The 60,948-nt window shown below is 42.0% G+C and overlaps 1 long non-coding RNA gene across 1 annotated transcript; it reads right to left on the reverse strand.

Moving 5' to 3' along the window:
- Positions 1–28,793: 28,793 nt before the first annotated feature.
- LOC309663587 lies at positions 28,794–52,389 on the reverse strand. Its single transcript, XR_014265357.1, has 2 exons — positions 34,013–52,389; positions 28,794–33,699 (listed from the first exon to the last, which is right to left on the reverse strand). It is a non-coding gene; the product is annotated as an uncharacterized lncRNA (long non-coding RNA).
- Positions 52,390–60,948: the final 8,559 nt, after the last annotated feature.

The raw sequence follows: 60,948 nt of genomic DNA on the forward strand, positions 1-60,948 counted from the left end.
CAGAGGCGAAACTTGTACAAGAGAAGTGTCACATACAGTCATTGTGTGTGCTTGCCTCCTACAAATTCTGATAGGTGCAGAGGAAAGATTTTGACAGTGTTTTTGTTCATGATGTTTATTTTTTTTAAAGAACAAAACTGCCAACTTCAGTTTGCATCATTGAACAAAATGTGTTCAGCGTATTATATAGAACGCAATACTCATGAAATAGATACTTCCTGTGGATCTCAAGAGTGGGGCCTATCTGCCTAGAACTCTCCACCATATACACACACAGACACACACAGACACACACAGATACACACACACACACACACACACACACACACACACACACACAGACACGCCTTCACTGGCTCATTCCAGGGCATTCTTCATTTTTTACCAGATTGGACAAATGATTATAAGCCCAATGTGGGTGGAAAAGAGACTCCACCACCGAGGACATGGCGCCAACCTGTTTGTGAAAACAGGAGGAACAGTGGGAAATTAGCAAGCATAAGTTTTCAACAGAAACTATGTCGTTCTCTTCCTGCCCCAATCTCCAGGGCACTGCAGAAGTGGAAGCAGCCCCAGCCTGACGGAAGACTAAACCACTATTCATGTATGAAGCCATATAGTGGTGAAGAGCACAGAATGTCTAGATCTGACTCCTAACTCCAGCAGTTACTACCTGTTGGATCTCACAGATTTCAAATAAATTGTTTAATCTCTTTTTGCCTCAGTTTCTTCATTGGTAAAAGGGAGATTAATAATGAATAATAATAATATCATATCTGAGGAATAAATAGGATGCATAAGAAATAAATGAGTTGTTACATAAGTGGCACCTTGTGCCTAGCACATAGTATGCAGTGTAAAAGTACTTGCTCTTACTGCCTCATATGTTTAAACTATGTTACTAGGACAGGATAATATTTTGAATTACAATCACCATCTTTTAGCAACCCCAAAAGACAGCAATTGTAATTCTAATCTGTGACCCCTTTCCCTTTCACTACCTGGGCGACCATTGGCAAGGGGGAAGTTGACATTGGGCATGATCCCTTGGGAAGAACACTTGCAGAAGCAGCTGCCCTGATGCCTGAGGTTGGAGGAAAGAGATTTAAGTGGTGGTCAGGCCTGGGGTTAAAGGGGGCTCTTTTTTCAGAGGAGGAAGAGATGATGAGCTCCACCCCCATAATAAAAGAAACAGAACCTTGGAAAAGAAATAGCATTTTTTAAAAGGGTGGCCCTTTAAAAACTTCTTGGGCTGGTGGAAAGGAAAAAGCGGTGCCCAGTGGGGACAGAGATGGAGATGGAGAGGGCCCCAGGGGCTTGCCCGGTGGCAGGCCAGTGTGCCTCCTTGACAGCTTGATGTATTTCAGGGCCAGAAACTGCTGACTATCCCTATCTAAGTTAGCACATTCTGTTGGCTGCCTCGTTGTGGGCGTTGAGTTATCCTTTCCTAGCTCCCCGTCTGTATTGTATTCACTTTCCTCCCTTTAAGACACTTCTGTCTGGGTCTGTGTTCTTAATAATGAAGTCAAAATGTCCTGTTGTCAGGGCTTCCAGAAGGGAAAAAAAAGCCCAGCTGATGACCAAGTAGCAGGGAAGGCGGCTGGAATTGCACTGGGAGGGAGGGATAAAGTCAAGCTGCACTCCATGAAACCTGGAAAACTCCATCAGCTTTTCCAGTTTCCCTCCAGTCTCCACATCCCCAAGGACCTCATTGTCCCTAAAGAAAGCCGTTAGTGTGCACAGGCTAATGAGGCCCTCCAGTCACCGGAACAGAGAGGAGCGTCGGGGCGTCCATTTCTGCACACGTAGCAACTGGCTGTGGAAACACCTGGTCCTCATAGCCGTCCGGGGCTCCAGCCAGGGCGGTGCTGGCTCCTCCAGCCTGGGCTGCCGGGGGACTCCTGCTTGAAGAGACACTCTGAGGAGTCAGAAGGTGTCTTTGGTGGGTCCTAGCCACCAGCTGGGACTCATGTTGCCGTCCAGGAGACACTGTCACAGTTTCATCCTTGACAACATATTCCGGGGAGGTCTTCTTGGAAGTGCAAAGGAGGTTTTCATGAAAGCCAAGGTAAAGACACTAGTCGGGAGCCACTGTTTATTTCTGAAATAAGAAATTATTCCCAGATTATGGTAGGGGGACACATGACTGGCACGGCAACCCCCATTTAACCATGGAGTCACCCCCATAGACTAAACTCGTTCAGTTGCTGCCCACATTTTCTCTGATAGAAACCACTCGGTGAATGAGGTAGCCCAATCCTACACTCACAGAAGAAGCTGTGTAGAAGCCACTCATCTTCCTGTGGAACCTACCTCTCCAGGGAGTGCTGCATGGCCCTGCCTTGGCAGATTTGTCTCATGAGGGCACCAGACCATCTCTACCTCCACAGAACATACACCATGAGCTCTAGTCAATACTTTGTAAGTCTTGGGAGTCAACGCATCCACCCAGTGACGCTGTGATTCCAGAGTGGCTACCTCACAACTCTGGGCAGTGCAGGAAGACCTACAAAAAGAATGCAACTTTGCTCTCTACAGGAGTACATAGTTCTACGACAGTTGTAACTATGCATTCACCAGTGGGTGTTCAGGGCTCTTGTACAGCCTCTGTGAGCTGGAGAGCGAGTTTCTCCCTGAGAAACATCCATCCTTGGCCGAAGGTCAGCCCCTGGACCGGCAGGGACGCTCCCAGATAGCACGTGCCTCCCTGAGGGTATGTACTGAGGTGAGCAGCCAGCTTTCTGCAGTGAGGCCCAGCTCTTCTGCTCTCCTTTTTTTCCAGACTGCAGCACAGGCTTAAAAACAACCAAAAAAGAGATTTAGACTACACAGCACACATGGACATGCACACACGGGACATGGCATATAGAAACCGGGGTCCTGCTGGGCTGCTTCAGCCACACACATGGCCCCCAAGGAGGGAGGGTGCCTTCCTGGGCTTTGCCAGTGAGGGGCTCAGGCACCCAGCTCTCCAGCCTGCCAGGAGCTCTGCCAACTGCTCGAGGGTGGGTCCTTTTCAAGAACAATGCTTGGCTCCTCCTCCTCCTTGGGGGGTGTTTTGTCCACTTGTTTCCCCAAGGTCAGCTGGCATAGAGCACACCCTCAGAGGACATGTGTCCCCTAGAATGCCCCGTGTCTCCTCTACCCTCAGAACCTTTCCTCTGGGGCCGAGGGAAAAGCCCCCTCTGCTGATATCTGATGTCAACACCAGCTTCCCACACCAGGTTCTTCCGTTCCCAGGTGGGCTTAAGACTTCCCTGGCTCAGACAATAGGGGTCTGAACGTAGCCAAGGTTATGTTACATTTCACTCGTTCCCACATTCATTAGTTCATCAAGTGTTGTGAACCAGAGCAAGTCTGGTACTTAGAACCAGAGCAGTCATGGTAGAAATAAGACTTCAGGTTCAGAAATCCTGGACACTTGGCGTTTTCACTTACTTAAACAGCGTGCTGGAAGAAATGAGTAAAGCGCGCCCCAGCCTGAAGCTGGGTGGCTGCTTCACCCCAGTTCAGTTCTGAGCACACCAGTATTCTGGGTTCTCTTTTTATATTGAGCATCACCCCAAATCCACCCCCTTTCTTTTTCTTTTTAATTAAAAAAAAAATTATTTATTTATTTACTTAAATTATTATTATTATTTTTTGATAATAATGGACCATCTTTTTTTAGTCTTTATTGAATTTGTTACAATATTGCTTCTGTTTTATGTTTGGGTTTTTTAGCAGTGAGGCATGTGGGATCTTAGCTCCCCGACCAGGGATCGAACTCGCACCCCCTGCATTGGAAGGTGAAGTCTTAACCACTGGACCACCAGGGAAGTCCCTCACCCCCTTTCATCTTTCCAGAAGTTATTTGGGGTATCTACAGGGGAGAGAGTCCCTTGTATTCACAAGTAAACAAACTTATGAGCTGCATTTGAAAAGTGACTCAAGGTTTATTTTTTTTGAAAACCAGGGAAACAACAATAAACACAGATGAAATATAAATCTGAAAAGAGATTCAGATTTTTTTTTTTTCATATCAACACTGTAAAACTGTTTATTTGGGGGAAAAAAAACAAAATTTCTAGAAGAATAAAGTCACATCAGCACCTACCAGAATAACTCCCGCCCACTTGCTCACAATCCAGAGGATTCCCATTTAGGGCCATGGCCTAATTTGCAAAAGATGCTAAACACAAATCAAGTTTTTAACAATGCGTTAATCCCAAGAGATCACACTGGGAGGCCACAGCGTTTCCACCACCTAGAAGTTCAGGCTCCCAGCCTCTTCCAGATCCTTGAGCTTCAGGAAGAGAAGAGAGGGAGGAAATGCCCCCTAGACCCAAGTCCGGGGCAAGGGAATACATTTGGAAAGAAAAGGAGTCATAGCATTTTTTCAGAAGAAGGATAGGGGTATGGCATTGAGGCAGTAAAATAGGTATTTGTATCGGGTGAGTTTTTAACTTTTAGAATACACGGCACAGAGCTCTTTTGACTTCTGAGGTGTTGGGTTCCTCATCACAGCACGGGAGGCACCTCGGAGGAGATGCAGCCCTGGACTTGGGGTCAGCCTCCAGACGTCTGCAGTGATGGTGCTGAGCAGAGGGAGAGCAGGACCCTACCATCAAGGGGCTCACAAGCCAGGAGGGGAAATGCTTTAAAATCGAACTACAGACACCTACCAGGAGATTCACCCTGACCTGTGCCTCAGAATCTCTAGAGACATTTATTTAAAAAGTCATGCCTAAGCCCCACCTGGTCTTCTGAATCTGAATCTCAAGCTCAGATGTCACCTCTGCTGTCAAGATTTCCTGCAGCCTCCAGACAACATAGCTCCCTCACCTGTATGCCTGTACCTACTTCCATGCTGGGTTTTACCCTCCTTACCTGTGTGTCCACCTGCCCTCCATCTCCCACTGGACCCTGCCTGGTGAGTCTGAGAAATACCTATTATACAACCAGAAGGCTTCATCCAGAAAGTGGTTGGATAGATATTCAAAATTAAAGTTAAGTTTTTACACTAATGATTGGAATCATAGGCGATATTTTCTTTTTAACTGGGATCCGGGCATTCCATTGTCATTTCAGAATTTGGGAGCAGACGTCCTAAGATTGCTGTTATTTACCCTGAGATAGACTCATTAGTCTAGGCAGTGACCATGGCCTAAATCTTTTTCAGCAGCAGGACCGAAAAGTGAGCCCGGGGGAGGGAACAGCTGTCAGGCTCTGACTTTCTCTCTTGGCCAATGACTCACCTGCAGCCGCATGTGAGCGCTGGCCCAGGCAGTAGATGGGACTGTAAATGTCACCCAATTGCCAATTTTCCCATTTCAGAAAGACCTAGAAATGGAAAAACAGACTATGATAAGCCCTAAAACCATATCACATCTCTTCTCTCCATACAGTTTATGTTCAATTGCTAATGTCATCAGCTGTGTCATCCAGCAGTGACATATACTGTTTCTCCTCAAAACCCCTCTGGTGGAAAATGTCCCATGAGGTCACCTTCTCAGTCAGCTGCGTCAGGATCACAGAATTCTGGAAATGTAAAGCTGACAGATCTTCCTAATAACAGGAGAACTGTTAACATTTCTTGAGTATCTACTACGGGCCAGCTACCTCATGTATTTTATTTTATTTAATCCTCACACTAACCCTGACACGTAGGTTTCATTGTTCTCATATTTTAGATGGAAAAAAACCAAACACTGAGGCTTGGGAAGGCAAAGTGATTTGCCCAAGGTTACACATCTAGTAACCCAGATCCGTTATAACCTAAAAGCCTGTTTCTCAAAGTGGGGATCGTGTACAGGCAGCTCGCCCAGAGTCACAGGAAGCCGCTTAAACACGGCACATGCTCTGAAGTGCCAATTTTACTCAATGGTAAATACTTTCAGACTGTTTATATTAAAGAAAACATGCATTTGTTATGGAGGAAGAATATGAATTGGCATAAAATTTAAAGAAAAAAACTTTAAGAAATTTACACTTGCGGCAAGCTACTTGGGCTTTGTCCCCCAGACCCTTGGGGCCCCTCACCACTTTCCTCTGTCATGAGGAGTATTCCGGTGGAAAGATTTAAAAGCAGAGCCATAAGTCCCAGCAGAACTCTGAAAGGGTGCCCCCACGTAGAAGGTGGGGAAATGGTTTGCCATCAAACAGCAAAGAGTAGTGATTGCATTTTGCTGTGAGTCTCAATTTCAATGTCCATCTCTGGAGGAATGTAAATCATACAAGTCCATGGGCTACCAAGGGCCTTCCCACCTGACTGATGCTCTCAGCAGATTTCCGAAGCTGTCCAGTGTGGGAATAAGACTCTTATCACTGAACGCATCAGTGGCAGGCCCATCCTCCACCAACACACAGCACTTCTTGTCTCTACCCCTCCCACCCCAGACTTTACTTTCCTTAAGCCCTAGGTCTCTTTTTCATAAAAACACCCAGAATCATCTTTGAGGTGGTTGCAATCATCAGGCACCTAATTCTAAGCTAGGCAGGCCAGCATACACTCTGATGAGGCTTGAATTCCTCCGGCGAAGTCAATCAATGAAGATGAAAGGAAGAACTCCAGCCAGGCCCTCTGCCCAGTTGAACTGGGCATACCATCACCTGGCATCCTGACATCATTTGAAGTTAATACGTATAGCCAAGAAAACCACCAAATAAGGCAAAGAAGGGCATGGCCTGGTTGGGCTGTGGAAAGGGGACCCTGACCCAGAAGAAACAGAAGCAAAGCCCTTGAAGTGGCACCACATCTAGAAGTGCACTGCAGCCAGTCTGCACCACGCCCAGCTCTCCAACACATCTGCTCCCCTGCCCACTGACCCTGTGGTCCTTGCCATTCCCTTTAACTGGGAGACTCATTGTCTGGCTAATTCCTACTCACCCTTTAGGACTCAGCTTTGATGCCACTTCTTCCAGGAATGTTTCCCTGATTGCCATCAGCCTAGAAACTTCCTGTTTACTCCCACAACCCCCCACGCTTCCCCCATCTTAGCACTTACCAGACGGCATTGTAATTGCCTATATACTTGTCTGGGAGTGCCACAAGAGCATGAATCCCCAGAGACCATGCCCAGCACATGAATGTCTTCTGAATGAATGAAAGTTAAGGACGTGCCACAAGTCCTCCAGGACACCGTTAGGCCACAGGGATGCACTTTCTGGGACCTCGAAAGCCCACAGTAGTAAGAGAGCTAAGGAGGGGCAGGAGCACATCCAAACAACTGAGCATCACCCACAGGCACGAAGGACACAAACATGAAGCAGAAAAGATCTTTGCACTGGAGAAACCTGGTCTAACAAGGGAGACTATTAGGGACACAAGAGCGAGAAAAGATTGTTCAGGACAATGTTGAAATGGAGACAAATGTGAAAACAAACTGGGTGAGCAATACCATTGCTTGCATACTAATCTTATTGCTCTAGAACATCTCACTAGACAAAGGTTTTAGGAGGAAACATTCATGAGAAATTTGATATATATAATATGCAATTCATTTGTAAGATACTTGAGAGTTAACAAAACTCTTTCATATATACCATTTTTATTTCATTTTACTCATGCATCAAATATTTGGGGGGGTGTTGCTTCTTTATGCTACACCAACATCTAGTGTTGGGATAGTTTGGAGGGTTCAAAGATAACTACCTTCAAGGAGCTTGGAGTCAAGTGGAGGAGATACTAGTAACCATAATTCAAGGCAGATAGAAGTGAGTGCTGAGTAAGTCAGGATTGTTTTTGTTGTAAGTGTCTCGATCTGGCTTAACTAACAAAGGGAATATATTTCTCACATAATTAAAGTGACTAGGGATATCTTTAAAACCCAGGTTTAACTACCAAATGTAAAATAGATAGCTAGTGGAAAGCAGCCGCATAGCACAGGGAGATCAGCTCGGTGCTTTGTGACCACCTAGAGGGGTAGGTTAGGGAGGGTGGGAGGGAGATGCAAGAGGGAGGAGATATGGGGATATATGTATATGTATAGCTGATTCACTTTGTTATAAAGCAGAAACTAACACACAATTGTAAAGCAATTATACTCCAATAAAGATGTTAAAAAAAAAACACAAAAAAAACCCCCCAGGTTTAGCTTTATCCAGGGGCTTGAATAATGCACACGAGTCATTTCTCTCAATCTCTTGGCTTTCCTTATGCTGGGCTGGCATCGCATTCAGGCTCCATCCGTGTAACCACTCACAGTTTCAGGCTCACATCCTCCAAGGCCCAATTTGACCGGAGAACAGAGCTTCTCTTCTCCCACAAGTTTTAATGAAAATCAGGGCCTGATTACCACTGGCCTGAGTGATGATTGTGTACCCTCCTATGAACCAATCACTGAGCCATGAGAACAGAATTAGCTGACTGGTAACCCTAGGTCACATCATCCCACCACCCCCAGCTGGTATGGGGTCAGGCCCACCCAAACCACGTGGGCTGAAAGGAGGATGAATTTTAAGTAGTCAAGTGTCATGAAAGACAATCTGACAAAATGCTTGAGACTTAGTCCTCATAACAGCTTTGTGTTTCCACCCATTTCACAAATGAGAAAAATGAGACAAGTAAGAGCGAGAACAGGGCTAGAACCTGGTCTTCTCATTCAGTCCTGTGCTCCGTCCATTTTCGTGTATCGGGGGCACTCTGGGAATTTGTGAAGGGACGACTCTTCCTTGTGTGAGACTGTCCCAAGCATTACAAAACATTTCACATCCCTGGCTCTAATACCAGTGACAGCTGCCTCCCAATACTGTGACAACTAGAACTGCTCACACACATTTCAAAGGTCCACTTGGTGGGGGCAGCACCTCCCTCATTTGAAAGAAGCTGAATATCACCCAAGTGAAACTTCCTATCAGGAGTTTCATACTTCTCAGAATTCCTAAATATAAGATCTCACATTAGGCTTCAGAGGTAGTCTGAACTCTTGGTTGGACACCTAGGGATCATCTAGTCCGACCCCTTGGACCAGCAGTTCTGGCCTGAAGGAGAAGGATGAGTGGCGGGCGGAGGGAAGAGGACGGGTGGGAAGGTACTCCTGGAAGTGAGTGTGGAGGGCTGGCGGGGGTAGGTCTCAGTTTCCTATTAATGCTCCTCGTTATCAGAGAACGAAACCACAGAATTAACACATTTTATGGTCAGGACTCAAGCTGTTTCTTAGGGAAGACAGTATTCTCCTCTTTTGCTTGAGTGAGATAAGAAATTAGGGGTTTGTGAGAGGCAGTGTTCGATTCTGGACACTGCTCACTAAGGGAGACCTGGCCAAACGGATCTGCACTTGGATGGAGGCAAACACGAGAGGTGGGGATTTGAAACCAGCTTGTCATACCAAGAACAACTAAAGAACAGGCCAAGTTGTACCCAAGAAAATACTCAAAATGAGACAGGGAAGTGGCCTCCTAAGATACTGAAGACAACCACCCAGGAGTAGACTTGGAATTACTCTTTATAGCTCAAGTGGGCAGAACCAGGGTTGATGGAGGCACAGAGAACACTGGAACAATGACAGATGTCTGCTAGTAGAGTGAGCTGTCTGGGAAGGTAGTAAGTTCCCCGCTGCTGGAGGTATCCAAGCACACCCCGAGGTGCTGACGTGGGTTTGAAGCTTAGCCTCTCAAACTTTCTGAAGCAACACAAACTGGAAGAAGTTTTAGAGCCCCGTACACTGCTAAGAGAGATGACGTAGAAAGAGTGGGTTGTAAGCTATGCTCAGTTTCTATTAGAATAACTGCGGGATAGGACCCCTTCCTCCCCTGCCCAAAAAAGCCTATCAGAACATAGTGTGACAGACATTATTGTAGGATAATCTTGAATCTGTTCTAATTTACGAAGAAAAAAAAAGGAAGTCTTTAAAAAACTTTCATACTTTATTGATAATGCAATACTTCTGTGAAAACAAGTAATTTACAATTAATCACTTCGTAAAGAACTGCTGGCCTAAGGGGTTGCACTAAATGATCTTTAAGGTTTGTCCAACCAAGGCTGAGTCTAAACCTAAAACTCCATGGGCTCCAGTGTCTGGAGGCTGTTTAGTAATCTACCCACAAGAATTCTGGCAAGTATGGCGTGTACTGTTGTGCTTCTGACTATCTCATGGGCAGTCAGAGCCTCACAGATGTCCAAAGGCTAAAATGAAGTGGACTTTACACGTCACACTAGAACTGCCTGGGGAAGTAGCGGTAAGTTTTACAAAGCAATTGTGACCTCACTATGTCACTCCCTTTTCTGAAGAAGTACAGGTTTAGACGGCTTTCTTTGCAAAGGGTCATCTCTGTCTGTTGGCTGAACTCTGAGATGGAAAGACATTTCCCTCTAGCAACAAAGCCATTTTAAATCAGAAATGCTGTGAGATTGTGGGACCATAGGTCAGGTATTAGAGAGACTGGAAAACTCCCATCTCACCTGGAAATGCCCTCACAAGGACCTCTCCAAACTTTGATCTTCAAAGCCACTGGAGCCAAACTAGCTGGCCATTGCATATTTTCATGACATCAAGTGGAAATGTTGTTCTATTTCATCCTCTAGGATTTGGCATGAATTCTAGGTCTCTGTTTTGGTTAAAATGCAAAAATGCAAGTTTCCATGGGACACCAGGTGCATTAGAGATTGTTGGGGTCAATGTACAGAAATGTGGAAAAGTGGGACTTGGTCTTTGTTCAAGAGACCCAGAGATGGCTGTAGCTTACTTTTTGTTATCAAGAAATTAAGAAATGCATACCTTGCTGCCCCCATTATCCCTTGCATCACATCAGCAAGGTCATTTTTTTTCCACTATCACAATGAAGTGGTATCGTTGCTGCTTAGTTGCGAGGGCTCATGGGAGCAAACATTCTTCTTAACAGAACTATAAGCTTCTGGATGATGCTATCCCCAACCTTGTTGCTATGGTTAGAGTATGTGCTGCCCTTCTCTTTTTAACCTTCTGCTGCAGCATACATATTTGTGATATTCACAGTGCTTACTGCAAAACTGAGCAAAATGAATATTCATGCTCATGCATTCAAGAAATACTTATTGTGCACTAATATGTGCTTACTTGGTATCTCAAGTTGATTTCACTTATCTGAAAACAATCTTGCTTACAGATGGATTACCTTTCTATTATATTATTTACCAAATGTTCAAAATAAATATAGAGGCAGAGGCTCCCTAAAAATTATAAAAATGGAAGTGACATATCCCAGGATTCCATAGTCAACCCTTTTTCCTTTCCCTTCTCACTCTACACTTCTCCCTGGAGTATAAAATGTCTTTTCATGGTTATAATTACCACCTAAAGTCTACATCATCTGTCCGTATATCAGTGCCGAATTTCAGATCTGTGTGTCCAACTAACTAAGCAGTCATCTTCAGAAGTCTGGCAAGAAACCAGATTCATGATGTTCCCAAACCTGAATTCATCACTTGACAACACCACCCCCTCCTTCTCACCTTCACCCCGTCCTCCATCCCTTCCCCTACCAACAACCAGTTTCCCTCCTTGTACTCCAGGTTTTAGCTGGAGGTGCCGCCATCTACCCATCAAAAACATTGCTGCCCCACTGGACCCTTTTTCCTTCACCCTCCACATTAAGTCAAACAACAAATCCTACTGATTGAACCTCCCAGAGAGCCTTCACAACTCTTTTTCCCTTTCATTCCCACAGCCTCACACGAGGTCTCAGCGCCTCTCACCTGGACTATTTCTCTGACTGGTATCTTGCTCTTTAGCTAAAAACTGCAGTGATCTTCCTAAAACACCAATCTCATCATGTCACCCTCCACCTGTCCCCACCCCAGATCCCACCGTCCTCAGCTCAAAATGCTTCCAACGTTCCTCATCACCTGTGTAGTAAAATCCAGGAGAGATCTGATCCCTGTGTTTTCTCCCACTCCCCCTGCACTTACTCTGTGCTTTAGGTCTACCCATCTTTAATAATCCCCATATGGCCAGCATAGTTCAGGCCACCATATCATTGCCCTCATTTCCTCTGCCTGAAAGCATTTCCCATTTCATCCATCTAGTAAATTCTTGTTGGTGCTTCAAAACCCACTGGTGTGCAGCCTCTTCCTGGAAGCCTTTCCTGACTCTCTTGCTCCGTGTTATATCTGCATCTTACACTGCATCTGCTATTCTTATCCCACTGTTGTCACTGGGGATCCTCTAGAATGCCATGAGCTTCTTAAGAGCAGGGATTGTGTCTTAGGCTGTCTGCCTCCTCAGTTCTGGGTACTGTTCCTCGCACACCGTAGAAGCAAATGACTTATAAACTGTAAGGAAGATGGTCTCAACTAGACCCCCAAGGGGAGGGAAGGGAGGGAGGGAGACAGATTTTTTTTAACCATCAATAATTTTTCTAGTCCTTTAAAGATGGAGGTTTGCATTCACCTCTGAGGGCACCATTCCTTTGTTTCTGTAAAACTTAAATGATCCTTTGTGCAAAAGTGAAGCTATGATCCTTAGTTGCAATGAAGAGCTTCTAGACAATGAGTGAGGAGATAAACGGCTCCACATGAAAATGTAAAAGGTAGTCTTTATTGACAATAGTCATCTGAGATGATTATGCTGTTGAGAGACTGGCATGGACTAAGGGTGAGGAGGGCCTGGGAGTAGTGCTAGTGGAGTACGGGTCTGCAGTGGGCAGGCAGGAACTTAGCAAGAGCACTCATTTTGTAGGGATGCAAACTGGCCAGCAGCAAGGCCCAGGGCTGGGGGTAAGAGGAGGGATAACGGGAGGGGATCCCTGTGGAAGAGAATGGCCAAAGGACCTAAAGAAAGACACTTGTGGTGTCCAGCTTTAAGGCACCCCCGACTCCCTGTGTCCTTTGACCCTGCTCTTCAGTAAAGCTTTATGAAATTTCACAGCTCCATCTTAGTTGAAATTTGGGGAATTAATACAGCAGTCAGGGTCCACTGTCACACAATCAATACAAAGACCACCAAAATAACCTAAAATGAAGGCAAGAGTTTATTACCAACCAGGCAAAGGAGATTCATGTTCCTTAAGAAAAGTCAGTGAGTGTCCCCCAAGCTGAAAGTGAAGGGACAGATATAATATGGAGAAGAAGTTTTTCCAAATTTCTGATTGGTTCAAAAGTGGATTGGAAAGTCTCCCTTACGGCACAGGTGCAGTTCTCAAACAGGTCCAGAAGAGGCTATATAAGGCTCTAGAGGTTTCAGTGTCACTCAGTGTCACTTGAATTGGCATGCTCAAGGCTTGGTTAAATTTTTCTTTAATATTTTTCTTGGAGTAACAGTAAACAAGTAGCTTATAACAGTCTGAGTTTTGACACAGAAAGTGGCCATGGTTCAAGGCCAGATGTCAGGCTAAGGTGAAAAGCAACAACCAGGGTAAATTTTGAAGTGTGTAAGTGTTCCTGAGAGATTCCAGGGCACCCTGGAGAGGCTCGCCTGATAGAATATTAGGGGCTTAGATGATAGATACTTGGCTATTAAAGGAGAAAGACTCCTGAACTTGGAACAACTAGGGCCATCAGGGTTATATATGTCACCACCCCCCCAAAAAAATAAAAATAGTTTTAAACCCAGTTCTTCCCTACAATTAGTAATATTGACTCTTACCTTCCTTTTCAACTGAACTCAGGGAAAACATCACATCAGAGTTAGAGGTAGGAAATTAGATCTGTTCTACATAAAGACAATCATGTTAGTTACACACCAAAACCCACAGATGCTCATTTTGTCTATTGAAGCAACACAAAGCTTCTACAATTTTTTTTAGAAATCATTATCATTTCCTTTCTATGAAAAATTACCACAGAGGTATTGTTCTCTTTTTTTTTTTCAAACACAATTGAAATTGTACATGGTAGGGAAGTTTTTTGGTTTTTTTTTAACATCTTTATTGGAGTATAATTGCTTTACAATGGTGTGTTAGTTTCTACTTTATAACAAAGTGAATCAGCTATACATATACATATGTTCCCATATCTCTTCCCTCTTGCATCTCCCTCCCTCCCACCCTCCCTATCCCACCCCTCTAGGTGGGCACAAAGCACTGAGCTAATCTCCCTGTGCTATGCGGTTGCTTCGGTAGGGAAGTTTTTAATTAGTCTGTTCTGAGCAGGAACTGTGTGTGCTCACTGCAGTAGGAGCCTAATAAATTACTTCATAATCTCAATCGGAGGCTTTGTGTCGGAAAACACTCATTAGTTTGCACCACCAGCCAGCGGCTTCCTGTGAAAGGGCTTAGAGACATGCTGCAGTAGGTGTAGATCAAGTTGCTTACAGCAAACTTCCAGGGCAGTAAAAACAAACATGCCTGGATGGTGAGGGAAGCCAGGTGGATCTGAGCTTTGATGTCTGGAGACCAAGGAACTTTGGAAACTCCATACCAGCCCCTTCTGCCCAGTCCATGCTTTCCTTCTCGATAAAGCTCTTCTCCCACCCCAAAAAGGGCTTTTCAATTTTCAAATCATCCCACTGCCATTTTTTTGAGTGTGAAGAAATCAAATGTTTGTAAATACTTGTCCCAGATGAGTAAGGAAAGTTTTACACAGTTCTATTCAGACAGGTAGATACATACGTACATACACACATGCAATACAGATAGATGTAGAAAATGAGTGGGAAAAACCCCGATATTAGCCCAGCTAGTAAGATGGGTCCTCTCAGAGGGAGCATAGTATTTGATACGTTGGTAAGTCACTTGGAGTAAGGGTGAGGTCCCAAGAGGCAGGCTCTTACGATAAAAGATGTTTCCTAAATTGCTTTCTAAGGAGAGAGGGTCTTGCTGATTTCAGGGTTTTAATATTGTTGCACCCTGATGGTTTGGTACATAAGTTGGGTGGTTGCTGAGGTAGACCTGTTCTGCAAAATAGAGGTGAAAATTTGACACTGGGAATGCAGGATTCAGGGAGAGAGGAATGAACCAATAACACGAGGCTTTGTATGCAAGAAAGGAAAGAAGGAAAAATTTATTTCTTAGCAGAGTGGGAGAGCTGCGATGTCTAAGGGGGATTCTGAAGTTATTTGCTGTAGGAGGAAGGTAAATTCCTTCCACCTACTCTAGGAAACTACTTCCCAGAAGCAGACCCTGAGGCTAGGATGGTGTGCAGGGGGTTTATTAAGGGAGACCGGTAAGGAAGCAGGGAAATGAGACGGGGAAGAGGGAAAAGTCAAGCTAACATGTGAGCCAAGCAAAGTCTGTCAGCCTGATCCCACACGGGAACTCCGGAGTGTAAGTTCAGCTCAGGGTCGTCCCCACCAGAGGCGGGGAGCTGGGCTTCCACACTCCTGCACTTGTCAGTCACTGGTCAAGCATGGGATGGAGGAAGGGAATAAATCCCCAAGTGCTCCGGGCTCACTGTGGAGGGAAAGTGGCTCCAGTAGCCCAAGGTCGGTCTATTTGAGAACCTTCAGTGTTCTCAGAAGAAGAGTCGCACAAGTGCTGACTGTTAGAAGCCGAAGGGGCAGGTGGGGATCGGGGGAGAGCACAAAATGGTAAGAGGGGAATCTGAGGAGATCTGATAGAGCATTGATATTGTTCACTACAAAAATCTTTAATAAACCCTACATTTGCTCACCAGTGCTTGTGCTTGAGTCAGTCCTTCATGGTGATAAAAGCGGAACTGATGTAGGCATCCAGGCCAGATCTGCAAGGAGTAAAAGCAGAGACTGTGCTTGTGGGTGCAGAGGGTGGGGAATACCTGACATCTGGGTCCATATGCTTTTAGAACCAATCTCAAAATTAAATCCAAATATATTATGTGTACACGTGAAGCGATACTGCTTCATGGTGCCATAACGAAATGGAATCCCTGTTATCAAAATGTGATTTATATATGGGAGGTACATCTCTGATGCCATAATGAAATGGAATTCCTGTTATCAAAATGTGGCGCTTATATGGCAGTCACATCTCTGACCATTTCTGCTGGGAAAACGGCCATGGCTCCTCCTTGCCCAGCTAACACAGTGAGGCAATCCCCTCCACAATCTGGCTCTGGCCTCTTGCTCCAGCTTGATCTCAGCCATACTCCTGCCACGTGCTGCTTCATCCTCAATCCATGCTGTCCTTTCACAGTTGCCACCAAATAAACCTTAACATGCACCAGGCACTGGGATAATGTGGGTTATAAGTGTCACTTAATCCTCACAATAACTCCATGTCACAGGCGCTATTTTCTTTATTTCACAGAGAAGGAAACTGCAGCTGAATGAGGTAAAGTCCAAGTTCTCTATAAGGGTCAGGGGTGGAGCTGCATTTGGACCCAGGACCAGGTGACTGAGTCAGTACTTTCAGTTGCTCTGCTTCCCTCCTCCGTGGACATTTTCCCCCTTCTAAAGCCCCTTCTCCATTTCAGAATTTCAGTACACTACCACCTTCCAAGACCCAGTTCCAATGCGTTATCCTTCACAAAGCCTTTTAAATTAGGCAGAACTCTTGGAGGAAAGGGATAGAAATCCAATATACAAAAAAGGAAAATTATTGGTTTGAGTGGTTGGGAAGAACACTGGGGTGGCACATGTTTGAAGGGATTGCCGCAGAAACTAGGACCTAATCGGGACTTAGTGCAGCTAGAAGGTCTCTCTCTACCTCAATCTTTTATCTTACACCCCCCTCTCAGCCCAATACCTCAGCAGTCTGAGACACCTCTCTCTCTCTCGTTGAACATTTATCAACCCAGAAAGGCCTTGATTGGCCCTACTTGGGTCATGTACTTATCCTTGCCTTAATCAAGGTGTCCAAGGGAATAGAGTATTACCATCAGCCCAGACCAAAGAGTCTAGTTTGTAACCTAAGGAAGTGGGTGGGAGAAAAACATCTGGGCAATTCACAGCAATAGCTTCTACTGTTCATTACACCATTTATGAAGATCCAGACAGAATTACTCTGCTCCAGTTTCTCTGGCATAAAACAGCCATTTATCATGCTCTCAGATTCTGTGGGTCAGGAATTTGGATGGGACACAGTGGGGATGGCTTTTCTCTGCTCCATAGAGTCTGGTGCCTGAGATCAAAGACTAACCCAGGGGCCAGATTTACTCACTCTCCTGTCTGGCGGTTGATTCTGGCCATCAGCAGGGGAGCTCAGTTCTCTCCACGTGGCTTCTCCATGTGGGCTCTCTGTGGGAGGTGGTTGGGGCTTTCTCACAGCAAGGTAGCTGATTTCCACAGCTGAACATCCTAAGAGAGAGACAGCCAGGTGAGAACTGTATTGCCTTTTCTAACCTAGCTTCAAAAGTTCTGCCACTTTCAATTTGTTGGAGCTTCACAAGCCTGCCCAGGTTCAAGGGGATGGGAAATAGACTCCACTCCTTGAGGGGGGAAAATTCTGGAAAAGAATGTGGGACCACACATACTGCTGTAACATTTTTGAAAAATAAAGACTGCCACACATTTTTTTCCTATGAATTCTCTTTATACGTGTTTGTCATATATTCCCTAAATTATTGTGAGCTCTGTGAGATATTCATCTTTGTATTTCTATGCAGTGCCTTGAACAAGACCTTCTATACAATAGGTCTTCAGATATGTTAGTAGGCTATGAATCTCTGACCTATTGGCATCACAATTTTTCCACCAACTAGCTGTGTAACTGTGAGAAAAATGACATAACATCTCTGAGACTCAGCTTACAAACTGAGGGAGTTTAAATAAAATTGTGGCTTCTAAACATTCTAGTTTAGCAGCAAATTACAAGTCATTTTCTTCAAATTACATCTAACTCAGAATCCTAGTCCGTAAAAAAGATTTTTAAAAAAAACAGATATGGAGAAAAGGAAACTCTTGTGTACTGTTGATAGGAATGTAAATTGGTGCAGTCACTATAGAAAACAGTATGGAGATTCCTCAAAAAATTAAAAATAGAATTACTATACGATCCAGCATTCACGCTTCTGGGTATCTATGCAAAGGAAATGAAAACAGGATCTTGAAGAGATATATGCACTCCCCTGTTCACTGCAGCAGTGTTCACAAAGCCAAGATATGGAAACAATCTAAATGTCCATCAATGGATGAATGGATGAAGAAGTGGTATATATATATATATATATATATATATATATATATATATACCACATACAATGGAATATATATATATATATATATATATATATATATATATATATATATATACCACATACAATGGAATATTATTCAGCTGTGAGAAAGAAGGACATCCTGCTATTTGCAACAACATGGATGGGCCCTGAAGGCATTATGCTAAGTAAAATAAGTCAGAGAAAGATAAACACTGTATGATATCATTTACATATAATAAATGGTGGGATCTAAAAAGCTGAACTCATAGAAACAGAGACTAGAATGGTGGTTACCAGGGGCTTGAGGGGTGAGGGAACTGGGGGAGATGTTGATCAAAGAATGCAAACTTCCAGCTGTAAGATAAATAAGTTCTGGGGATCTAATGTACAGCATGCTAATTATAGTCAATAATACTGTATTGTATACTGGAAAGTTGCTAAGAGAGCACATCTTAAATGTTCTCATCACAAAAATGAAATGGTAATTCTGTGAGGTGATGGGGGTGTTAGCTAACACTATGGTGGTAATCATTTTGCAATATATAAGTGTATCAAATCACCTTAAATTTACACAATGTTATATGTCAATTTTATCTCAATAAAGCTGGAGGAAGAAAACAGAGATGCTCTTTTTAAAGCAGGTGTAAGAGGACTAGAGAGCTACCTACTTCCCTCCCCTCCCCGTCACTGCTTTGGCTGACCCTGAGATAGTATTATGGAGCTGGTGGCCATCTGCTATTTTTAATCTTCTAGAATCTCTTCTGTAAAAAGAATCTACCCCTTTTCTTGGGAACTACTCAGATCTCTCTCTCTCTTTCTCTCTCTCTCTCCCAATCTATTTGACTCACACAGGGCTGATCCCAGCCCCCAGCTCTAGAGATGGGAATGTGACCCACATGTGGCCAAGCAGAGTCAGTATGATTGCCTTGGAAGTGAGCATATGATCCACTCAGGGTCAATGAAACTTAATTCTAAGATTTTTTTTTTACTAAAGATATCAGGAAGGAGGATGCTCTTTGTTCTGGAGCTGCTGCTGACCATCTTTGCTGCTTTATGGGAGAGCATCTGACTGAGAATTAAGCTCTAAAACAGAGGGAAGATGAAGTAAGAGACGAGGGTAAGGGGAACGGGGAGGGGGTGACTTAAGAACACGTCATTTAAGCAACTGGTTCCAAGCATGCCTGATGCTAATATAAACCCTGGATTTTTCCAGACAGTTTGAACTGTTTTTATGTCACTGTAGAGTGAAAGAATTGTGGCAAACAGAACTGCAGGTTCTGTGAAACACACTGTGAAAACCACTACAGTAAATGATCTCTAAGGCCCCTTTCCATGACATGAACCTCTGAAGCTGTAGATCTTTCAGCTGCTCATCTTTTGTTGCTATAGCACCGTAGCATGGAAAATGCATTGGTTTCTCTGAAATTGCAGAATATCTGGTTGTGAAGAGGACACCAGGAAAATGCCTACAGATACAGGCAAGGCTCAGTTCTGATCATACTTGACGTTTGTTCCAAGGCATCCTGGACTCTCTGTTTCTAGGATTGAGCTTACTAGATATGGAAGCTTTTAATCATACATAAATTCTATATTAAAAAGCCGTATGTCTTCTGTAGGAGGAACCACATCAATGGACCTTCAAACTATTGTTGATTGTGGAATGGGGGGAGCAGGGCATATAGTCAAATACCCATTTGGGCAGAAGAACAAAAAAAAAGACACTGACCAACCAAATCTGATGGGCTGGCTTGTTGCCTTCTGCCATGGTCCTTTGCAAAGCCCAGTTCACGGGGTTGGGGGCAGTGACATCTCACACACACCCCTAGGCATGCTTTAGGGGTTGAAAGTAAACCCTGATGCACTTTGGCACTTCTGTTATGCCTCTTGGAATGCCTCTTTGCATTTTTCGTACCCTACAGGGGGCCACTTGTAGATTTATATCAAGAACATGGAACCACACCAAAACCAGGGACGAATCTCTCATCCCAGTCAGTGCTGACCACTGTGGGATCTGATGTCTTTAGCAGAGGATGTTATCCCAGCATCTCAGGGCCCAGAGCAGTCTTGGTGCTGAGTCACCAGCTAGTCAAGTTAGATGCTTTGCCTCTGAGTGATTCTGCCTCTACTCATTTTCCTGTACTTATTTCAAAGAGATTTCATAATAGAAAAAGATTACCACCAAAGAAGATGATTTTTAAATGGTATTTAAATAGGAACCCCTGCTCTTTTTCCATGCTTTTCTTAAGTTACTTTTGTGCCTTTTCTATTTGCAAATGATATCACCGAAACTTCTGTGTTTTAAATTGAGTACCTACCACTTGCAGGAATTCCTCTCTCTTTTTTGCCTGCTGCCTCATCCTGACTGGAGTCAGATTCTGTTATGCCACAGTCATTTTCAGGAATGCAGATGGTGCTGCCAGAGGCCCAGGATTATGATTTTCCCTTACAGAGCAAGATGGTTTTCAGGGCAATTGTTCTTAGAAATCTATACCCCAGAGTGAACCTGAGGAGGTGACAATGAGGCAAGAGAGAGGCCTGAAGGCTCAGCTGCAGGGTCTCCCTGCCCTGGTGCAAAAGCCCTTCCTCACTGTGAAAGGGGACTAGGCAGGCCCCAGCACATAGTAGGCACTTAATAAGTGTCAAATGAAAGAATGAAGGACCAGAAGGGTGGCATAAAATGTGCAATTTCATTCCATTTCAGAGACTTCACATAGGAATCCAATAGTGGAAGAAGGAGAAACAGTATTTGATCACCTGTTGTCCCTATGGGGATACAGTTGAGGGTTCAAAAATAATTTTCTAAAGAAATATCCTAGATCCTCACCTCACTGATGCTGAGAATCAAAGAACTGGATTTTACATGCAGAAATTCTCTTTTAAATATCTACAGTTGGCCCTGAAGATCTCCAAACTGAGTTTTTCTGAGCATACTGTGGAATATTAAGAGGTGTTGTTTGGAGAAATGATTCCATATTGGAACGAGTTTGGGAAGTAACATGGTAGACAGAAGTCAACAGGCATCTTTACTGCAGGATTTCTCCGGTCTCGCAGACTTCCGCACTGCAGGACTTTAATAGTCTTTAACAGCTATCGTTCATAGTAAATCTCCAAGGGGCAATCCAGTGGACAGTGCTGATCAATATTTTGAACACAGAATCCCTTTTTTTTAAAGTTTCTACTATTACCATCTGAAGGGTCTTTGATACACACTTTTGGAAAGGCTGTCCTGAAACAAAGTTCCCATTGTGTTTCTTTTTATTTCTCCTACGGATATATTCAGCACAAGGGAGAGTCTATTCTCTTCCCCTGCTCTATCAAGGCCTTTCCTTCCTAAGAATATAGACCTAAGACTTTAAAAAGTATGTTGGTTCTCCGGAAGTTATTTAATGAAATACAAATAAAAATACTGACAAAATTTTTTTAAACTAGTCAAGATAATTCTAGATGGAAAAGCAAAAGTAATGTTGAGACAAAGAAAGTGTGGGGTGGTCATCATCAGACGTCAAAACATATTTTAAAGCTATAATAATTAAAACTGCATAATACTAGCACATGACCACATCAACAGATCAATGGACTAGAATACAAAGTCCAGAAATGGACCCAATATGTACGGGCACCTGAGATCAGTGGGGAAAAGGTGAGTCATGCAATATAGAGAGTTGGGATACTGACTAGCCATGGAGACAAGAAGAAGGTTGGCTCCATACTTAACACCTCATGCTGGAATATATTCCAAGTGTTCCTAACAGACAAAAGATTTAAGTGCAACAACTGAAATCTTAAAAGCACTGGAAGAAATCATGGAGGAATTGTTTCACAATCTTAGAGTAAGAAAGATCTAACTATATAAAAAATTAGAAGTCATAAAAGGAAAAAATGATAAATTTGACCCCCTCCCCCAAATTTAAAGGTCCTACATGACAAAACCCAACATGAACAAAGCCAACGAACTGGAAAAAACTGTTTGCAACTCCTATCCCAGTGGAAGAGTCAATTCCCTAATATAAAAGAGCCCCTACTGGTCAACAGATATAAAGACTAAAAATGCAATAGAAAAAAAGTGAGCAAAGGATATGATCATGCCACAGAAAAGGAAATATAAATGTCTCTTAAAACATCGAAAAACATAATCAACCTCATTCATAAAAGAGATGCAATTTAAACTATACTGAGGTATCACTTATCATAGGATGCGTAGTGAACTGCTCTGTGTAAAGAAAAAAGAAGGGTGGGAGAACAGAGTAAGGGCTGGCATATATTGGGTGGGCCAAAAAGTGCCTTCGGTTTTTTAAATAAAAGTTAGACACATTTTTCATTTTCACCAAGAACTTTATTGAACAACATATTCACCCTTTTGTTCCACTACCTTCTGCCATTTTTCAGGCAACTTCATAATTCCATCTTCCCAAAACTTTTTATCTTTTTGAGCAAAGAACTGTTTCAGGTGCCTTTTACAGTCTTCCAGGGAATTGAAATTTTTTCCATTAAGAGAATTTTGTAAAGACCAAAATCGATGGAAACCTGAAGGAGCAATGTCTGGTGAATACGGCGGATGAATCAGAACTTCCCAGCCAAGCTGTAACAGTTTTTGCCTGGTCATCAAAGAAACAGGCAGTCTTGCGTTATCCTGATGGTAGATTATGCATTTTCTGTTGACTAATTCTGGACACTTTTCGTCGAGTGCCGCTTTCAGTTGGTCTAATTGGGAGCAGTACTTGTTGGAATTAATAGTTTGGTTTTCCGGAAGGAGCTCAAAATAGGGGACTCCCTTCCAATCCCACCATATACACAACATCACTTTCTCTGGATGAAGACCGGCCTTTGGTGTGGTTGGTGGTGGTTCATTTCGCTTGCCCCACTATCTCTTCCGTTCCACATTGTTGTACAGTATCCGTTTTTCATCGCCCGTCACAATTTGTTTTAAAAATGGAATGTTTTCATTACGTTTCAGTAGAGAATCTCATGCGGAAATAAGGTCAAGAAGGTTTTTGTCGCTTAACTTATGTGGAACCCAAACATCAAAGCGATTCACATAACCAAGCTGGTGCAAATGATTTTCAACGCTTGATTTGGATATTTTGAGTATGTCTGCTATCTCTCGCGTGGTATAACACTGATTGTTCTCAATTATTGTTTCAATTTGGTCGCTATCAATTTCAACTGGTCTACGCGACCATGGAGCATCATCCAGCAAGAAATCTCCAGCGCGAAACTTCGCAAACCACTTTTGACACGTTCGATCAGTCACAGCACCTTCTCCATATACTGCACAAACCTTTTTGTGCGTTTCAGATGCGTTTTTATCTTTCTCGAAATAATAAAGCATAATATGCCGAAAATGTTGCTTTTTTTCTTCCGTCTTCAATATAAAATGGCTACACAAAAATTCACCAATTTTGATGTCTTTATTTATTTTTTTACATCTTTATTGGAGTATAATTGCTTTACAATGTTGTGTTAGTTTCTGCTGTACAACAAAGTGAATCAGCTTTGTGTATACATATATCCCCATATCTTCCCCCTCTTGCATCTCCCTCCCACCCTCCCTATCCCACACCTCTAGGTGGTCACAAAGCACTGAGCTGATCCCCCTGTGCTATGCGGCTGCTTCCCACTAGCTATCTCTTTTACATTTGGTAGTGTATATATGTCAATGCTACTCTCTCACTTCATCCCAGCTTCCCCTCCCCTCCCCATGTCCTCAAGTCCGTTCTCTATGTCTGTGTCTTTATTCCTGTCCTGCCCCTAGGTTCATCAGAACCTTTTTATTTTTTTTTAGATTCCATATATATGTGTTAGCATACGCTATTTGTTTTTCTCTTTCTGACTTAGATAAGTCTTTTTTTAAATGCACACTGATATGACAGCTGTCATATACAATCTAACAAAATTGTCGCGAATGAAGTTAACAACAACTAAGTGCTACTAAAGCCATCTTACGGAAAAAACCGAATGAACCTTTTGGCTCACCCAGTATATGCCTGAAATACATCTGCAGGTTTGCTCAAGAAAAGTCTAATCCTGCTGCTTGTGGGGAAGCTGGGTGTTTGAGAGACTGGGAAGGAAGCGAGACTTCACTGTCTTTTCTATTGTACCTGTAGAATTTCAAACAGGTGAATGACTTTGAAGTATGTAAAAGAAATAAAGAAATAAAATTGGGTCTAAAAAACTAGATTCTTATTCTCTTCTGGCTACTCTGCTTGGCTCAGCTCTGGCTGGCCTCTGCCACTGCCTTCCCTCTGGCTTCCTGGGCTCCTTCAGGAACTGCAGGGGCTGCTCAAATTCTTCATGATGCCCAGAGCTGGCTTTGTAGCTCATGAAATGAAAGTTGTCTTCAGAACACTGTCAAATGGTTTCAGAACACATTTTAATGTGATGTTTCTGACAGAGCAGCTGTAGCTTCATTTAGCAGAATATTTGAGCATTTATATCTAAATACAGCAGTTGGGTTCCTAGAACAAAAGTTGGTGAAGGGATGGAAGTGTGAAAAATGTGGAAAGAGACTGATTTTTCTGTGTGGCACCTATTAAATTTCAGAACTGGAGTTTTACTTTTACGTTATTCTTCTGATTGGATTTTTATATATTATAAGTAATATTTATCCCAATTCTAATACATAGGTGTAAGTTTTGCTTTTTTGTTTCTTGCCTTTTATCTGATAAAATCTGATTATTCGCCTGACAGCACTGGGTGAAGTGTCATAGGATGTTAGATCTAGAAGGGACTGGAAAGATCATTTAATGGTGCTTGGCATTAAAAAAATCTGTTTTCAGGGAATCAAGGGAATACCACGTGGCCTCCTCCCCTCTGTATTTAAACCGTTGCCCATTTCTGATAAGGCTCAATGCAACAATCCATTTCAGATTCTGAAAAGACCTGTGGGGTCATGATAGTTTCTTAATACATTAAGCTCCGCAGGAGGGTGGTAAAGAGAACTAAGGGGAGACTCAGAATTGCAGAGACCAGCCTGGCTTAGAAAATCATAGGAAATAACAGGAGAGCCTGCCAGCACCGTGGGAGCAAAGTCAGTTCAAACAAACAAAAGTGACAAGGATTTATACGGGTTAAGCCTCCTACCACATTACACAACCATCTTATAGTTCAACTTCTTCTCATTAAGAAAAAACCAAAACACACCCTTTAATGACCATTTTCAACTCCCAGTCTAACCCCCTTGCATAACTATAATAATCCTCAACCATTTAAGCAGCAAGGAACGAGGGGAGAAAGGAGAATTAAAGCTACAAGTACAAGCTTTGCTCCCAATGTGTAGGAGACACATCCAATCGTTCTTATGGGCATCTCGCATCCCCTGCTATTCAATACCTGCCTTTGACATTGCAAGTATCCTCAGATGGATCCAGGCTTTCCTAACATTTTGACACATATCAAATGTGTCCATATCAACTACGGAATTTCTTCTTTGATGTTCACATCTCATTTCTGTATCATAATTGTTTGAGAAAAGAATCTGCTAATAACACTAGCCTGAAGTCTGCTGATCTAGACTGTACAAGCACTATAGGCAGATTATGATGGGATGGCCCCACCCACAGGCAGGGATGTGTGGGGCTTTAGAGAACTCCAAGCCCCGAGGATGGAAGAACACAACCTGCCGAGGGTCTGAGATGATAGCTCTTGATCTCAGATCCTCCACCCTTAGGCTAGGTGCTTACCACTCTTCTCCTTTTGAGCCCCCGCCTCAACCCCCTTTGAAGTATTCCCAACAGGATGAACCACACTTAGTACTGATGGGAATTCTATTCTCTTGTTCTCATGTAAGGATCGTCCCAAGAGGAAGCCATTTGGAGCAAATACTGCCAGTTCTCTCTACTCTTACACTGGTTCCTCCACGTGGGAGAAAGAGTCACTTATCTGAGATGAGATGGGAAGATCCTGACTTCCACGGTCCACATTTCCCAGAGGCTGGGCCCCTGAGTTAGAATGAGGACAGTGCTGGCCTTTACCGTCTTACTTTCTCTGGCTGTTTGAGACCTGCTCTGAGCCTGTGCCTGGTGGATGCCTGTGCTCTGGCACAGTAAGCAACCGAGTGCTTCTCTGTTCCCTGGCTCTTAGCTCTCCAGCTTACCTCTCTCACTCTGCTCCCCTCTTTTTCTGGGGTGCTTTCTCTTTCTCTTGCACTTGACAAGATGTGAAGTAGGCTCCCTTCAGGCAGCTGGCAGGGTATGGGGCCTGGAGTTCACTGTGTAGTCTCATCCTTTCCCCCAAATGACTCCTCTGAAGTTCTCTGATCTGTTTCTTCATCAAAAATGGGAATAGTAATTCTTTTCTTGTGGGTTTTTGTAAAGATTAAATTAAATCGCACACATTAACTGCTTAGCACATAGTCAGTGCCCAATAAATTGAGCCTATTAATATTTCTGTGTAGTTATAACTGGCCACACAAGGGGTTCTCCTTGATCTACAGAATGATACTAACTGCGAGGACAACATATGCAGTCTCACACAGAGAGCTGCAGCTGCGGAAGGCCCAGCTTCTGCTTGCCAGAGGCATGCGGGGTTGTGACCCACTCACATAAAGAAGAGAGTTCTGGTGGCAGCAGGAGGTGGAGGGATGCAGCCGTGTGAGCTCTGAATCTGTGGGTCTTTGGGTGGTGGTGGAGCTCCTCAGAGAGCCTGGCACAGTGAGGAGGGGTTGCTGAGCCAGGGCAGCCCTTGGCAACAGCTTCCCAACCAAGGAACGAGAACAGCTGAGGGGGAGGCACTGGCAGCCATGAGGTGTGAGAGGACAGGGTGGCCATTGCTAAGGCACCAGCTGGCATTTCTGAAGCGGTTGTGGAGCCTGTTTGCCAACTAAGGCAGTGCTGCTGAGGCAGCTCAGTGTGGCCTTGGCCTAGACCCATTTGCAGAGGACAACGGCTGCAGCACTGAGATCCTGATCAGCTTCAGGAGCAGTGATGAGCACCACTGATATGAGCTCTATCTGTGTGGACCACAGGGAGGACAACTCAGGGATGCAGGTGTGGCAGTGATGGTCAGCAGCCCCTTAATTTAGTTCATGAGTGTGTCTGTCTCCCGGGGCTGCTATAACAAAGCACCATGAACTGGGTGGCTTAAACAACAAAAATTTATTTCTTCACAGTTCTGGAGGCTAGAAGTCCAAGATCAAGATATCAGCAGTGTTGGTTCCTTCTGAGGACTGGGAGGGAAAATCTGTTCCGTTCCTCTCTCCTAGCTCCTGGTGCTTTGCTGGCAATCTGTAGTGTTTCTTGGCTTGTAGATGCATCATCCTGATCTCTGCCTTCATTTTCTTTTTCTTTTTTAAAATTTTTATTGGAGTATAGTTGCTTTACGATGTTGTATTAGGTTCTACTGTACAGCAAAATGAATCAGCTATACATATACATATATCCCCTCTTTTTTGGATTTCCTTCCCATTTAGGTCACCACAGTGCCTTCATTTTCATCTATGTCTGTGATCAAAATATCCCCTTTTATAAGGACATTAGTCATATTGGATTAGGGCCCACCCTAATGACCTCATTTTAACTTTATTATCTCTATAAAGACCTTATTTGCAAATAAGGTCACATTCTGAAATACTGAGGGTTAGCACATCAACATATCTTTTTTGAGGGACACAATTTAACTCACAACAATGAGCCAGCCTCAGAGAGAGCAGTGGGGTCATTCTTGGAAGTCTGTAGGGTTATCCTTTAGTGCAGAACACTGCATCCATGGGGGGTTCCATTCCCATCGAGTGGCGAGACAGTGTACCCAGGTATTTAGACAGGCATGTACCTGAGCATATTTATCAGCAATTCTGGCCTCTACCCATCTGATGCTAGTAGAGGCCCCCTCCTCAGTGCTGACAATCAGAAACATCTGTAGACATTGCCCCCAACTGAGAACCTCTGCTTTAGATAACGACAGAATTGAGCTATTCCAACCATCAAAACTTTAAGAACCACAACATACAGAAAGAGTAACACTGAATGAAAGTATTTCCAGATGATCCCCAACTCCAATTCTAAAACGTTTATTCGGAGATAAATTTTTAAGCAAGGGGTTAATTTGATTATCAATGATGTCTACAATCATAGCCGCCTTAGACAAAATAGACTCTGCTCTAGGAACAAGATAGAGAAATTTGTGTTGACCTCCTATCTTAGGCTATAATTGGCTGGGAGACCATGTGTCAAGAATCAGGCAGAAGACACGTGTAGCAACATGGATGGACCTCGAGATTATCATATTAAGTGAAGTCAGAAAGAGAGCGACAAATACCGTGATACCACTTATATGTTGAGTCTAAAATATGACACAAACGAACTTATCTACAAAGTAGAAACAGACTCACAGACACAGAGAACAGACTTGTAGTTGCCAAGGAGGAGGGGGTGTGGGGGAGAGATGGGGTGGGAGTTTGGGATTAGCAGATGCAAACTATTATATATAATAGAATGGATAAACAACAAGGTCCTACTGTATAGCCCAGGGAAATATATTCAATAGCCTGTGATAAACCATAATGGTAAAGAATATGAGAAAGAATGTATATCTATGTATAACTGAATCACTTTGCTGTACAGCAGAAATTAACACAACATTGTTAATCGACTATTCTTCAATAAAATAAATTTTTTAAAAAAGAATCAAGCAGAAGAAAGAGTATAGAGACATGGAGGGTTTCTGGGTCTTGCTGGTGATTCCTTTCTTGCAGGGCTGCCCAGGTTTCCTCCGTAATAAAGTCCTGGAAGCCTGGAGGGATAGTTACCAACCAAGCAACCTAGTCTTTACTGAGCACCCTAAAATGGTGCAAGGCATTTCATAAACAGGCATTTTACTTCTATTTTCTTACTCAATCCTCTCAAAAACCTTAGGAAGTGGATATTATTATCATCATTTTAAAGATAAGAAAACTGAGACTCAAAAGGATTAAATACAAGTTCCTATAGCTAGTAAGTGGCAGATCCCAGTTATAAATTCAGATGTTCTGGCTCCAAACCTCATGCTCTTTCTGCTACACAAAACTGACAGGGAAAATTGGAGAACCTCCTCCTCCTGGGATCACTCTTTTCCAGATAGTCTGAGTTGAGACCTACCCAGCTACATGATTCCACTAAACTAGGAGAGAGTCAATTCCCCTCAGCAGGCTTAGGTGAGAAGATCACATGTTCTCAATATCCCAAGGTCCCAATATCTCCACTTGGGGAAAGGGATTGGTATAGTCTCCTTAGAATTGATCCTCGAGGGATCTGGGCCAATGTGGGACCAGCAGTAACATTCTTAAGGGAAGATCCAAGTACACAGTGGAACCTCTGTTCTCCAGGTCCTTTTTCTGAGGTTCTAAAGGACAGGACTTTTGTACAACGCTGTTAACCAGTCATCAGCTTCACTGGCACTGAATCGCACAGGGCATGAGTCACGCTCTACCTGTTTTATTAGGCCAGTGGTTCTCACACTATAGAGTGCATCAGAATCACCTGGAAGGCTTGTTAAACCACAGATTGCTGGGCCCCACCCACAGAATTTCTAATTCAGTAGGTCGGGGGTAGGCCTGGAAGTTTCCAACAAATTCCTAGGTGATGCTGATGCTGCTGGTCCAAGGACCCCACTTCTTTTGAATTACCTTATTAAGTCATGAATAAGGAAAACCACTCCATGGTACCTGGAGGCAAAGTCCTCCGCCCTTTCTCCATGCCAGAATCCAGGTTATGCCTTCACAGCCCAATGGACCCTGGTCAGGAATTCAACAGATCAGGATGAGGAGAGCAGAGGGCCTCGACTCCATCCTAACAGGAATGACCATCTCCTCAGAGTGGGGTTCTTCTCTTTCCTTTGGGAACCCAGAAAGCCAAGAAGATCTTGTCCAGCCACAGAGCAGCATTTCCCACTGGCAGAGCCCAAAGGCCGCCCATCGCGGTCTCTCCCTGCTCCCTGCCAGCAGCCCCCAGCAACACCCCATCCCCTCCCTGGCATCACTCCTCGCCTTAGTACCCTCCCCAACAACTTTCTCCCCAGGAGCAGGTGCTGTTCTGGTTCACTGCTTATCTTGCAAGCATACTGGGGCTCATGGAAGGAGCTGAGGACAAGGGGGCGACGTTATTACTATGAAAGACAGTAATTGTGTAGGCAAAGGACCAAGAACACTTGTTGAAAAGATAGTCATCCAGGGAGGCCAGCCCAGCAAGTATCAATACTTGGGTCAGATTCAGGACTCAAGAATGGTATCAAAAGAATGGTGTTTAAATGTCACCGTTGTGAGGCCCTTGGAACTTCTGGGGCTAGTCCTCAGCCATCCTTCTCCCTGATAAAATAAGGACAAGATGCCAAGCTGATACTTGAGCTGTTCCTGACTGAGTAGGGATTCAAGTGTCCAGGACTGAATAAAAGCCCCAGCCTTTTATTTCAATTGGAAATCAAGGCTACACTCAAAATGTCACATCATAACCTGCTTGGCATGTTAAAGATATTTTATCATGTCATCAGAGACTCTGAATTTGCTCTACTGGCAAGTGGCTTGCAGACAACAATAAGTTAGAATCTCTGTTATCTGTATATCATAACCTGTCTGGTAAGCCAGGGAATTCTTCCTTCAGGTGTTATATCTTGAAGTATGAAGAACCAGGTGAGGATGCTAGAGGCTATGGTAGAAACTGTTGAGAAGGTGCAGCAGTAAGCAAATCCATCAAACTATAGTTTCAGCTTCAGTACTGGTCAAACCGGATTTAAGACTGAAGCTGATCCTGTGTCAAAGAGACGCCTCCTACTACACACTTCCAGGTCTGGGTGTGGGAGTCTGAGGCGGAACAGCTGGGTCTGGAGAGTAGGTACTTCCCCTGCCTACAGTGTGGAGTGTGGCAGAGCATCCAACACCCGCAGACTGCAGGAGAGACTCAAAGAGAGAGAAGACAGCCTGCAGGATGCTTCTAGAACAGTGATATTGGACTATGGTGCAGGTTAGAGTCACTGGGTGATTTTAAAACCCCTCATGCCTGAGCCTCACCCCACACAGATTATCTCAGAATCCTGGAGGTTGGACCCAGGCATTAGTATATACTTTAAAGCTCCCAGGTAATTCCAGCATGCAGGCAAGACTGAGAAACCGTGCTCTGGGGCTAGGCTTTAACCCATGTGTGCTTACAAAAAGGAAAGCTGAAGCAGAAAAAGAGAATGTGCATTGCTCCAGGTGGGCAGGCCTCAGAGATGTGGCCAAGACACAGAAGAAACATCTCCTCAGTGAGTCTCCTCAATCAGATAAGTCCTTCCTGCCAAGAGTGGGAAGAGACTGGCAGGAGCTTTGTCCCCAGGGTTTCTGTTGGCAGAAAATGCCTACTCTGTGGGCCAAGGCAAAATGTGAGGAGACAAAGAGGATTCTGACCCCCCCCAAACAAGTCATAAAAACAGCCATATTTAGTGAACTCCTACTGTGGCCAGGAGCTGCTCCATCTACTTTCACACATTTAAATCTAGGGACAGTCCTGTGAGGTGGGTCTAATTATCCCCATTTTACAGATGAGGAATGGAGGCTCAGAGAGATTAGTAAGTCACTTGCCAAGTTGAGGGATTAACTGAATCATGCTGGTGTGTCTGGCTGCAGAGTGTATGCTTGTCCTGTCATACCCAGCTACTTCTTCTCCAGAGCAGAGAGAATCAAGGTCCCCAGAGAGGTGTGTGTGTGTGTGTGTGTGTGTGTGTGTGTGTGTGTGTGTGTGTGTGTATAGCAGAGTGAGGATCTGTGCTTCATTTGGGCACTTCAAATGATGCAGTTCTTCTTTTAAGTACCTACACATATACCACTCAAAAATATTGTCTTTCCACTAAATGAGGCACACAAAGTTCTGGCATCATAGTCTACCTGGAAAACTGCAGTGATGTCCTGTGTATGGAAAAGTCTGTGATCTCAAATGATGGGCTAAGTGTTCCTAGAACTAGGAACTTAGTCAACCAGAAGCCATTAGATTAGTGGTTTTCCTCTTGCCTTTAGGGGCTGCAAAAGAAATTCCATTTAACAGACATCTTCACTGAAGCTTCCTAGAGTGTGAGAGTCGGTGTTTGGGTAGCGACTGCATCATCTGGGCTCCTGCCAACTGCAGTGTGTAAGGGCTCCTTGTCAGGGACCTGTGGACAGTTTTGCTGAAGGGTATGCCATTTGCAAGTCAGCAAAAGGAAGGTCCCAGAGTTTACAGAAAAGAGCTTAGGATCAGGACGTTCGCAGTTTTTCAGCACTGGCCCCATGATCTGAAATCCATAATAATGCTGAGTTGAGAGGATGCGAGCTTGGAGATGTGATTCGAACGTGAGTCAAAGATCGTGGAGGCTCTCGTCAAACTTATTTTTCTTTTGTCAGGAATCCTTCAGAATGCCCCAGTTTCATGACGTCACTTTAGTGGAGTTAAGTTTCAAACAGTACAGAATTATAGAATTGCTTACTTTAGGCTTTACTTACAAGGCCAATCTCTGAAGGGGCAAGCTCGTTAGGGGACCCTAGAGATAATCAGGGCAAACAGCAGGAGGCAGGTTAGAAACCCCAGCCTCTTGGTTCACAGTATTGAGCATAAAGCGATTAAGCAGTGAGCCCTAAAGTTAATCCTCGCCTCCCAATTCCAGGGGGATGTGTAATTATACCACACAGCAAATGTGCAACGAAAGATCAGTTTTCTCTTCATTTCCTAACAAAAAGTGACTCTTTTCCCCTTGAGAGATCTGTAATGCCCCAACCACTGACATGGTGAAAAGGGAAAGGCACTGATGCTGCAAAGAGAAGGCAGCTGTCCAAGAGAACACACGGAACCCTCTGGCTGGAGGGATGGAAAGCAGAGGCTGCTTCTGGTCATTCCCATTAATGGGAATAGAAGTCTGCAGCATGTTACCAAGAATATGGCATGGAGAAGACAGTGGGAGGAGCAAATTCATGGAGCACCTAAAGATGGTACTTTCAGCAAACTGTAGGTAAGGGATTAAGAATTAAATAATAAGGATACTGAAGAAATAAGCAAACAGTCAGCATAAAACTGACATAGGGCACGTTCTTGTAGGACCCAAAAGAATCCCCAAACATAAAAGAAGAAAAATAATCCAGACCTTAGTTACTGGGCTGTCTCCAGTTTCCTGAGGAGATGCTACTGAAAATTGGTACCAGAATCCATTGTGTATACTTTATAATACATCAATACCTTATGAAATTCTAATTAAAGAGTCAGAGTCATTCTGAATAAACCCGTTCAGGTCTTCATAAAATTCCAAATTAAAGAACCCCTTCAGGTACCGTCAGGTGGAGTGGCTCCTGACCTGAGGAAACCCTACCTAGCTCTTACAGGTAAGTTGTTGATGCTCAGCCAGAATGGGTAAAGCTAAGCAGACAGCACCCCTAACAGACTGTTTCCTAACAAGGCTTGTTTCTGCCTCTATGTGATACACATTAAACTGGTTAGTTAAACAAATTTTAAGACCTAAACATTATAGGCAGGCTGACTCTAAGGTCAGGAGGTAGCTGGCCCATGACCACATGTGATATGGTGAGGGCTTGGGATGAACTCCAATAAGCATTCAATGTGGATTCAGATGTATTAGCTATTAAGCTCCACAATAATAATTTATGGGTCTTAAAGATAGTTCTTTTTTATATTTTATTTATTTTTTGATTGAAGTATAGTTGATGTATAAAGGTAGTTCTTAAAGTCACCAAAAGTGATGACACTCAAACCCTATGGCCAACCTGAAACAGAACAGCTGAAATATTGGGAATGAAGAAACTAGCCAGGCTTCCCTGGTGGCGCAGTGGTTGAGAGTCTGCCTGCTAATGCAGGGGACACGGGTTCGAGCCCTGGTCTGGGAGGATCCCACATGCCGCGGAGCAACTACGCCCGTGAGCCACAACTACTGAGCCTGCGCGTCTGGAGCCTGTGCTACGCAACAAGAGAGGCCGCGATAGTGAGAGGCCCGCGCACCGCGATGAAGAGTGGCCCCCGCTTGCCACAACTAGAGAAAGCCCTCGCACAGAAACGGAGACCCAACACAGCCAAAAATAAATAAATCAATAAATCATTCCTTTAAAAAAAAAAGAAACTAGCCAACTCCAGTTATTCTTTGAGTTTGTTTAGGTACATTCAACTAGGAAATGTTGTATACTAAATACTAAAGATATTTAGTAGAGTCTTTTCTTCCTGGTTTATTGAGGTTTAATTGACAAATAAAATTGTAATATATTTAAAATGTGCAACATTATGATATGATATACATACACATTGAGAGAGGATTCCCACCATCTAGCCAATTAATCCACCCTTCACCTCACATATTTACCTTTTTTTTTTTTTATAAGAACACAAGTTCTACTCTCTTAGCAAACTTTAACTTAATTCAGTCTTGTGTTTTTCTGAATTGGCCAAATCAGTCATAAGAGTATATTGTTATGACTGGTCTGTAATTGTGGAGATTTTTGCCAACTGGTTCATGGATTTCTACTAATTCTACTATCTTGATTACCCATAGGCACGTTTTCATTGTCTCTTTTTTCTCTTAGTCTTGTCTCTGGGTATATCCAGTACTTTTTTTTTTTTTTAATATCTTTATTGGAGTATAATTGCTTTACAATGGTGTGTTAGTTTCTGCTTTATAACAAAGTGAATCAGCTATACATATACATATATCTCCATATCTCCTCCCTCTTGCATCTCCCTCCCACCCTCCCTATCCCACCCCTCTAGGTGGTCACAAAGCACCAAGCTGATCTCCCTGTGCTATGCGGCTGCTTCCCACTAGCTATCTATTTTACATTTGGTAATGTATATATGTCCATGCCACTCTCTCACTTCGTCCCAACTTACTCTCCCCCCTCCCTGTGTCCTCAAGTACATTCTCTATGCCTGCGTCTTTATTCCTGTCACTAGGTTCATCAGAACCATTTTTTTTTTAGATTCCATACATATGTGTTAGCATATGGTACTTGTTTTTCTCTTTCTGACTTACTTCAGTCTGTATGACAGACTCTAGGTCCATCCACCGCATTACAAATAACTCAATTTCATTTCTTTTTATGGCTGAGTAATATTCCATTGTATATATGTGCCACATCTTCTTTATTCATTTATCTGTCGATGGACACTTAGGTTGCTTCCATGTCCTGGCTATTGTAAATAGAGCTGCAATGAACATTGTGGTACATGACTCTTTTTGAATTATGGTTTTCTCAGGGTATATGCCCAGTAGTGGGATTGCTGGGTCATAAGGTAGTTCTATTTTTAGTTTTCTGAGGAACCTCCATACTGTTTTCCATTGTGGCTTTCTCAGTTTACATTCCCACCAACAGTGCAAGAGGGTTCCCTTTTCTCCACACCCTCTCCAGCATTTACTGTTTGTAGATTTTTGATGATGGCCATTCTGACCGGTGTGAGGTGATACCTCATTGTAGTTTTCATTTGCATTTCTCTAATGATTAGTGATGTTGAGCATCCTTTCATGTGTTTGTTGGCAATCTGTATATCTTCTTTAGAGAAATGTCTATTTTACGTCTTCTGCCCATTTTTGGACTGGGTTGTTTGTTTTTTTGATATTGAGCTGCATGAGCTGCTTGTGAATTTTGGAGATTAATCCTTTGTCAGTTGCTTCACTTGCAAATATTTTCTCCCATTCCGAGGGTTGTCTTTTCATCTTATGGTTTCCTTTGCTGTGCAAAGGCTTTGAAGTTTCATTAGGTCCCATTTGTTTATTTTTGTTCTTATTTCCATTTCTCTAGGAGGTGGGTCAAAAAGGGTCTTGCTGTGATTTATGTCATAGAGTGTTCTGCCTATGTTTTCCTCTAAGAGTTTTATAGTGTCTGGCCTTACATTTAGGTCTTTAATCCATTTTGAGTTTATTTTTGTGTACAGTGTTAGGGAGTGTTCTAATTTCATTCTTTTGCAGGTAGCTGTCCAGTTTTCCCAGCACCACTTATTGAAGAGGCTGTCTTTTCTCCATCGTATATTCTTGCCTCTTTTATCAAAAATAAGGTGACCATAGATGCGTGGGTTTATCTCTGGGCTTTCTATCCTGTTCCATTGATCTATGTTTCTGTTTTTGTGCCAGTACCATACTGTCTTGATTACTGTAGCTTTGTAGTATAGTCTGAAGTCTGGGAGCCTGATTCCTCCAGCTCCATTTTTCTTTCTCAAGATTGCTTTGGCTATTTGGGGTCTTTTGTTTTTCTGGGGTTTTATCTTGTTCCTTCATCTGGTATATAGCCCTCTGCCTTTTCATCTTGTCTATCTTTCTGTGAATGTGCGGGGTCTTTTGTGTTTCCATACAAATTGTGATTTTTTTGTTCTAGTTCTGTGAAAAATGCCATTGGTAGTTTGGTAGGGATTGCATTGAATCTGTAGATTGCTTTGGGTAGTAGAGTCATTTTCACAATGTTGATTCTTCCAATCCAAGAATATGGTATATCTCTCCATCTGTTTGTATCATCTTTAATTTCTTTCATCATTGTCTTATAGTTTTCTGTGTACAGGTCTTTTGTCTCCTTAGGTAGGTTTATTCCTAGGTATTTTATTCTGTTTGTTGCAGTGGTAAATGGGAGTGTTTCCTTAATTTCTCTTTCAGATTTTTCATCATTAGTGTATAGGAATGCAAGAGATTTCTGTGCATTAATTTTGTATCCTGATACTTTACCAATTTCATTGATTAGCTCTAGTAGTTTTCTGGTAGCATCTTTAGGATTCTGTATGTATTCTATCATGTCATCTGCAAACAGTGACAGCTTTACTTCTTCTTTTCCGATTTGGATTCCTTTTATTTCTTTTTCTTCTCTGATTGCTGTGGCTAAAACTTCCAAAACTATGTTGAATAACACTGGTGAGAGTGGACAACCTTGTCTGGCTCCTGATCTTAGAGGATATGGTTTCAGTTTTTCACCATTGAGAACGATGTTGGCTGTGGGTTTGTCATATATGGCCTTTATTATGTTGAGGTAAGTTCCCTCTATGCCTACTTTCTGGAGGTTTTTTTTTTTTTTATCATAAATGGGTGTTGAATTTTGTCAAAAGCTTTTTCTGCATCCATTGAGATGATCCTATGGTTTTTCTCCTTCAGTTTGTTAATATGGTTTATCACATTGATTGATTTGTGTATAATGAAGAATTCTTGCATTCCTTATCCAGTACTTTTTAATTTAATTTGGATATTGTCTATTTTTTAGAAAACTGTAGAGGCTCTGGATGAGTCTTTAAGTGCTATCAGGGAGACTAGAGGCAGATCGCTTTCACTCAGGCTTGGGTTTCAGTTTCATAAGGCCTGACCTATTCCTGGTTTCCTCTTATTCCATGGAGGTAGTACTTGAAGATCCTAACTAGCATCTTGGAGTATTTATCAGGGTCTCTTCTCCTTGGCAGAAGGTGAAATCCAATTTTTATCTCCCCAGCACCACGAAAAACTTTGTTTAGCAACCACCAGTTTCTGATCAGTGAATGCCTCTGGGATAAGTGGTTCAGATTATCTCACTTCTCTGTAGGATTTTGGGCATTTGAGTTTTTGCTGTCTCTGTAGCCCTAAACTGTAGTTTTTGTGTCCCTAGCCATGAGAAACAGGTGAAAGTTCTGGTCAAATTCTCAGCCTCTTAGAAGTCACTTTCTGCCTGGTTTCTCAAACTCTCCATCCTTGCTGCTTAAGAATCAAGAAGGAATGTCTTGAAGGGAAAAGAAGTTTAAAACATCAGGCTCACCTCAGTGAGTTTCCCTTCTATTCAGAATTTTCTCCAGCCCTGGCTATCTTCATATCTCTCCAAAGCCTTCAAATATTTCTTTTTTAAATTCAGCTTCTCTAGTTCTTTTCCAGTGGGAGATCTGATTGTCAGTATGCTAGCCTACCATTACCAGAAGCAGAATTCCAAACTAAGTCTTTTACACTACAATTTCACAAGTGCTTTACATTGTGGATCCTGTAGAGCGAAGGCTCTTGACCTAGAGGACTGCAGAAGGAGTTCAACAGACCCATTAAATCTTGAAATTGTTTGTAAAAGTGTTTGAATGTGTGTAAATGTCTTCAAAAGGGCCCACAACCCCAGGAGTTAAGAACTACTGTGTAGAGTATCTACAAATATTTAATTTGCATTAAATAAACTTATTAATTACCTATATTAGATGTCTAATTTATTCAATACCTAATTTAACATAATACTGCCAAGGTCTCATCCTAGAAAATGGGTCTCTATACCTAGTATCTAAATACTTGATTCCAAGCCAGTAAATATTTTCCTGTTATAAACTTTCTTTTGCTACCATTAAATAGCACCGTTATTATAATGGCATAGACCTCTCTGACACTTCATTTCTAGAACTGTAGTCTAGATTTAGTAAACTACCCATAAGACTGAAATTGTTCTTTAGGGCTGTCAGACACAGTGATAGCCAACACAGTTCTATCATGATGGTGAGTCTGTGATGTCCCTGTGTTTCCTTTGGGAATCATGTAAGGATTGTTTTCTCTTTATAAACAAACTATGCTTTATTTTCACAGCTTCTGATTTTTGCATTAACACTGTGGATCCACTTTAAGCTTATCTGACCTCTCCTTTTGGATATGCTCTTTAGAGATTTGTTGTAGAAAATACGTGCACACAAGTCTCTATCTCCTTTACATGCTTGGAAATCGCTGAATAGGATTAGGCTATGGGATGGCGAATCCACTGAAAAATCAGCAGATTCGCAAAAACAGCAACTGAAACAAACAGGGGAAGATGTCCATAGACTATGTCCTAAAGACAGATGTGTCTTAGAGAGCAAGACTAAGAGTAGAACACCTGCCCTTCACCCCCTTAGGTCCTTGCAAGTTCCAAAATGTTACACGGTCTCATATCCCCTGCCTTGCTCTGACAAGTCTGCCTTCCCAGGCCCTCTAGACTAGTTGAGGGCTCAGCTGATGGCTGGGGTCCTGCTGCCTTTGGACAGATCCACCTCTTCCCCACACACCTCCAGCTTTCACAGTATAGGATGACTGCCTGCCCTCCCTGGACCCCTTGCCACACTCAGACCTCCTACCTGGCATCTCATCCCTGAACCAAGGATATAAAGGGGAGCCAGGGGGATATGGTGGCAGCACTGGGACAGGGTCTGGCAACTAATAGGTACTCAAAGAAATCTGAATGAAGAAAGGAAACAAATGAATGTAAGAAGAGGCCAGGGAGAAAGTGAAACTCAGGAGCTGGCTACTTGGCCTGTGGCTCCTATTCCCCTCCCGACCCTGTCTCCCACCCCTACCCCCAAACTTCTCTCTGCTAAAAACCCTTCAGGCCTCTGGGAGTTCTCTTTCTAGGATTTGGTTCCCTTACAAATATCAATATCATGGCCTCCCTGCCTCCTGGGCCTGGGGGAACTTCAAAATCCTCATTTCTAGGACTAGCTCTCTACTGTTCTCCTGGCTTGGCTTTGATCTTGTACAAGGTTTACATTGCCTGCTCAATAGCATTTCAAGATCTAGAATTCTGAAGGCATTTCCTAAACACTAAATGTTTCCTGGAGTTACACTTGGTTCTCCAAGAGTTTTCACTACGTGCCTTTCCCTGTGTAGATCTGGAGATAGACATTTGACATACACTTGGGGCCTGAAATAATAGAGATTTAATTTATATTTTTTAATATATTCCTCTGGGTCTACTCAGACAAAATCATGTGGTGGTACTAAACACTAGAAAGTTTAAGATGAATAAGATGTGAAGCCTATTTTCAAGAAATTTACCACTTTGATACCACATTGGAATTAGTCAGAATTCTTTTGGCTGCAAATGACAAATGGAAATTTTTTTTAACTTTTATAACTAAACTGTGGAAATTCATAGCCTGAAAGTTAACTAAAATCAGAAATAGAATGTTTTCTGGACTCTTTCTTAAGTTATCATCTCAGCCTCTGTCTGTATATCAGCTTTCTTCTCTTAGGCTTCTCCAAGTCACTGGAAACATGACTGATAACAGCAGCCAGGTTCATGTCACCCAGCTTTGTCAGTCAACATGACCCAAGAAAAACAACCCCAGGAAAAGATTTTTTGGTTGACCCACCTTGGGTCAAGCACCCATTCCCAGAAAAATTAGCTATGGTAATGGGATGGGTAGTATAATTGGCTCAACTCAGATGTCCATTTCTGACCACTCAGCAGTGACCAGAGGACTGAGAACTATCAGAACACAGCAGATCTCATTCAAATTGTATGTCTAAATTAACTCTTAACAGACAAAAAAATAAACATCCATTACTACTTCCACAGGACCAAGTTCCTTCCACACTTAGAACATTCTAGATGGGGGCATTTCCTAGAAGGGTTATTTATTTTTCAATGGGCTGTAAAATTTTCCAAATGTATGTAGATGCCTCTGATTGCAGAGAAAAATCTGGATCTTTTCATTGTGAAGACTCCTCTGACCTCTAAGCTTGCTCATTGTCTGGCTAGAGCCCTCCTGGTCTAGGGCACCAACCACTGACTGGGTCAAATCTCTGTTTTCTGGCCTTGGGAATGGAACATAAGAGCAAGTGTCCTTATATCTGATAGGCAACGTTCCACTTTCAAGCCCCTAAGTTGCCTTGGGGACTCTGGTGGAGTGGCAGACTGTGAATGACAAGGAGATAGCAGATCCAAGTTCTGGCCAGATACCATTGGTCAGGTCACTTCTCCTGATAGTCAGGGACCCAATATTTGGGTCAGGGCACATATAGGATGGTGGGGATGAGAACATACACCTGAGCTGTGAAATGCCATGCAGACCTAGGATGGCTGTTAATACAGGCCTAGCTGTGGTCCCTTCTAGAGCTTTTCAGGCTAACCAGTTGGCCTCATGCCCAGGAGCTCCCTCCACTTTTAGGCCCCATGCCTGTCTGTTCTGCCCAAAGCTGACTTGAACCCCTCTGGTCCTTGGGATTGGGGGTGGGGGAGCAGAGGACAATTCTCACCCTTAATCTGAAGAAGGCTAAGCCTAGTCATGTCCACTGTTGCCAGGGTGTAGGACTTGGCCCTTGGCTAGGAACAGTTGCCCTGCCATCCCAGGACTTGCTGCTTTAGAATGAACAAAGAGTGGGAGGGTGAGGGGAAAAAGGAAAAGTTTATCATCTGTTCAATCTGGAGGACAATGAGAGATCAAATTTTTGGCATAAAATGTTACCATAGGAGCATGACAATTTTAAATTTTTTTCCAGTAGTAGAAAAAGCTCCAGACTGGGAGACAAGGGGCCCAAGTTTTACTGTTCACTCAGCTACTAACTAGCAATGTAACTTTTGAGAGAGTAACTTCTCCTCCATTTCCTCATCTGTAAAATAGAGTGATTGGATCCAGTAATTTATGTATTCCCCTTCCAGCTCTAACATCCGATGATCTGGATACCTGTGCACAGGAAGGAGTAGGGTAGTGGAGAGGAGAGCTGTAAAGACTCAGCCTAAACCTGTTGTTCCTGAACTTGCTCACACCCTCCCCCGCAGTAGCAGAATTTTTTCAAGGGGTTCTTAAATCCGTACCTGAGCCAAGCGTCATCTGCAGACTGAATAAAAAACATTTCACACATATACGTACTATTTTTAAATTTATAGAGGTGCTACTGGGATTAATTAAATGCCACTTCATTTTAAAGGTAAGTGTTCCTCATTATAAAATTTTTTTAATCAACAAATACCAAAATAACAACTACCATTGTTCTTGGGTAATCTTTGTTTTTTTGTTTACAAATACTTACAAAATGGAGAACCACTGACAATGAGGAAAACTTACTGTATGGAGAGCTTGTGCCTGGGGATGTATCGACTTAACTATTGCCTTCGGATTGTCAGAAATTAAGGCTAATTTAAGTTTAGACAAAATTCTACTTAGGTTTTAAACTCTAATCCCAGTGTCACCTCCTTTGTGAAGCCCCACTGTGGGGTCACCACACCATCCCACTCCAACAGGATTAGACATAACATCAGCCAGGGACCCAGCTGGAAAAATGACACACTCGAATAAGGATCACTTGACAAAAACTTAATAAAGGACTATTTACTGAGGATGAGCAGATTATAGGGAAAGACAAGGGCTAGCACAGTACCCAGGGTGCTAGAGCAGGGCTGTCACCAGTGGAGGCCTGGCAGGCAAAGGGAAGAGTGGTTGTTGGAACTGGCTGGTCGCAGAGGGTCATGAAGAGATGGCTGCCTTCAGTGGAGCTGTGACTCCTGTTGGAGTGATGCAGCCTGCTCAAGTGAACACTGCAGGGAGGAAACCAGGGGAATAAAAACCCTACTCGCTCTCCTTCCCCAACCCCTGTCATTTACTGCTGCCCACCATGGACCAATGCAGCCAGAAGCTGGAAGACAAAGGAATCTACTGGTGAAGTTCATGCAGGTCAGTCTCCTAGGACAGAAAGTGGGGCGAAGAAAAGTAAAGAGTGGACCCAGAGGAGCACACAGAAGAGGTCCCTACACAGTCACCCTCTTTTCTGAGCTCCCACAGCGCTCTGTACTTAACCTCTTTCTAGCACTTTCCATATTCAGTGGTAATTATCAATTGACATTTCTATCTCCCCACTACACTGCAGGTTCCCTAAGGGCAGGAACCATGTTCTGTTCACTTCTGCAGTCACAAACCACTCACAATGTAGATCCCTAAGAAGTATTTGCTGAGTTTCGATTTGAGGCAATGGTTTTGAAAAACAAGTGCCATATGGCCAGCATAGGTGGCATCTGCTGATGCTGCTGGGTGTTCCTGGGGCCCGTGGGTCTGGGAACACATCTCCTTTCCCAGAGCTCCACATGAGATGAATGGAGAAAATCACACTATTCAGGTGTTTGTGAAGCTGAGGCCAATGAGGGAATATGTCAAACAAACCGCTTGACTGACGCTTAGGATTGTAACACAAGTGATTAACTCTAAGCTCATGGAACAAATCTGAATCTTCTGAACGTTTCTGAAGGGCAACTTCTTCTTTTTCCTTCAAAGTGTTTCCTATTAAATTACCCTTTCTTGTTTCCAAAGTCACAGACATTGAAGGGATCGGGGAGACTGCATGTGAGAAAAGGCCAAGATCTCTCAGACTCTGGAACAAGAAAGTCCTGATCCAAAAACTGTGACCACAAAACAGTGTTTCTGGAAGAACCTCTGAAAGGTTGAGAGATGACAGGGTTCTCTGTACAGAATTCTGCCCATCGCAGGTCCAATCACACTGACCGACGGGCCTTCTTTTCCTAAACCCCTTTCCTCAGCATCAGGTTGGGACAGTTTGCAGATGGGATGCAGATTTCCAGTACAATGACTTGTCCCTTGCTTCTGGCTGGGAACTTAAGCTGAGAGAAATGTGACAGTGCCATCAAGTAACCCAGGCACCAGCCATAAGGGGGAGCACAAGCCCCAGACACATATTCTCAAGAGTAATATTTCAAAATGCTTTAAATTCCCAAGACTAGTTTTTGGTTACCTGGCAGGAAGTGCCGTATTAGGGTGAGAAAGACTCCATAATCATTCTGTAGTTCTGTGAGAAGGTGGAGGAAAAATGTTGGGCATGGGTGGTTCACACGATCCCTAGAGATGAGTGTTGCCCAGAATGAAGCCCCAGAGTTGGACTAGGTCCTGCGCTAGAGTGGTGGGTGGAAGGCAGACCTGCTCAACCTTTTCTTTTGTAGGTCACACCTAATATGTCCACAAAAGCCTTCTTCTCTAGTCTACCAGTAGAGTCATTGCTACAGAGGACAAATTAGCAACACTCTGACAAAAGTACACTCTGATCAATTGCTGAAATGCAAAGGAGAAGCTGAAAGTAATAAGGAGGTGTATGTATATAAGATGGAGGGATGGACCATTACACATAGTATCAGACTGTTGGCCAGTGGCCAGAGAATGTACAAGGAGACGCCAGATGCACATTCTTCTCCCAGCTAGGTGCAGAGAGGCACAAGCCCTACGTCATTCTAAACAAAAGGGAAGAATCAGGCCCCAACCCAAGGAAGAATCAGAGGGAAGAGCTCATAATGCTTTGCTCAAGGCACTATAGAACCTAAGTAGTTGGAACCAGATGTCCACCTAACTCAAGAAGGTAGAAGAAAGGAAAACAGAAAGATAGCAAAAGTTAATGAGATAGGAAAAAATCCACTAGAGAAGATCAGCCAAGCAGAGCACTGATTCTTTGAAAAGATTCAAACATTGATCCAAACATTGATAAGCCTGTGGTAAAATGATTAAGATGGAAAAAAGGAAGACATAAACAAGCAATATCAGTAATGAAAGGGGAGACATAATTATGATGCTGTGGATCTTGAAAAGAGAATAGGAATGTATTTTAACTATATCATGCCAATAAATTTGAAACTTTATATGAAATGGACAACTCCTTGAAAAATACAACATATCAAACCAACTCAAGAACAGCTAGAACATGTCCTATAACCTCTAGGAAATTAAATCAGGAGTCAGAAATCTCTCACTCTCAAATCCCAGATCTGTTAACTTCATGAGCAAGTTCTACTGAACTTTGGTAGAGCCAATAATACCATCATACCCAAAGTTTCTCAGAATGTATAAGGCCTGTATAACCATGGATCTGAAATATGAGTAGAACAATGCAAACTGTTTAAATAAAATATTAACCAACTGAATCTAGCAGGTTATATTTTATTCACAAGTATGAAGTTGATTATCATTAGAAAATCAATTAAAATAACTTATCACATTAATAAATTGAAAAAAACCTCATATGATCATTTCAATAGATGTACCAAAAAAAGCCCTTGAAAAAATTCAACATCATTTTTATCATAAAAACACTCTTTGCAAAATAAGAATAGAAGAATAGTCTATTGATCTGAAAAGGTCACCTCTAAAAAAAAAAAAAAACTATAGCAAATATTATTCTACATGTGAAATGTTAAGTGCTTTCCTTTTGAGATGGGAACAAGAAGACAAGGACGCCTGCAATTACAACATCTATTCAATGTTGTACTGAAGGTTCTAGCCAGTGCAGAAAAGCAAGGAAAAGAAATAAAAATTACAAGTATTGGGCAGAGAGAAACAAAATTCTCATTATTCACAAATAATATAATTGTGTCATAGAGATTCAAACAATTCTACAAATTATTTTAACTAATAAAGGTGTTAGCAAACTTTGGATACAAAATCAATTTATAGAAATCAATTGTGTTTTGATATAATCAAAGAAACAAAAAATTAATATCATTTACAATAGAATTTTTAAAGTACCTAACAAAAATGTGTGAGACTGTAATAGAGAAAACAATAAAACTTAATTTAAAATAATTTGTCTGATAGGTGTGTAACGGTGTCTCACTATGGTTTTAATGAATTTCCCTAATGCCTAATCAGCTTCTGTTTATAGTCATTGGCCATTTGGATATCTTTTTTTCTAAAGTGCAAGCTCAAGTATTTTGCTCATTTTTCTATTCAGTTGTTTGTTTTTTTCTTATTAGAGCTTCTTTATAGATTCTAGAGATAAGTCATCTGCTGGTTATATGTGTTACAAATATCTTCTGCTCTTTTTATGGTCTTTTATGATGTCTTTTTGGGCACTTAGTTTTTTTTGTTTGTTTTTTTTTTTATAAATTTATTTATTTTATTTACTTATTTTTGGCTGCGTTGAGTCTTCATTGCTGCGCGCGGGCTTTCTCTAGTTGTGGTGAGCGGAGGCTACTCTTTGTTGCAGTGCATGGCCTTCTCATTGCCATGGCTTCTTTTGTTGCAGAGCACGGGCTCTAGGGTGCACGGGCTTCAGCAGTTGCAGCACATGGGCTCAGTAGCTGTAGCTCGCAGACTGCAGAGCACAGGCTCAGTAGTTGTGGCACATGAGCTTAGTTGCTCCATGGCATGTGGGATCTTCCGGGACCAGGGCTCGAACCCATGTCCCCTGCATTGGCAGGCGGATTCCCAACCACTGCGCCACCAGGGAAGCCCGGGCACTTAGTTTTAATGTCAGCAAATCTTAGTATTTTATTTTATGGTTAGTGCTTTTTATTTCAATTCCACATCATACAGTATTATACAGGCCTTAAAATTTACATTTGTATACTTGCAAATAATTTACAATGTAATGTTTGCATTACTTTATTAAATGAAAAACAGTGAAATGTATATTATAAAGATCCCAACCGTGTATTAGAACTCTTGGAAAGAGCTGGGGGTAAATAAACTTCCACGCCTCAGTAGTTGTCTCACAGTGGTAGCTGAACCATGACTGATGTAAGTTTTCTTTTTATATTTTTCTATCCTTTCCACATTTTCTATATTAAACTCATTGCTTTTAGAATCATTAAAACTTTACAGGGGTAAAAATGAGAATGATACCTCCCACAAAATGAGGGGTTCCAGTAATCCCTGCACCTCCCTTGGCTGGTTTCACACTACCAGAAGTTAATTTCTGGCACACAAAGTATCCCAGGCTCTTCAGAATAGACTCTGATAAAAATTCAATCAGAACCACTTGAATTAGTTCTCGGACATGAATAGTACTGCCAAGCCCTTGATTTTGGTTCTCCAATAGGAACTGTCAGTCAGGGAGGGAAAGGGGCAGAAGGGACAGAGAGTGATGAATTGAGGTGTCTTGCAGCCTCTCTATTTTGAATCACAAGATACCAAGAATTTGGCAGTGTGGGCTTTTTCTGCAGGTCATCTACAAATGTTCCTTCTCCTGTGATTTATAATTGGAGGAAGTTAACACTAAGACCTATGGGAAATTACAGAGGAGGTGGGGAAGGCAACGATAACCTAATAAATTAAGAACTTAGACTCTGGTATCCAACTTATTCACTGCATGGTCTTGTACAAGTTACTTAACCTCTCCATGCCTCAGTCTCCTCGTCTCTAAAATGGAGACATAATAATGCTACCCCACAGGGTTGTTGTGAGGATTAAATGAGATAATATATGTAAAGTGCTTAGCACAGAATGGCTCATCAAAAGCATTCAGTAAACAGCTATTCCCATTGCCAGTCTGCATGGGGCACTCACACATGTCAAAGCAGATGCTTATGCAGGGTGTACTATTGGCCAGCACTCCAAGAGCTCACATATATTGTGTATTGAATATCGCATCTAATCCTCATGATACCTGGGAATTAAATATTATTGCCCCCATTTTACAGCTGAAAAAAAAATGGAAGATCTGAGGTCTGTAACCTGGCCGAGGCCACGGAGTTCCTGAATAGCAGAGCAGGTCAGCCCCAAACTATCTATGACTTCAAGCTCACTCAAGCCCTGCTTCTTGGCAGGAGTGCTTCTGGGATGTTTGGAGCCAATGATGGTTAAACTGCCTCACCCTGAGGGGACTGAGTGACTTATCTCACCATCTGCCCTCAAATATCCCATGGGAAGAGAAATTGGAGAAGAGCATTTCCCCCAAGGCTCACAGAAATTCTGCCTAAAAAAAACCACAGTCCCCCTAACCAGAGTATGAAATCCTCCAAAAATACTTCACTTTACACCTGTAAGGAATGTCATCTCCCCCAATTCCTTTTCTCAGCCTTAAGCACATCCTCAAATCCCTGGGGTTTTTATGCAAAGGACTCAGGGAATTCAGGTGGGTTCTCCTGGGCTGCCTTTTCCTCCAAGGAGCAGATTTTGCACATTGGAACGAATAGGCTTCAAGCTACACAAGGAGTACGACTAACATCTTCTGCTAATAATGCTGTGAGTGGTTTGAGTTCCCAATGGGCTATTATTCATAGCAAGACACTGACTTTACACCGAGTCTCAAAAGTACTTGACTGATCTGAATTAATTAAGCCACATAAACCTCCTGAGGGCAGAGAGAACCTAGGAAGAAAAAGAGGAGGGAGAATGATGGGGAAGTGTTATCTGATACTGAGATGAACCTCTCCCAGGGTCTCTTATTTGCAGCATGCGGGATCTAGTTCCCTGACCAGGGATGGAACCCAGGCCCCCTGGGAGTGTGCAGTCCTAACCGCTGGACCACCAGGGAAGTCCCTAGATGTACTAGAGTCTTATCGGCCAATCTCCTTTTGTTGTTTCCAATTTAGGGTCCTTCCAATTTTTCACAATTAAAAACAATACAGCAGTGACCAACCGTACAAACACCTTTGCACACTCATTTGATTATTTCTATAGGATAAATTCTTAGAAATGGAATTGCCAAGTCAAAGACTATGGACTTTTAAATGGCTTTTGATATAATCTGCTAAATTTCTCCCCCAAAAAGTGATGTCAGAAAAACTTCCCACAAGATTTCTGAGGTGGTTGATTAATGACTTCAAATAGTTTCCTTGCATTTCACTCAGCTTCATTCCAAAAGAAGCTTATAGCACAGTCAATTGCCAAATGGTACATTTACCAAAAGTCTGAAGAGGTTGGACAACTTTCTGTAAGTTGTGACAGTTTTGAAGAAATGAGGACAGGCCACTACTGGAAGCAGTGAGATAAAGGGACTTTTTCATTATTATGCATCTTAATTTTGATGAAGATCTCATTTTCTTTTTGTAAATTTCCAGTTTTGGATAGTGATTATTTCTGCACGGTGAAATTATGGGATATTATTATTCTTTATTTTGCTTATTTGTATTTTCTAATATTTTTACAATGTCCTTATAATAGTAGCACAGGGTTTCTCAACCTCGGCACTATTGACATTTTGGTCCAGATAATGCTTTGTTGTGAGAGGCTGTCCTACGTGGCATGGGACATTTAGCAGGATCCCTGGCCTCACCCACCAGAAGGTAGTAGCACCCCTGGTTGTGACAACCAAAAGTGTCTCTAGATATTTCCAAATATCTCCTGGGGGGGGTCACAAATGCCTCCAGTTTGAGAATCACTGTTCTAGTAAAATAGATAATACTAAAAATAATAATAAACCTTATAGTACCCTGCACTAGACAGTATTCCCACTGTTTCAGGAGTATTATCTTGTTGATTCTTTTCAACAATCCTTTGAGGTGGGTACTATTATATTCATTTTACCTATAAGGAAACTGAGAACAGAGAGGTTGAGTAACATGCCCAAGGTCACACAGCTAGAAAGTATAGGAGCCCAGACTGGAACCCAGTCAACTCCAGAGCCTGTGCTCATAATCATTTTCTGCAGCTGCCTCTCACTGAAAGTTTTTTTAAAAGACTCTTTTTGGCCATTTAATTTTTTTCCAGAAAATCTTATAAAATATTTTCAAACACATAAAATAATACAATGAACATCCATATACTCATTACCTACATTTAACAACTACCAAGACTTTGCTATACTTGATTTGTTTGTTGCTTTCTCTGTCTTTCTGTCTCTGTCTCTCTTTCCTTTCCTTCTTCCTTACCCTTCTCCTTTCTTCCTTTCTATTACATCATTTCATCCCCTACATAGTTCTAAAAACTATGGATATCTTCTTACATAACCATAATGCCTGTTACACCTACCAAAATTAACAATTATTTGATGTCAATACATATTCAAATTGCTCTGATTATCTCAAAAACATTAAGTCTTGAAAATGTCCAGCTTTGGACAATGAATAAGAAGGATGAAGCAGTGCTTCCCGCCATATCGTGAATCCTAAAGGGAAGAAAGATGTACTCATACACGTACGTTTCATAGGAACTCTCCACATGGTTGGGGCTGAAACTGAAAGGAAGACACACAGCTCACAGCAATAAAGATCGCACTGCTGGTTTGGGGATATGAGTCCTGACACGAAGAGGAGCACAACTGATGGTTAAAGCAGCAGGGAACTGGGGCTAGCCTTTGGACTTCCTCTACTCAGCTTTCTCAATGCATATTTATGATTTCATTTTAGTGCTTTTTCATTGCCCATTAAAAAAAAAAAAACTGACTCTTTCTTTTGCTTGTCCTTGAAAAACAGTGGAAATTCTTCACAAGCCTGTGCTGAAGGACTAGCCCCCAAGGGGGTGCAGACAGCACACATTGGTCTTACTTCATTTGAGGGCAACAGGTTGACGAGTGAGCAGGATTCTTTGGGGGCCATTGGGAACCACTGCTACCGCTTCACCCTCAGTACCACCTGCTGGAGTGGGTTAGGCGCAATAAGCAGGACCCTCTTCGTATTAGTATCCTATGGCTGCTTAGTGGCTTAAAACAGCACACCTTTATTCTCTTACAGTTATGGAATAGGAAGTCCAAAATCAATTTCACTGGGCCAAAATCTAGGTGTTGGCAGGGCAATACTCTTAGGGAAGAATCCATTTTCTTGCCTTTCCAGCTTCTAAAACTTCATTCCGGGGAATTCCCTGGTGATCCAGCTGTTAGGACTCCACGCTTCCACTGCCCTGGACCCAGGTTGGATTCAAGGTCAGGGAACTAAGATCCCTCAGGCCGCCTTGGCTCATGGCCCCTTCCTCCATCTTCAAAGTGTAGCATCTTGCTTCAGTTGTCACACTGCTTCCTGATTCTGTGTCACATCTCCCTCTGCTTCCCTCTTTAATGAGTCTTGTGATTACAGTGAAAGCCTACCAGGATAATCCAAGATAATCTCCCACCTCACGATCCTTAGTTTAATATCACATCCATAAAGCCCTTTTTGCCATATAAGGAAACATTCACAGGTTCAGGGATTACGACATGGATATATTTGATGGCCACTATTCAACCTACCACACTCCTCTTGAGAACAACTCATTTCGAGAATACTACTACTTACATTTTGAGACTGCAAAGCCTTTTACATGTGTTTTTCATTTGATTATCACAACAATCCTTCAAGGTAGGCAAGGTTTGAGTTTCCCAGGAAGCAAACCCTGAGGCAGGGAGTTAAGAGCATGTAGTTTGTTTAGGAGGTGATCCTAGAAATCACAGAAAGAGAGTGAGGAAGTGAGACAGGAGGGGGAAGAAGCCAATAGAGAGTGTGGAATCAAGCTGTTACCACTGTGGGAAAGTGGAGCTCAATCCCCCAGGAGACTCAGACAGTATAGAAACTTCGGTTATTCTAACCGGGGGCTGAAGAAGTTGGGGTTTATCCACCAACTCCCCAGGCATCCTCTATGGAGGGCTGCTTTGGGGGCATTAACTCTCCAGCACTTCCAGCTTCCCCTGCCCTAGCAGCCAGTGTTCTCCTGCGGCCAGAAGGAGACCTCAGAATCACAGGTATCTTCAGCAAGCAGCCTGGGGAGGTAAAGGCCCAAAGGGTTGGCTAGGCCACCAGCAGTGTCTGCTAGGATCCCCACCTACAAATGAGACCCATTCACTCTTTCACCAAACATGTGTTGAGTGCTTGCTTCCTCTGGACCCCACAGTGTGCCAGGCACTGCAACTTACAAATGAATGAAGCTCCCTGCACCTGAGAAACTCACAGTGTGTACAGTGTGTAAAGAGACAAGTTATCATACATGGTGGTAAATGCTATGCCAGAACTGTAAGTGCTTGTGTCTGGTGCATAAAGAGTTTGCAATAAAAATTGGTTTTTAGAAGTAAGGTATTATAAAGTGCAGAAGACCTCTGTCTAAGGGACAGATATCTCTCTCCATCATCAGAGCCAGACACCCAAATAAGGCACAGAGATGAAATAGGGTAAAATACAAAGTGACTGGGCCAAGGTCACCTAGCCTGTGAACCACAGAGCTAAGTGTTGAATATCAGGACAAGAATCCACATTTTCTGATTCCTAAGCCAGGATTCCTTTCACCCCACCTAACAGTCTCTGGGAGATAAGACCTAGCACCTGACACAATACCCAGTACAGAGTAGGTACCTGGCGTCCTTGTGAAATGGAAGCAGAGCATTCAGCTGACCATGAGAAAGGAAAATATAATCCATTGCAGGAATGGGAAGGGACTTTTCTTAGGGAGAAGGTCTAAAATTTTAGTGAAATTTTTGCTGCTAGAAAATCAATTCAATTTAACGGTCTAGGTTTGTTTGCTTGCTTTTTTCAGGTCCTGCTATTTTCTTCTCCAGTGCTTGGTGGTGTCCTCAAGCTGCAAAGAACAGAGGAAGAGGCAGTTCCACCTTGTACTCTGGCTCAGGGGTCTCCAGAGCGGGATTCACATACCCCAGGGTGAGCCCCAGAAAATAACTGATATACGAGAAGAAAACCCTGGGACTATGTTCATACTTATCTCTAATAATTAGAGCCCAAACTTTGCTAACGTTAAAAAATGGTCTGACACCAGGGCCCCCCTCAGAGGGTCGTGTGTCAGGCACAAGTGTGAGGTAGCCTGAAGGGAGAATGGGAAGTTCCACTCTTTTTTTTTTTGTCCACTTTCTCTTTATTCTAACATGTTGCAGTGTGTGTGTGCCCAGGTAAAGGGATATATGGGGTCTATTATATAATTTAAATTAAACTAACCTCACAAAATGGACCAGAGGCTAAAAAGGATTCCTGCAAAGAAACCTTACACTGAAGATAATACTAACGTAAGCACAAAAATAACAGAGCTGACACTTCAACTCCTGGTACAAGCTCTTTGTCAGCCACACTAGGAGGTGAAAACAACGATGAGCTAATCAGATCTGTCAAGAGGTCAGCTTCAAAATTCAGAAATTATCAATACTATATGAAATACGGATATACAGCCACTATAATAAATGCTGAAATCTATATTATGCCTCTGTCTTATGATAGGAGGAAGCCATCACAATAAGCGAGACATTTTAAAACATTGTCTATGCTATCTTTATTGTAGTTTTTGTCTTCTATTTCATGTATGTTTTAGAAATACATAATATATTAGTATGGCGGGGACAATGAAAAAATTTGGAAGCAACCTGTCTTTTTTAAAAAATATGTTTATTTATTTGGCTGCACTGGGTCTTAGTTGTGGCACACGGGCTCTTAGTTGCGGCATGTGGGATCTAGTTCCCTGACCAGGGAACAAACTTGGGCCCCCTGCATGGGAGCACAGAGTCTTAACTACTGGACCACCAGGAAAGTCCCAGACACCACTTGTCTTGATGACCAAGGTGCTACACACAATCTATTAGCCCAGTGCTTTGCTTCTGATAGTGGCACCATGGAGCATAGTGGCAGGTTAGTAAATAAGCACTAAATGAATGACTATCCTTTCAGGTGACAACCACAATATATTAGGACAAGACTAGGACATAGAATTCAAACAAGTTAGAGGAATGGGGTTCATTATAACAAGAGGCTGAGCAGATGCCTGCATGGAAAGAAACAACTGACATCTTTCAATATCAAGGATCCCAACCAAGTTTCCTTCACAGTTTATACAAATATTAACTGGTAACCTGAATGGCTAAAATTTAAAACACTGATAATACCAAGTATTGGCAAGGATGTGGCACAAGTGGAATGCCTATACACTACCAGTGAGAGTGTCAACTGCATAATTGCTTTGGGAAATTGACCATATCTAATAAGGCTGAAGAGATGTATAGCGATGACACAGCAATTCCTCCCCTAGACATATATACAATAGAAATGTAGAAAACAACATTATTCTAAATAGTCCAAAGTTGGAAGCAACCTATAAAACCATCAACTGTAGAATAGATAAATAAATTGTTGTAACTGATACAATGAGAATGAAGGAACTATTGTTATATGCCATAACATGTATGAATTTCACAAACATGACATTGAGCCAAAAATTCCAGACCAAAGAGTTCTAACTGTAAGCAGTACCATGCCAAGCAATATAGGAGCATAAAGCAAAAGGAAAAATCAATAAAACTGATTGTGATGATTAATTTTATATGTCAACTTGGCTAGGCCATGGTATCCAGATATTTGGTCAAACATTATTCTAGATGTTTCTGTGAAGCTATTTTTTAGATGAGATTAACATTTAAATCAGCAGACTCTCAGTAAGGACACGAGCAAATAGGAATGGTTCCATAAAATGACAGCTATTGTGAATTGAATAGACCATGTCTAAAAAGTGATTCTTGAATGAAATACACCCTGTAGCTAGGAAAGTAGTGGTTGGCCAAAAAGTTAATTCGGGTTTTTCCATAACATCTTACGGTTTTTGGCCAACCCAATATGATGCTTTTCCCTTTACCTGAAATTTACAAACCCAGTGACCATCAATTACAGTAGATTTTAGCCTTCTGTGGTACATCCCGTGCTGATGGAGATGGACCATTCCTTGTGTAATGGCCAAGGCAAAGAAAACCTGAGACACAGAAGGACTCCATGTGAGCTGAGAGCAGGATTTGGGTCTCAAATGTTCTCAGACAGTCCACACTTTAGTCAATGCCAGAACAAAAATAATGAGTCTTTTGCAGTGAAAACAAAGCTTTTTTTTTGACGACTGGACAGGGCAACTTGAACCCTGGGCCCTCAGATTAAATCCCCACTTTTTTTAAGAGGAATTTATACAGCATAAATGATTGACTTGTCAATGGTGTGCCGAAAACAGAGAAAAGAAGGAGAAAGAGAAGGAGAAGGAGATTGAGAAGAAGAAAGAGAAGGAGAAGGAAGAAGAAAGAGAAAAAAAGCATAGCATCATGTACATGTATTTGAGGAAACTCCTTGAATCCAAATTTCTCAAGGGCTTCACCTCAATGGCTTCCTGAACCTGAAAGAGTGTCTATGATGGTTAATTTTATGTGTTTACTTGGCTAGGCCATGGTACCCAGATATTTGGTCAAACATGTCTGGATATTGCTGTGAAGATTTTTTTAAATGAGAGTGAAGTAGATTACCCTTCATAGTGTGGGTGGGCCTCAACCAATCAGTTGAAGGCCTTAACAGCAAAAGACTGATCTACCCAAAAGAAGAGGGAATTCTGCCAGCAGGTCACCTTTGGATGTGAACTGCAGCTCTTCCTTGGGTCTCCAGCCTGCCAGCCTATCCTGCAGATTTTGGACTTGCCACACATTCACAACCACAGGAGCCAATTCCTTAAAATAATTATCTCTCTGTCTCTGTCTCTCTACAGAGATTTCTCTCTGAAGAGAGAGAGAAAAAAACAACAACCTGTTGGTTCTGTTTCTCTGGAGAACCCTGATCCTGTCTTTATTTAAATTTTTAATATTTTGTTCATCGTGGATTTTTTAAATTAATTTTGAGTTTTTAAAATATTGCATGAAAATATTATTTATCTTGATTATTGAGGGCTTTGGGGTACTCCTTTGAATTTTACACCTGAGGCTAGTGCCTCACTTGCCTTACCCTTGTCCTGGCTCTTCATTTATATAAAGTTCAATAACAGGCAGAAGTAATCCATGCTGCTAAAAGTCAAGATAACGGTTCCTTTGGGGGGAGGGGAGGAGTAGTAACACATGGGATAAATGGGGTGCTAAAATGTTCTCCTTCCTGATGTGGGTGCTGGTTAAATGTGCATGTTCTCTTTGCAAAAATTCATTCAGATGTACACTCATGATTTGTGCTCATTTCTCTATGTATATGATACTTCAACAAAAACTAATGTAAACATTAGACTAGTGCTCCCATTGTCCACCTCTATCATCTCTTCCAAATTGGTAATAAAAATTTAAATCAATTGCCAGTTTATCTTTGGGGCATCACTTTCAGAGAAATGCCTATCCTGCCCAAGACCCCTTGGATTACAAGGAGGAAAAAACCCACTCAAGCTAACTCCAAACAAGGGGGCATTACTGAAAGCATATTGGGAAATCTCACCAATCTGGGGGGCAGGAAGTACTGCTGTCCTTCATGATAATCTATATATTGGCATCTTTAAGGGGCACTTAATAAATGGCACCCCTCTTTCCAACACGGTGCTGAAGAAATTGAGAAATAAAGCAGAGGAGTGGTCTATGGAGGCCAAAATGCAGCCTTTATTACTGATGGAGACCAGATTGGAGTTTGTGGCTTTTAGTCTATTAAATAAGCATGCTTGCTAATTCCAACCGCAGAATTCAGATCACTTACCCACATGTCTTAGTCCATTCAGGCTGCTATGACAAAATACCATAGGCTGTGAGGCTTATAAACAACAGAAATTTATTTCTTACAGTTCTGGAGGCCTGGAAGTCGAAGATCAAGGTGCTGGCAGATTCGCTGTCTGGTAAGGACCCACTTCCAAGTTCATAGATGGCTATCTTTTCACTGTATCCTCATACAGTGGAAAGGGTCAGGGAGCTCTTTGGGGCCTTTTTTTTATAAGGGCACTAATCCCATTCATGAGAGTTGAACTCTCATGATCTAATCACCTCCCAAAGGCCCCTCCTAATACCTCCTACTAACCATCACATTGGGGGTTAGGTTTCAACATTTGAATTTGGAGGGGACACAGACATTTAGTCTGTAGCATCACCCCACTCCAATTACACTAGACCAGTAAAACATGCTTTCCTTGTGAAGGGTCAGAGCTGAATCCTTGTTCCTTATGGGCAGCTCACTCCCAGGAGGAAGAACAAGCCAAGCATGCTCAGTTATCTTCCTAAATTCAGCAGGTAGATGAGTAACTCCACTCCCTAGAGGGAAGAAAGGCCAATATTGTATTAGGAAAAATCCCTCATTATGGAAACCAGGAGTAGGGAAAAGACCTTCATCTCTAACACTGTGACTCAGAAACAGAACCACCAGGGATTGAGATTCTCCTTTCTCTCAAGGTCTGAGTGTTCTCTCATCTCAACTTCTCTCAGTGCTTCCCTCATTGTCCCCTGGCTTCCTCTTCTCACTCATGGTCTGGTATGGTGGGCTCATTCCCTAAGTTTGTCTCACTATTCAGCTTGGCTCCCTGAAGCTGACATACTCACCCTCTCAGTGTCTCCACTCCAAATTTACAGGAGAAGAATCAGACTGTCCCAGCTCATCTTCTAAAGCCAGGCTGCCCAACACTCAAGCAAGCAGCCAGTCAACTTATTCAGCAACTTGGTCAGGAAAGCTCACTCACTCATGCTAACAAAACTCACAGGAGGCTGTATGTAAATCAGGAAGCCACTTTACTGATTTACAAAGGGAGATGTTACTTTCCAGTGACTCATGTCTACTCATGTCTATGGAAAGATTATAGTGGAAATTTGAATTAGTGATGATAATAAATTGATCATTTTTAGGTAGGCTAATGCTTTTTTTGGCTAAGTGGCATAGGTTTATAGTTTATTTTAAAATAATTCAAGATGAGAAATAAAGTATAAAAATGAAGGGAGGCAACTACTTTGGAAAATAGTTTGACAGCTTCTTACAAAGTTAGAGTTATCATGTGACCCAACAATTCTACTCCTAAGTATCTACCCAAGAGAAACAAAGAATATATGCACGTGAAAACATGTATGTAAATGTCCATAATGGCATTATTCATGATGGCCAAAAAGTTGAAATAACTCAAATGTCCATCAACTGATACATGGGTAAACAAAATGTCGTATATAACCATACAATGGAATATTACTTGGCAATAAAAAGGAACAAAATACTAATACATGCTAAAACATGGATGAATCTCAAAAACATTATGCCCAGTGAAAGAAGCCAGACACAAAAGAACACATATGGTATGATTCCATTTGTAAAAAATATTCAGAAAAGGCAAATCTATAGAGACAGAAAGTAGATTAGTGGTTGCCTAGGAACAGCTAGGACCAGGGGTGGGAATGAGGAGTGACTATAAATGGGCACCAGGTTGCTTTTTAGGGTGATAGAAATGTTCTAGAATCAGATTGTGGTGAAGGTTGTACAACTCTATAAATACACTAAAAGTCTTTGAATTGTTTAGCTTAAATGGATGAATTGCATGGAATGTGAATTATATCTCAATAAAGCTATTTTTTAAAAGGAAAAGGGAAGGAAGTATTGGGGGGGAGGAAAAGGAAGGAAGGAAGGAAGGAAGGAAGAGAGGGAGGGAGAGAGGGAAGGAGGAAAGAAGGAAGATTTTTGTCAGCCATGATGGTCATAGTCTTCACAGTACCAGAATGTCTGAGAAGCCAAAATTATCATCAGAATGTTTGATGAGAGAGAAATAGAAGATCTTGAAAGATGAAGGATATTCTGAAACCTAATAAACCACCACTTCCCTGCAGCTCCCATCTTTCCTCTGAACAGTGCTGGATAAACACAGCAAATGTCTGACTCATTGGTTCTCTCTTTTCTTTGGTTGGTGGTGAATATCCCTCTCTAGTTACACACTCTGAGTCTATATGATAAAACATGATGGGACTAGTATTTTTTTCTCTAAAAATATATCCAAACTGCCCTAATTATGATCTTTAGTGTTTCCAAAACTCTTCAGACACAATTATTTGAACAAGCTCTTGGTTCCATCCCATAGCCGGATACTCTTTCATTATGTATGAAATTTTTTAACACTCAAACCGTAACCTTACTTCCAAAGTCTTGGGGAAACCATCACTCTCAGGCCCATGTAGCCCTTATAGCATATTGAGGTACAGCATTATCAGGGTTTTTTGGCAACTCTAGTTAGATTATATGCATTTATTTATCAATTAAATTTCATTAACTTTCTTTCAGAGATTTTTGTTCTGTTGATGGCTTTTTTCCTGTTTCCCAGGACTGTGATGGAATTAATCTCCAAATACAGACTCACACAAATCTCAAATCCCATTTCTAGATTTTGGGAGCCTGAGGGAGGAGAGGTATGTGTGTTTGATCTGTCATTCTGATCCAACCTGCAACTTCATTTATTATGATTATGTAATATCCCAGAGTTTTGATATAATTTATATAACCATTCCATATTTTTTAATATTAAAATTACTGTTGTGATCAACACCCCTATATATAAATCTTCTAAAGAAACTCTTTTAATGCCTGTTGAATAAAATAGTAAAATGATTTGGTGGTCTATGTTTGGGTTTTCATAAACATATACATTATCAAAAGGTTAAAGACCCTGAATAGCCAAAGCAATCTTGAGGGAAAAAAAAAACAAAGCTAAAAGTATCATGCGCCTTGACTTCAGACTATACTACAAAGCTACAGTCATCAAAACAGTATGATACTGGCACAAAAACAGACACACAGATAAATGGAATAGAATAGAAAGCCCAGAAATAAACCCATGCACACATGGTCAATTAACCCATGACAAAGGAGGCAAGAGGGAAAAAACAGTCTTATATTCCCCATTGTATATATTCCCCATTATATACAATGGGGAAAAAACAGTCTCTTCAATAAGTGGTGCTGGGAAAACTAGACAGCTACATGTAAAAGAATAAAATAAGAACATTTTCTCACACCATACACAAGAATAAACTCAAAATGGATTAAAGACTTAAATGTAAGACTGGAAACCATAAAACTCCTAGAAGAAAACAGGCAGAACACTCTTTGACATAAGTTGTAGCAATATTTTTTGGATCAGTCTTCTCAGGCAAAGGAAACAAAAGCAAAAATAAACAAATGGGACCTAATTAAACTTAAAAGCTTTTGCACAGCAAAGGAAAACATTGACAAAATGAAAAGACAACCTATGGAATAGAAGAAAATATTTGCAAATGATATGTCCAATAAGGGGTTAATACCCAAAATATACAAGCAGCTCATACAACTCAATATCATAAAAACAAAAAAACCTGATTAAAAAATGGGCAAAAGACGAGAATAGACATTTTTCCAAAGAAGACATACAGATAGCCAACAGAAACATGAAAAGACGCTCATCACTAATTATTAGAGAAATACAAATCAAAACCACAATAAGGTATCACCTCCCACCTGTCAGAATGGCTATCGTCAAAAAGACCACAAATAATAAATGTTGGCAAGGATGTGGAGAAAAGAGAACCCTAGTACACTGTTGGTGAGAATGTAAACTGGTGCAGCCATTATGGAAAACAGTATGGAGCTTTCTAAAAAACTGAAAATGGAACTACCATATGATGCAGCAATTCTACTCCTGGGTATATATCTGAAGAAAACAAAAACACTAATTCAAAAAGATATATGCACCCCTATATTCATGGCAGCATTATTTACAATAGCCAAGATATGGAAGCAAACTAAGTGTCCACTGATGGGTGAATGGATAAAGAAAATGTAGTACATATATACAATAGAATATTATTCAGCCATGAGAAAGACGGATATCCTGCCATTTGTGACAATATGGATGAAACTGGAAGGCATTAGGAAATAATGAAATAAGCCAGACAGAGAAGGACAAATACTGTATGTTATCACTTATCTGTGGAATCTAAAAAATAAAACAAATGAATAAATATAGCAAAACAGAAACAGATTCACAGCTATAGAGAACAAATTAGTAGTTACCAGTGGGAAGAGAGACTGTGGGAGGGGTAAGATAGGAGCAGGGGATTAAGAGGTACAAATTACTATGTATAAAATAAATAAGTTACAAGGGTATACTGTACAGCACAGGGAATATAGCCAATATTTTATAACTTTAAATGGAGTATAATCTGTAAAAATACTGAATCACTATATTGTACACCTGAAACCAATATAGTATTGTAAATCAGCTATACTTTAATAAAAAAATTTAAGGTTGGACATGTCAGTGCACTATTTAATCTAAGGACCAGAACGAGAAAACCAGATCAACCTTCAATTTGGGGAGCAAACCACATCAGAATTCTCTACTTCCAACTCTTCATGATTCCTAACAGTCCATTTTCTCATCCTTTCTTTATTCCCTTACCAAAGATCCTGTACAGAATCAAAGGAAAGACAACATGGAGAAAGATGTAAGCTATTGAATAAGCTCAGCCCTGGAGAGCAAATGGAGGTTTGGCTGGAACCACTCAGATACCTAAAAGGTTTTCATCTTTGACAACACTGTCACTTGTACTAGCTTTATTTTTTAACTTATGAAACAATTTGTGAAAATTCTAGGATTCCTTTGTGAAAATTCTAGGCTTCCTTTTCTGCACAAACTAATGAACTCTAATGAGCTGCAAGAGTTTTTAAAACTCTGTTAATTCAGCACTGGAAAAACAACTGAAGCTACTTTACATCTCTGGAGGCCCCAGGTGAAATAAGAAAAGTTAGAGGTGTAAACGTATTCTTTAGTAAAGATCAGAGTTACCTCCCAAGAGCTAGAGAAGATGGGAGGAGGTACAGAGGAGGTATGAACACAAGCAGATAAGTAGGAGCTTCTCAATATAACATTTGTTAAATAAATGAGTCAGAATCATAGCCAAGAAGAAAAAAATATCAAACCTCTAACCAGGTGCATCAAAACAATCATGTTTAAATCAGAAAGGGGGAAGATAATATATTTATTATT

Source organism: Balaenoptera physalus (assembly GCF_965194825.1).
Source record: "Balaenoptera physalus genome assembly, chromosome: 7".
In the NCBI taxonomy this organism is placed as follows: domain Eukaryota; kingdom Metazoa; phylum Chordata; class Mammalia; order Artiodactyla; family Balaenopteridae; genus Balaenoptera; species Balaenoptera physalus.